This window comes from Punica granatum, chromosome 4, assembly GCF_007655135.1.
Source record: "Punica granatum isolate Tunisia-2019 chromosome 4, ASM765513v2, whole genome shotgun sequence".
Taxonomy (NCBI): domain Eukaryota; kingdom Viridiplantae; phylum Streptophyta; class Magnoliopsida; order Myrtales; family Lythraceae; genus Punica; species Punica granatum.
Genome location: NC_045130.1, coordinates 25,683,815 through 25,755,903, shown reverse-complemented (window position 1 = coordinate 25,755,903; position 72,089 = coordinate 25,683,815). Strand labels below are relative to the sequence as shown.

Here is a 72,089-nt window from a genome sequence, read left to right as displayed (position 1 = left end):
TAATAACGTAACTGCTCCTGATTTATAATTCTCCAATTTAAGGGCTAGACTTAGTCATATTCAAGCTTGAGAAAAACAAATAATATCCCCCAAATTGCTAAATTGGAAGAGAGAAAACGTAAGTATTGCCTAACAAGATAATTAAATTTAAGTCTTGGTCAAGTATTATTATATGAATGTGGTATCTCATCTTATCAATGCTTAGAAAACGCCAGTATTGACTCAGAAAATAATCAAATTAAGTCTTGGTCAAGTATTATTATATGACTTGCATTGCCCGGGAATTATGGCATGAATATGTGGTTAACTTTATATTCTCAAAAGTTATAAGAATATCAATAATTTTGGAAAAATGCATAAACATTATATATATAGACACCAAAATATATATACGTATGTATTTGGAGAGGGAGGGGTAGGTGAATTGGGCCGGGAAGGATGGAGAAATTTTAGGAGAGAGTGCTGGTCGACAAACTTAACTTTATATGATTAATTTGTAAAGAATCACTAATCATAGTGTCCGAAGATATTTTTTTTTATATCTCTAGATGCCTTTTCAAGTTCTTGGTTAATATTTTATCATTTTCAAGAAAGCACCTTATTGTGTAAAAATAATTTTGATTAATGAGACATAATTCGATGGTTTTAGTCCAATTAATAAAAAATAGGATTAATTTCATTTAACCAATTAGGAAGAGAGGATTAAAATAGGTAAATATATGAATCTTATTAAATTTTTCAAGCTATTCAAGAGGTGATTATCCAAGAGTTGATGGTTTTCGAAAAACCACATCTCATATGCATGAGCTAGGTGGAATCCGCGCGTTGCGCTAGATACTCGGAACTAAAAGCATAATTTTTTTTTATGATAACTAATTAATTCGTAAAGTTACCTATATATATATACATGTTGAATTATAAACACTCCAACCTATCATTTATATAGAAATCGTTTTGGGAGCAAAGGGAAGAAAATTGTTAGTCTGACAATCATGATATTATGAACGAATATACCCTACTCAATCATAGTATTATGTGCAATATATTGTATGATCTCATGACAATGTACTGAGCAGCATGGTTTACACCATCCATAGGCTATCAATATATGCAAATATTCCGGAAGATATTACCATAAGCAGAAATGATCTCACCATAACCGAGCAAACCGGTTCACGTCATCCACAAACTCCAAATAGATGCACTAAATTTTGTAAAAAATATATATATTTATGTAGAAAAATATGACTAAATATTTCATTTCAAAAAGAGAGAATTTCGAGCTCTTGAATGAGTGATGTTGCGTTATCCGAGCATAGGTTTTAATAGGCATGGTATGTTAGGAAGACAAAGCATTTATAACGTACTTCAATAAAAAAACAATGAACTTTATTATACAAATATGAGTTGAATATAGACAATCAATGAATAGTAACATGTATTCAAAGTATCCATGAATGTGAGAATATAAAGCATCTAATTCAACGAATTAGTTTGAGAAATGGTGGGATGCACAAATCTTTTTATTTGAAATTTAATTTTATGAGCAGGTTAAGAGACAACTAATCACGAGTTGAGGGTTTGTAAAAGAAGACATCTTATAAGCACTATATGCAAACTTTTTTATTTCTACAAATATCGAAAACGGAAAGGTCTTTTTAAAATTTTTATATTTATCATAATTAAAATAAATTATATTTATCTTTTATTACGTGCACATCCATTAATCTAATTGAAGAATAGAAAAAGTAAAGAGACATGATTAGACTCGAATAACAAGATTTGCATTCAAAATCTTTTAATTTTAATTTTAAGTAAATAATAATTTTTTTTTTGGTTTATTTAAATCCGCTCACATTTCTGCCTCCAATCATCGAATGAAATGACATTTATCAATTGGAAGAATTAAAAATGGACCCCCTATAAATTTCAAGTATTAATGTGGCTTCTTCAATCGTATACGTTTGGCCCGCTAGACACTTTTAGTCCTTTCCGTGACAGAGAGTTAATGGTTGCTGATGTGAATAGTTATGCTATCACATATTTTTTACTTGTAACTTTTCAAAATACAATTTTTTTTAATGAAAAAACCTACTGCTTTTCAGGTTGGGTACGTTGTTGATAGGGCATTGGGACTCACTAGTATAAAAAGATTACTGGGAGGACAAAGCTATGCTATCTGGGCTCCATGCCATGTGCCTTGGTAAGGTCTTCGATCACTAGCCTGGATGGGCGGATGGTCTCTATCTACGATCAAATCCTTTTCTTGAGTTGGAGGGCCCCTATTTAGGGTAGATTGTTGTTATTAGTAAAGCACGTGATCATGGCTAGATCGATCGCTTTCGGGTCAAATAGGGACAACTAGAATCTTTCAATCAGTATCCTAACAAATAGGAAACGACGTTATAGCTAAGGAGCGATGGTCATTGTTAACGAAGGCATCGAGTTCTTGGTCTGGTCATAAAAAAGCAGGTCACGATCGATCACTTTCGGGTCAAATAGGGACAGCTAAAATCTTTCAATCACTATCCTAACAAATAGGAAACAACGTTATAGCTAAGGAGCACCGGTCATTTGTTAACGAAGGCATCGAGTTCTTGGTCTGGTCGTAAAAAAGCAGGCCATGGGGTTTTGAATATCAGAAGCAACCCTGTGAGCTAGTCGATTCCCTTATAAACACCAATTATTACAAATTCATGACTCCCAAAACAGTTTCATGAAAAATTCACACCCCAGAAGAGAAAAGAACTAATTTGATAACATTCAATTATAGAGAGGGAGAGAGAGAGACAGGCAGACGGACAAACTAGACTCATATACACCAATTGTTACAAATTTACGACTCCCTAAATAGTTTCATGGAAAATCCTCTCCCTGGAAGAGAAAAGAGCTAATTTGATAACATTCAGTTAGAGAGAGACACGCTTATAAATTATTTGTTAATGTAATAAATAGAAATGACATTTTAGCATTTTTTTGCTCTTTTGGATGAACATATTTTAGTAATTTAGCTTAATGGGCTTCGGATGGATTTTAAAGCAAAATTCTGAACCCTTCTATAAGACCCAAAGGGTTTTGACATGATAATTCCGAACCATTTCCATGATGTAAAGAGCAAAACTCTTTAATTGCAGAAAGGTCAATAATGCAATCAATTGGACCATACAAGAGTTTTGCTAAATCCTCCTAACTACTCACAGTGGCATAGGTTATAATTTCATCGACATTTGCGGGCAATTTAATACATGTGAATACTCGAATTCGATACCTTACTTAAGATAAACAAAAATCGAATCACGCGTTGGTCTTAAATACTTTTTCTTAATCATTATTATAACTATTTTTTTTAATAATAGATCTCTTAACTATTCATTTCTTTTTTCTTTTTCTCCAATTTTATAATAGATTATCTCACAGACTTTTTTGAACAATTATTACAATTAATTTTTTTAATGATCAATTTCTCCAACTATTTTGTCTTCATCCCGTGGAGTAGAGTAATAATTCTACTCCGAAATCAAATGCAAACTTAGTAATATAACAATATAATTTTCGTTTTTTGAATTACAATTTGGACTTCTATAAAGGGGTTTTATTGCCATATAATCCATGGTTTGTCCATTTTATCAAATTGATCCCATAGTTTAAAAATTACCCAAAAATGTTAATTGTTTGCATGTTATTCTAGATCTATTCCGACATCAATTTTTCCGTCAATTTTTAACAATGTTGCTGATGTGTCAATTATCCATGCAGAAGCCTTGTTAAATATAAAACGAGCCACATCGGCAACGCTATTAAAAATTGACGAAAAATATGATGCGGGAATAGATTTGAAACAACTGCAAATCGTGGGATTTTTGGGTAATTTACAAATTATAGTATAGATTTGAGAAAATGGACAAACCATAGGATACATGGCGTTAAAACTCCTCTTATAAATGATCTAATCTAAATTTTTCATCTTTTCGGGGAAATTAGAAAATGACTATAATGGTTTCCTTTTGTTTTCTGTATTTCTATTCCATGCAACATGGTACATAAGAGAAACTCTTTTATTTATTGGAAAATTTTAATATAATTTCGTGTCATCGAGATGTGGAGTCTCCACGCCATTGGATGGTGCAGTGGGTCGCGGGACCAATGCACATCCAGCGGTGGGGAGAAAAGCAATGACACGAACTCATATTGGCAAAATACTGATTCATTAATCCCTTTGAACTGTTTTGCAGGGTTTAGACTTTTATTACTTGTTTGTCCTTCCTTGCACGCAATGTACATAGCTACCGTGAAACGTATTTTCTGTCACTTCTTCATCAATAATTCAATTATACAGAGTGGAAGAAAATTAACATGAGATCTATAGCTATCTATCTATCTATCTATCTAATCTTCTATAGGCTAATTCTCGTCACTTCAAATTTTCTCCATATTTTTTAATTATTTTATTTTAATGAAATAATGATAATTAACTATTATATTAAAAATTGTGAATAGATATAAAAAATATTCTTAAAAAAAAACTATCTATCTATCTATACTTTGCTAATTCTTGTCACTTCAAGTTTTCTTCATATTTTTTAATTATTGGGAGAGTAAATATTACATACTTTTTCTCTTTTTTCTTTTTTCTTTTTTTGTGAAAACTAGCGGCGCTCTTTATTGACCAAATGACCAAAATACAACCATCTCAAAATAGAGGACCAGTCCCCAATATTACAAGGCAAGGAGCCCAAAGCAGCAAAACCAAATATAATACATCAAGCTAGTATACATAACAATATAAGCTTATGTTCGGTGCCTCCTTAAAAGAAGGATTTTGCATAGGCCAATCAGAGACTGCCACGTCGCAAGTTGCCAAGTGATTGCTGATAACGAAATAATAACAAACTTATTATATAGCAAGACACTTATTATTTAATAAGAAACTTTTATTATTTTTTAATATAATAATATATTTGTTAAATAATAAGAAGAAACTCGCAATTTTGCAAGAAATTTATTATTTTAAGTATGACAAGGCTATCAACATAGGTTGGTTCAAGCGGTTCGGAACTTATTCCGCTTAATCAAAGTCTCCGATTCGAGTCCTTGTAAAATGTAGAAATCCACGCTATGAGAACTTTACCCCTTAATGGACCGATTTAGCTTGACTGGATTAGTCGGGGCTCAATTGGCCTTCTAGATACCAAGATTCACACTATGAAAATACAATAAGACTCTTGTTAAATAATAATTTGCCTTAATAAATAGCAAAAAACATTTTTTTTTTCAAAACCTCCTTAAAAGTGCACTCTCAAGGAGACTCTGTATCCTAGGCACTCCCATAAAATAGCAAATTGAACTCCAATAGCCGAATATGTCAATCGCTTTTTCTTTTCTTTTTTTTTTGTTATAAAGGTGATCAATGTCAAGTATAACAAAAGAGAAATTTTAAATAACTAATAAATGGACATGAATAGTTCTACTAAGTATCGAACTTATAACCTCTAAATTAATATGCGAGGACGTGCGCCACTGTACCACGTTCTCTTTTGATTGTCAATGACTTTATGTGATAATTCAGGAATCCCCATTATTCTTCCATGAACTACTTTCCGGATAAAGGGCCACACCTGCTGCGGAGTGAAAGAATTGCCTCCTAGGAGTTTACTGCTCCGAGCTCTCCACAAAATGTGCAAGTAGTGTTAACTCCTCCGTTCTAATTTGCAATGTTGAGCCTTTGAATAACCTTCATTACATATTGGTTTTTTTTTAAAAGAACAAGTTTTGTTGATAAATGAAATAATTTCTCGATAAAGCATACACTTGCGCAACGTGCGGGCCTGATCCTAATTTATATACACGAACAAGCTAGACATTATCAAGGCTGCATTTTGTAGGCATAATAAGTATCATATAAGGATTTTGAAATACTTATCTCATGATTGATGGTGATAAAATAGAGATTAGGATAGAGATTAGGCAAAATATAATAATTCTTTATCAACAAGTACTATTGAATGGGAGGGGTGTGAGCGATTAAGATAATATTTAATCAGTAATGACGTAATTGCTCCTGATTTATAATTCTCCAATTTAAGGGCTAGACTTAGTCATACTCAAGCTTGAGAAAAAATAAATATCCTCCAAATTGCTAATTAGACGAGAGAAAACGTAAGTATTGACTTACAAGATAATTAAATTTAAGTCTTGGTCAAATATTATTATATGAATGTGGCATCCCATCTTATCAATGCTTAGAAAACGCCAGTATTGACTAAGAAAATAATCAAATTAAGTCTTGGTCAAGTATTATTATATGACGTGCATTGCACGGGAATTATGGCATGAATATGAGGTTAATTTTATATTCTCAAAAGTTATAAAAATGTCAATGATTTTAGAAAAATGCATAAACATTATATATATAGACACCAAAATATATATAAGTATGTATTTGGAGAGGACGGGTTAGGTGAATTGGGCCGGGAAGGATGGAGAAATTTTAAGAGAAGGAGTGCTGGTCGACAAACTTAACTCTATATGATTAATTTGTAAAGAATAACACTTCTCATAGGAATTTTAGAATGAAAAAAATTATAGTGTCCGAAGAATTTTTTTTAAAAAATATCTGCAGATGCCTTTTGAAGTTCATGGTTAATATTTTATCATTTTTCAAAAAAAGCACCTTATTGTGTAAAAATAATTTTGATTAATGAGACATAATTCGATGACTTTAGTCCAATTAATAAAAAATAGAATTCATTTCATTTAACCAATGAGAAAGAGAGGATAAAAATAGGTAAATATGTGAATCTTATTAAATTTTTCGAGCTATTCAAGAGGCGATTATCCGCGAGTTGATGGTTTTCGAAAAGCCACATATCATATGCACGAGCTAGGTGGAATCCGCACGTTGCGCTGGATTCTTGGAACTACAAGTATAATTTCTTTTTTATGATAACTAATTAATTCGTAAAGTTGCCTATATATATATATATATGTTGAATTATAAACACTCCAACCTATCATTTATATAGAAATCCTTTTGGGAGCAAAAGGAAGAAAATTGTTAGTTTGACAATCATGATATTATGAACGAATATACCCTACTCAATCATAGTATTATGTGCAATATATTGTATGATCTCATGACGATGTACTGAGCAGCATGGTTTACACCATCCATAGGCTATCAATATATGCAAATATTCCGGAAGATATTACCATAAGCAGAAATGATCTCACCATAACCGAGCAAACCGGTTCACATCATCCACAAACTCCAAATATATGCACTAAATTTTGTAAAAAATATATATATTTATGTAGAAAAAAATGACTAAATATTTCATTTCAAAAAGAGAGAATTTCGAGTTCTTGAATGAGTGATGTTGCGTTATCCGAGCATAGGTTTTAATAGGCATGGTATGTTAGGAAGACAAAGCATTTATAACGTACTTCAATAAAATACAATGAACTTTATTATACAAATATGAGTTGAATATAGACAATCGATGAATTGTAACATGTATTCAAAGTATCCTTGAATGTGAGAATATAAAGCATCTAATTCAACGAATTAGTTTGAGAAATGGAGGGATGCACGAATCTTTTTATTAGAAATTTAATTTTTCAAGTAGGCTAAGAGATAACTAATTACGAGTTGAGGGTTTGCAAAAAAAGACGTCTTATAAGCACTATGTGCAAACTTTTTATTTCTAGAAATATCGAAAACATAAAAGTTTTTTTTAATATATTTTTCTTAATTAAAATAAATTCTATTTATCTTTTATTACATGTACATCCATTAATCTAATTGAAGAGAAAAGAATAAGTAAAGAGACATGATTAGACTCGAATAACATGATTTGCATTCAAAATCTTTTAATTTCAATTTTAAGTAAATAATAAATTTCGTTTTCGTTTATTTAAATCCGCGCACATTGTTGCCTCCAATCGTTGAATGAAATAACATTTATCAATTTGAAGAATTAAAAATGGACCCCTATAAATTTCAAGTATTAATGTGGCTTATTCAATTCTATAAATTTCAAGTATTAATGTGGCTTATTCTAGATCTATCATGCCATCAACTTTTTCGTCAGTTTTTAAGGATGTTGCTGATGTGTCAATTATCCATGTAAAAGCCTCGTTAAATATAAACAGAGCCATGTTGGAATTGCTTTTAAAAATTGAAGAAAAATTTGACGCCGTGATAGATTTCAAACAGTATACAAATCATGAAATTTTTCGGTAATTTTTAAATGATGGTATAAATTTGAGAAAATGGGCAAACCATTTGATACATGGCGTTAAAAACCCTTTTATAAATGATCTAATCTAAAATTTTCATCTTTTCGGGGCAATTAGAAAATTACTATAACGGCTTCCTTTTGTTTTTTGTATTTCTATTCCATGCAACATGGTACATAAGAGAAACTCTTTTATTTATTAGGAAACTTTAATATGACTTCATGTCATCGAGATCGGAGTCTCCATGTCGTTGGTGTAGTGGGTCGCGTGACCTATACACATCCAGCGGTAAAGAAAAAAGCGATGACACGAAGTCATATTAGAAAAATACTTATTCATTTATCCCTTTGAACTGTTTTGCTGGGTTTAGACTTTTATTACTTGTTTGTCCAGCCTTGCACGCTATGTAAATATCTACCGTGAAACGTATTTTCTGTCACTTCTTCATCAATCAATCAATTATACAGAGTGGAAGAAAATTAGCATGAGATCTATATCTATCGATCTATCTATCTATCTTCTATAGGCTAATTCTCGTCACTTCAAATTTTCTCCATATTTTTTAATTATTTTATTTTAATGAAATAATGATAAATTAACTATTATATAGAAAATTGTGAATAGATATAAAAGTTTTCTTTTAAAAAAAGAAAACTATCTATCTATCTATACTTTGCTAATTCTTGTCACTTGAAATTTTCTCCATACTTTTTAATTATTGGGAGAGTAAATATTACATACATTTTTTTTTGTGAAATCTTGCGGCGCTCTTTATTGAACAAATTACCAAAATACAACCATCTCAAAATAGAGGACCAGTCCCCAATATTACAAGGCAAGGAGCCCAAAGCGACATAACCAAATACAACAGATCAAGCTAATATACATAACAAGATAAGCTTATGTTTGGTGCCTCCTTAGAAGAAGGATTTTGTATAGGCCAATCAGAGATTGCCACTTCATAAGTTGTTGGGTGATTGTCGGTGACGAAATAATAAGAAATTTATTACATAGCAAGACACTTATTATTTAATAAGAAAGTTTTATTATTTTTGAAAATAAGATATTTGTTAAATAATAAGAAACTCGCTATTTTGCAATAAATTTATTATTTTAAATATGAAAAGACTATCAACATGAGTTGGTTCAAGCAGTTCGGAATTTATTCCGCTTAAGCAAAATCTCCGGTTCGAATTCTTGTAAATGTAGAAATTCACGCTATGAGAACTTTATCTCTTAATGGATCGATTCGACTCGACTGGATTAGTCGGAACCCAATTAGGCTTCTGAATACCAGGATTCACACCATGAAAATACAATCAAACTCTTGTTAAATAACAATTTACCTTAATAAATAGCAAAAATACATTTTTTTTTCGAAACATCCGTAAAAGTGCACTCTCAAGGAAACTCTATATTCTAGGCACTCCCATAATAGAGCAAATTGAACTCCAATACCCCAATATGTCAATCACTTTCTCTTTTTTTTTTTCGGTTATAAAGGTGACCAATATTTAATATAATAAAAGAAAATAGACATAAATAATCTCATTAAATATAGAATCAGTAATCTCTAAGTCAATATGCAAAGATGTGTGCCACGTACTTTTGATTGTCAATTACTTTCTGTGATAAGTCAGGAATCCCCATTATTCTTCCATGAGCTACTTTTCGGATAAAGGGCCACACCTGCTGCAGAGTGAAAGAATTGTCGCCCAGGAGTTTACTGCTCCGAGCTCTCCCCAAGATGTGCAAGTAATGTTAACTCCTCCATTCTAATTTGCAAGTCTCACCAGCGTGTTGAGCCTTTGAATAACCTTCATTACATATATATATTTTTTTTAAAGAACAAGTTTTGTTGATAAATGAAATAATTTCTCGATAAAGCATACACTTGCGCAACGTGCAGGCCTGATCCTAATTTATATACACGAACAAGCTAGACATTATCAAGGCTGCATTTTGCAGGCATAATAAGTATCATATAAGGAATTTGAAATACTTATATCGTGATTGATGGTGATAAAATAGAGATTAGGCAAAATATAATTCTTTATCAACAAGTACTATTGAATGGTCGGGATGAGAGCGATTAAGATAATTTTTTATCAGTAATAACGTAATTGCTCCTGATTTATAATTCTCCAATTTAAGGGCTAGACTTAGTCATATTCAAGCTTGAGAAAAAAAAATCCTCCAAATTGCTAAATTGGAAGAGAGAAAACGTAAGTACTGACTAACAAGATAATTAAATTTAAGTCTTGGTCAAGTATTATTATATGAATGTGGTATCTCATCTTATCAATGCTTATGATAACTAATTAATTCTTAAAGTTGCCTATATATATATATATTGAATTATAAACACTCAAACCTATCATTTATATAGAAATCTTTTTTGGAGCAAAAGGAAGAAAATTGTTAGTTTGACAATCATGATATTATGAACGAATATATCCTACTCAATCATAGTATTTTGTGCAATATATTGTATGATCTCATGACGATGTAATGAGCAGAATGGTTTACACCATCCATAGGCTTCCAATATATGCAAATATTACGGAAGATATTACCCTAAGTAGACATGATCTCACCATAACCGAGCAACCCGGTTCACATCATCCATAAACTCTAAATATATGCACTAAATTGCATAAATATATATATATATATGTAGGAAAAATTGACTAAATATTTCACTTCAAAATGAGAGAATTTCGAGCTCTTGAATGAGTGATGTTGCGCTATCCAAGCATAGGTTTGAATAGGCCTGGTATGTTAGGAAGACAAAAGATTTATAACGTACTTTAATAAAATAGTGTGAACTTTATTATACAAATATGAGTTGAATATAGACAATCAATGAATAGTAACATGTATTCAAAGTATCCATGAATGTGAGAATATAAAGCATCTAATTCAATGAATTAGTTTGAGAAATGGAGGGATGAACGAATCTTTTTATTAGAAATTTAATTTTTCGAGCAGGCTAAGAGACAACTAATTACGAGTTGATGGTTTGCAAAAAAAAACATCTTATAAGCACTATGTGCAAACTTTTTTATTTCTAGAAATATCAAAAATAGAATTTTTTTTATATTTGTCATAATTAAAATAAATTCTATTTATCTTTTATTACGTGTACATACATTAATCTAATTGAAGAGAAAAGAATAAGTAAAGAGACATGATTAGACTCGAATAACAAGATTTGTTCAAAATCTTTTAATTTCAATTTTAAGTAAATACTAAATTTCATTTTGATTTATTTAGATCCGTGCACATTGCTGCCTCCAATCATTGAATGAAATAACATTTATCAATTTAAAGAATTAAAAATGGACCCCTTATAAATTTCAAGTATTAATGTGGCTTAAGCAATCGTAAGCAATCATTGAATGAAATAACATTTATCAATTTGAAGAATTAAAAATGGACCCCTTATAAATTTCAAGTATTAATGTGGCTTATTCAATCGTAAGCGTTTGATTCGATAGACACTTTTAGTCCATTTCGTGACGGAGGGTTAATGGTTGCTGAAAGGCATAGTTATGCTATCACATATTTTTTTCCTGTAACTTTTCAAAATAGAATTATTATTATTATTATTATTATTATTATTTATATAAAAAAGCAGCGGCCTTTCGGGTTGGCATTGCGACCCAACTATATAGAAAGATTCCTGGGGGGACAAAGCTATGCTCTCTGAGCTGTATGCCATGTGCCTTGGTCGGGTCTTCGGTCTCCACTAGCCTGGATTGGCGGATGGTCTCTATCTACGATCAGATCCTTTTCTTGAGTTGGAGGGCCCCTATTTAGGGTAGATCGTTGTTATTAGTAAAGCGCGTGAGCAAGCCCTTTCGGGTCAAATAGGGACAACTAGAATCTTTCAACCACTATCCTAACAATAGGAAACGACGTTATAGCTAAGGAGCGTCGGTCATTTGTTAACGAAGGCATCAAGTTCTTGGTCTGGTCGTAAAAAAGCAGGCCACGCGGTTTTGAATATCAGAAGCAACCCGGTGAGCTAGTCGATTCCCTCATAAACACCAATTATTACAAATTCACGACTCCTAAAACAGTTTCATGAAAAATCAACTTCCAAAATAGTTTCAATTTTCAATAATAAATTCTATTAACTATTTATTACTTTTTCATATTTTTTTCTATAATTCAACATCACAATCATTACAAACTAATTAAAATCAAAACTCAACTCAACTTAACTCTGAAACCAAACACACTAGTACGACTCCCTAAATAGTTACATGGAAAATCCTCTCCCTAGAAGAGAAAAGAGCTAATTTGATAACATTCAGTTAGAGAGAGACAAACTTATAAATTATTTGTTAATGTAATAAATAGAAATTACATTTTAGCAATTTTTTTTTTCTCTTTTGGATGAACATATTTTAGTAATTTAGCTTAATGGGCTTCGGATGGATTTTAAAGCAAAATTCTGAACCCTTCTATAAGACCCAAAGGGTTTTGACATGATAATTCCGAACCATTTCCATGATGTAAAGAGCAAAACTCTTTAATTGCATAAAGGTCTATAATGCAATCAATTGGACCATACAAGAGTTTTGCTAAATCCTTCTAACTACTCATTGTGACATAGGTTATAATTTCATCGACATCCGTAGGCAATTTAATACATGTGAATTTTAGGAGGATAATTAGACACATCTTTTAGAAGGACTTAACATTTTTACACCAATACAATTAAAATAAATTATTCAAATTTTTAGTAAATTACCCATAAAAAAAAGTAAAGTACACAAATTTCAAAGTAAATTGTACAAAACTTTAATTAATTTACACAGATTCAAAGAAATTTACTCAACTTTTTAGTAAAATAATTAATCTTTACTTAATCTTTTAGTAATTTATTTGACTCCAATAAAATACTCGTTGTTTCAACAAAAAAAAAATACAAAGAAAAATGTTTAAGAACTACAAACATCCCTCGGTAATCCGTCGGGAATTCCCCGATAAACAGGTTTATTGAGCGATTTCTGAGGGATTTAGATCCCTCGGTAATTTTTCATTGGTAAATCAGTGATTTGTTGTAGTGAGAGAAAGAAGTCGTGCCACCCATATCATCACTTGCTGTCCTACCGTGGGAATAGCCGTGGCCTCAGTTCCAAGTCTCAAGACATTCATTAGAGTCGTGAATGAGGTACAATGCCGGCGTCGAGAAAGGACAGATGTATAGAACCTTAGGAGACCTAATGCTACCTGGTGAAACTCTTGTTTGAATGCCCTGGTTCTATCAAAGTAGACGCGCAATTCCTCGCCTGGAATCAAGTGGTTTTGGGTTTTGTTATCTCCTGAATTTCTCCCTTCATATTATATTTAGCTTTCTATTTTCCTTTACGAGACTCATTAGCATCACTATTGTAACCGGAATTTAAAAAAAGAAAAAAGAAAAAAGAAAAAAAGGACGGATGGTTTTCGGGGAAGTACAATTTTTGCTCCTTTACCTCCAATCTAATCAAGCCAAAAAACATCAAATGGAAAAAGGCAAAATGAATAGGTATTAAGAAAAGAAATTCGGTTATGTAGACATGAAAGCAGAAACTTCATGCAGTGTGTTCTTCAGAGCAACCCATTCTCGCTGTGCTCTGTCAAGTGACTCTGTTGCCTCATCGAGTTTCCCTTTGAGTTTCGGTGCATCGAGCTTGAGTTGTTCGTACTGATCTTTCAGTGGGGTAGCCTCAGCATGGATTCTCCCTCTTTCTTTCTTGACCTCGTCTTTCCTACGCTTCACGGCTTCCGAACGATCCCTCAGTTCTTGGATTTGGCGCTGCAGCTCATCAGAGTCACATTCCAGCTTATTATATTCTTCTTTGAGGTCCTTATCACTCAACGTCAGATCCCGGAGAGAAGAAGCGATACGATGATATGGTGAAAGCCTCTCCAGTGCATCTTGTTTGGCCCTGTTAGCTGCCACTGCTTGATCGATGATAGGACTCCAGTTTTCCACCAGATGGCCAACTCTTTCGATCTGGCTGTCTGATAGGCCATACGATTTGTTCAGTCTTGATAATACTTGTACGGCCTCGTGCACAGAAGAGCGTTTCTCCGGATGATCTGCATCAGCAGGGTGCAGAGAGAAGAAGTTGTTCAAATCGTTCAGCGCCTTCAGGATTTTGTCATTCGGAATTTGATCCAACCGAGACCAAGAATCTGTCTTCAAAGATTCAGCAATGTCCTCAAAGAACTTATCTATCTGGTCTTCATCGGACTCCATCGAAGGACACACCTGTGCATACAGCAAAGGAATCGGTCACTGGGAAGGAAATAAATTAGCGGGTCAGAATAGAAAGACCCGAAATGTATGAGGGGATCCCGAAGGTTATACCTGCACCGTTTGATGATGTCAATGTACCACCGCGCGTATATATTATATATTATATTTTCGTCCTTCTCGGCCGTGAAAGCTTCTTCAGTCGTTGAAGCTCCTCTAATGGTGAAAGGGAGAGAGAGCAGGGGGAAGAAAGAAAGAGAAACGAGAAGGCACAGCAGGGGAGAGAAGAAGAAGGAAATTGTATTTAATTATTTATCTTAGTTAGTCTCGTGCAATTATAATGTGTGGGCTCACTATTTTGTCCTTTTCTTGGACGGGAAGGAAGGAGAAATTTCCTTTTTCCCATTTAATATTAGTGCAATTTCTCGTTGTGTTGCGTTCGATTGCAATGTTAATTTTTCATTTTTTAATTTTCCTTATAACTGAAAATTAAAATCATACTTCAAATAAATAATAATAAAATTACGAATTCATTCCAATGATGAGTTGAACCAAACAATATGAAAGGAAACTGTTTCCGATTCAAATTCTGATTTCTAGTTGAACCAAACACCGATTTTGTTGGGTTTCACAATCAAATTCTACCCCCCTTCACTATTCCGTTCTTCCCCTAATTTAATAACATAATCATTATCTTTTTATCTTTTTTTCTACTTTAATAATAAATTATTTCATATATTTTTTTAATCATTATTAAATTAAATTTTTTTAATATTAAATTCTCTCAAATATTAATTACTTTTTATCTTTTTTAAAATTTTAAATTCTCTCACTTATTTTTTTCTATTAATTTTTACAGTTAATTTTCAATTTTTTGGAGAAAATGGCCAAAACCCAACTGGGTACCCATGAAATATATATGTATATATATTGAGGTTACATTGTAGGAAGATACAAAGACGCTCTATATATGTACATTGTATCAAATCAACTAGTTAGGAAAGATATTTCCTATATATGGAATAATTTTCCCTTGTATAAACTTTTAATAATTCATTTTTGGAGCTTAAATTTAATCCCAAGCAAACACCACTTAAGACTGCTGAGCTAAGAGGTTGAACAAGGAGGCATGTAACCCGATAGTCGGTGGCGCACACTGGTTGCTGCCGTTGTAAATATATATGATAATAAATTAATTAATATTTTTCCCCTTGGAAACGTTAAGAAAAAGGAAAAGATAAAGCTTGGAATGTGAAAAGGAGACTTTATTCGGTTTAAAAAGGTTTCAATGGGAGGTGAGTTTTGGGCCTACAAGTCTGGACAAAAATATACTTAAAAAAAAAGCAAAAGATAATATCATATTACTTCTAAGTTTCGGAGAGAATGGCCTAAAACCCAACTAGGCAACCATGACATATATATAGATAAATAAAATAAAATAATAATATATAATGTAAAAAATATACTTTAAAAAAGTAAAAGATAATATCATATTACGTCAAAGTTTTGGAGAGAATGGCCTAAAACCCAATTGGGAAACCATGGCATATATATATATATATAAATAAATTAAAAAAATACTTAATAAAAGCAAAAGATAATATTATATTATTTCAAAGTTTTGAAGAGAATGGCCTAAAACCCAACTGGCCAGCCATGGCATATATATATATATACACAGACACACATAGGGTGTGTTTGTATCTTACCTCAAGATATATATATGTACAGTGAATCAAATCAACTAGTTATGAAAGATATTTCCTATATATGTAATAATATTCCCTTGTATAAACTTTTAATAATTCATTTTCGGAGCTTAAATTTAAACCCAAACAAGGCCTAGAAGAGGTTGAACAAGGAGGCACGTAACCCGGTAGTGGGCGCCCACTGGTTGCAGCTGTTATACCATTCTTCACAATAGGCTTCCATGCCAAAACTCTTGCGCCTCTCTTGGTGGCAATGCATGAAACCATACTCCTATACGTACAAATGGCTAATAAGTTTTAGGATTGAGGGAAACTTTCTTTGGCAAATACGTAACGATTATTCATCTTATTAATGATTTTTTCGTATCTAGTAGTATGCACCTGTATTATTTGCAATGAATCTTATCGCGAGCCATCCATTTTTAAAAACACCGATGGTGTTCACCAGAGGCGGGTTGAAAAAAACTCAATTTTGTTGGCCATGACACCAAGGACAAAAAATAAAATCTCCATTATACAGATCAGAACGACCATGGAGTCGATCCCCACATTTGCTTTCCTAACATGGAGTGCTATTAGTCACTAGTTTAAATGGCGTCAACGTCAACGATTGGAATTATTGTGAACCACGACATTTTAGTGGGACCCGCTCAGCCTGGGGGGATGAATTATCACTTTGTCTGAATCCCAAGCATATATGTATAGAAATTAGGAAAGCTTTGGAAAAAGCTGGATCTACCGTGTGGCCAATCTCAATCCGGTTGAAATCATGGAGAGGGATACAGCCACTTCTGGTGGAGAATCCGGGGCAGACTATCAGGTGTTCTTGAGTTTTAGAGGACCAGATACTCGTCGAGGCTTCACCGACTGCCTATATCATTTCCTGACGAGTGCTGGGATCCGCGTCTTCAGGGACGACACGGACCAGCCTCTTGGAGCAAAGATTGAGAAGATCTTGGATGCGATCGACTGTTCAGTGATAGGCATGCCCATCTTCTCCAAAGAATATGCGTCCAGCAAGTGGTGCTTGCGCGAGCTCAGAAGAATGGTGGAGCTCAAGAAGACAATCATACCGATCTTCTACGACGTAACACCGAACGATGTCAAGCTCAAGACAAGCTTATATGCCGATGCCCTCGAGGCGCATGCATCGACGGCTTACCAAAAGATAATGCAGCGGCAGACGGAAGATCTGAGTTCTGAGAACAAGGAAACAAAGGGTGCGGAAACTGAGTCTGAAGAAGTTGAACACTGGAAAAAGGCCCTTTTGGAAGTTGGAACTCGGTCGGGACGAGAATTAAGACAAAACGGGTAAAAGTTTTTCCTTTCAGAATTTTATTATTTAATGCTATATTTTCTTCAGAATTATTCCTTTCTACTATCCGATTAATTCTGTATATGCATATTATCAAAACCGATCAGTAGTGAAAAATAGAGTTAATTACTTAAAAAGGCAGGACCTTCGTATGTTTTCTTAAATAGAACACGACTTTTAGAATCTAGTACAAAAATGTATTATTTTTATACTTTTTTCTAAATATAGTACGACCTTCGAAAAATAATAAAGAAAAACACGACATTTGTAATTTTTTTTCCAAATATAACATATTCCTTAAAAAATAGCATAGAAAGTCACGACTTTCTAGTTTAATTGCGATTTTAGCACGACGTCGATTATTCTGTTAAATATAATAGTAAAAGCTAACGGAACCATGCGACACTCCATGATTGGACGAGTGAATCCCGCATATTTTTATTTAATTAAAAATAATTCTAAAAATTTAAAAAGGAAAGATTTTTTTTTAAAGAAAGGAGTGAAATCGAAGGAAAGGGGGAAGGGGCTAGCGATTATGGTTGCGATTGGGCCCCCACCACAGAAATATAAGGAGCCTCGAAATTGGGCATTTTCAATTCCAACCTCCCAAAAAAAAATCCTCCGATTCATTTGAATCCCCTTTATTTTACTTGGCGTCCACTCGTCCAATAATGTGCCCATGTGACATCGTTAGCTCCATGACAGTGGTTACCGTTTGACAGAATAATTGATATAGTGTTATTAATTGATTTTTCAAAGGTCGTGCTATATTTAAGAAAGAGTGCAAATGTCATGTATTTCTGTAATATTTTCTAATGGTCATGCTATATTTTCTAATATTGTATTTTCCAATGACCGTGCTCTATTTGTCATATGCCTTTCTCTGATATTTTCTAAGTGTTCAATAATATGTTTTAATGGCAACAAACAAAATTGTTATTTTAGGTTTCACCTGTTTAACGTTGCAGATCACATTACGAAAATGTTGACAAATGGTGTGTAGAGTGGTGACACACGTTGTCACCTGAAATCAAAGAGGATTCTAGGCTAATTTGCACCGGTTGAACTTCCATGCCTATTACTTCTTATACCGATAAGCTTCCTTTATAACCAAATATATATATATATATATATATATATATATATGTATATTAAGAAAACATCGCCCAAAATATCATATAGATATGGGATTTTATCATTAAGAAAAAACTAATAATTTATCACAATCGAAGCTTTTCTCCTCTCTCAGATAAGTTTTATAGCTTTTGCATTTTTGTTTTCAATGATGCTTGTCAATTATCTCTAGCTGATCTTTCAACGCTTGAACTAACTCCTACCAAGCAAATGAAAACGGTTTAGATTAGTGTATTGCTTATCAGTGAGAATTTAGAAATTTCACATGAAAAAAATAACACTACAAGAAAAACTCCTTTTAGAAGCAATGATATTTGCTTTCAAAAGCCATTTATTTATTTCTAAAAGTATTAGAGACAAAAGAATAAATTGCTTCATTTACCTGTGTCGTTTCAGATCTATAGAGGCAAATTAACAACAATTAATAAAAGTCACTAATTCATACTTTTCATGTTAATTAAATTTGTCTCCAAAAGAGATATAACAACAAATTATGTTATATTACTTAGGACAATTGTAATTTCGTCTATAGTTTTTTCAAAAAAAATGATGGTAATTATATTTGACTGTTATATCTATAATATTTTTATATAGTGACTTGAGGCAAATTAGAAATAATTAATAAAAGTCACTAATTCGTATTTTTAATGTTAATTAAATTTGCCTCCAAAAGGAGATATAACAACAAATTTTGTTACTAAATTTATTAATTAGGACAATTGGAATTGCCTCTATAAAGTTTTTCCAAAAGAAAATGATGGTAATTATATTTGACTATTACTCTCTCATATCTTTAAATTGTGACTTGATCTAGACTTGAACCATTGACTTCTAGTATAGTATTTTCAGTCTCACGCCTTTTCCATTTCGCCACCAACGCATATTAGAATTGAATTGCATTTAATTTATATGTAATATTTTTGTCAAGACTCAATAAATATGTGACAAATTTATTTATATAATTATTTAAATTTAAGAATATAATTAATATGCATATAATATTAAGTCAAACATTGTGCATATATATATATATATTGTTAATTTTCAAGTGATAAGTTGAAGATTGTTAAGTTATCAAAAAAATTGTGTGATAAATCATATATAAACACAATAGATGAAGTAAAATACACAAAAAGAATGCTAATGTACTAATTTATTTAATTCAAAATCTGCATAAAGTAATTCACATCCATAAATAAATTAAATATATTTTCAACTTATGTTGAGAGTAATTTGAATATCCTTTAATTCATGTTTAATAAATTATTTATTTTAGGTAAAAATAATCCATCAAAATTTTAACATTTTATCTACTTACTATGTATGTAAAATTTCTTAAGTTTAAGGAAAATGAGAATTAGATTCAGAAAAAGTTGTATTTTACCTCTAAAAGTATATATTTGGGGCAAATAAAATTGGATTTAGAAGCAATTAAGTGTTTTGCATTATAATTTTTTTTATGGTAATCCAAAAACATTATCATGTTCAACTAATTAATCATAAACGTACCACATATGTGGTCAAACCTCCCATCTAGTAAGATAAAAGAAAAGCAAATTTGTAATTATTAATTATGACACACGGCACCTCAAATAAATATATAGACTTATTAATTTCATCATACTAGATAAGACTAGGGAGATGCCCCTACTTCGTGATGGAGTCTATTAATCATACTTTAACTAGTCATATAACCTTTGGGTGGGTCTTTGCATACTTTTACTTTTTGTTGGAACTTTGTAAATTAAATTTACGAATTCCATAAGTAATTATAGTGGATAATGATAGAGGAGATGAAATATCAAGAAATGTTAGAATATTTCGAAGTAATACACATACATATAGACATATATTTCAGGGGTAGATGTTGGAGAGGTCAGCCTCGATCTTGGACTGATAGTCATGAATCGAGTTGAAAAATCTGAATATCAAAGAGCAAGAAAAAGCGACTGATAGACGGATTCAAATATATATATATAAATTTTTATATCCATAATAAATAGGGTTAGAAAAGTAATTTTATATACGCTATAAGTTCATAAAGGTAAATGTCTAAAAAAATTTAAATGTATACACAATTAGAACAAAATTAGTAAATACATATAAATCATTAAATACTTAATAATTTTATTATACAAGTACATTCTTGATAAAATATATCATCTCAAAATTTATTTATAAAATAATTTATTAAAATAAATATCTAAAAAAACTTTTCAACATAATTAGTAACTAAAATAAAAATATACTATATGCAATAAGTAAGTTAAATATTAAACACTTTTGAAATAGTAATAATAGATAAATCTATTTAAAAATTATTAAAAATAGATGATTTGCACTTCTTTTTTTTTTTACAGACTAAATTAGCTAATGCATATAAATCATTAAATACTTAATAATTTTATTGTACGAGCACCTTCTTGATTTAAAATATATAATCTCAAATTTTATTTATAAAAAATATAATTTATTAAAATAAATATCTATAAAAAATTTTTGAACATAATTAGTAACTAAAATAAAAATCTACTATATGCAGTAAGTACATTAAATATTGAACACTTTTGAAATAGTAATAATAGATAAATCTATTTAAAAAATATTTAAAAAGATGATTTGCACTTCTATTTTTACAAAATACATGGAAGTCATTTATTACAATTTTTTAGAATATCATATTTAGGAAAATGTAATATGTTTTCTAAGTAATATCATTTTCTTCATCCATATTTGGTATTATAACTCATTTTCAATTATTCTGAATTTGTTATTGTATGCACTAATATTTGAATGCTTTCAATTTATATATATATATATATATATAATTCAATTAAAAATTCAATTGTGATGTCTAAAATTTTAAAAATCCATCTAAAAATAACCATTCTAAACAATAATCCGTGCATCGTAAGGGTAAAGAAGCTAGTTAGAAAATGTAACAACATGGGTTATTCGTTGATCTACGAAACTCAAATGGACAATCAATGAGAAATTAGGGAAATGCTTGAAATTCCTAGGTGGAGGGCTCTTGTTTAACAAACAGAGGCCTCTCCTCATATGTGGTTTATTAGTTTACTTACATATAAATTTAGTTGAAATCTTCGGCCCCGTAATTCAAAAAAAAAGAAGAAAAAGAAGGCTTGAAATCAAACCTCAAACGATATATTCAATGCATGAGAAAACGTTTGAAGTGAATTCATGAAATTAAATACATACATCCGATATTATGACGCATATTAACTTGCAAAAATCTCGAGTCCTGAAAAGTTACAAATAGTTCTTGGAATGTGTGTTTGTGTTAAATTATTCTTTTTCATGAAAGTTTAATTTTATTATTGTATATTATATGGCAATCATTTCATTAGAAACATTTCTAAATGTAAGTAACTTAAAATAATTGAAGAAAGTTAAACATTTAAGATTGTGTTGGCTTAGTGCTATCAAATTATTAAAAAAGAATAATATGTTACCGAGTCAAAGTTTTTTTTTAAACTGTTGAAACATTTTTAGAGAAAAATATGAGAATAAAAGTATCAATAATGAGGTGGTGTTAAAATGAGGAGGATCGAACAACTAACCAATTATTTAAACAATTAATTTGTTCAAGGTAGGAGAAAAATATGATAATATTTTCAAATCTTTTGGATTAAGAAAATAAAAAAGTCGTTATAATATCACGTGGTTCTCTCATAAATTAACTTGAGACTAATTTTACTATATCATAGGAACTTTACCATTAAAAAATTATGAAGAAAATTGCATATAGTCATTTATCGATTTAGATATACAAAATTCAAGTACTCCTCATATAGGAAAAAGTGATTTTAATACTTAAATTTAACACGATACTGAAAAGAAAAAAATAAAATATGTTGAATTTAACAACAAAATGGACATTTACCTATTTTTATATAATTCTATATATTCCTATTATGAAAGTTATTTAAGATTCAACAAATTACCTAATGATAATATTCAGTTTGGTAGTTTCATCCATAATGATGGCTCATGTGAAAATGAAAACAAAAGAAAGAGAGAAGGTATTGATAATAAAAAATAGGAAGAGAGAAGAAAAGATGAATCTAACATACAACAAATAAAAGGAAAAAAGAAAAAAAGAAAAAAAATATAAAAAAGTAAAAGAATAATAAAATGAGAAAATTTGAATAAAGAGTTTCAAACACGAGACAATGGCACAATTAGCTATGTCTCTAGGACTACAACATCAATAAACATATGCTCACCTTTTGTTTTATTTAAATTTTTTTAAATTACTTTTGGGGTTTAAGAACTTAATGCAAGAATATGAAGAGTCTATTACTAAGAGACTCTTACACTTGTGAAACTGCTAATGCCACAAAATATTGCCACACAAATCGTGACCTCCTATTGCACGATATCGGGATGCCGAAATTAAATACCTATAATCGATGTTGGTTTTGGTATTAGAGTTGAGAGTTGAGTTGAGTTTATCTAACTATATATATATATATAATTAGGTTGTAATGATTGTGTTGTTGAATTATGAGAAAAAATGTGAAAAAATAATGAATAGTTGAAAGAAAGTAATGATTGTGTATTGAATTGTGAAAAAAGTAATAAATAGTTGAGATAATTTAGTATTAAAAATTGAATTGAATGGTAAAAAAATTGAAGAAAAAGAGAAAAATAATAATTGTGTTGTTGAATTGAAGATAAGTAGAGTAGAGTTAAAAAATAACTATAAAACCAAACGGGTGGTTAGATGTTTATTTGATTTCCCATTTCGATAGACTCGGAGATTTTAGATTTCCTATCATGACTTTTTCGTTTTTAAATGACATTTCAATTTTTATAATAGGTTTGGAGAGTTTTGTATCGCAATTACGTCGGAGGTTTTGACGAGATTGAAGGCAAAAGAGAAAATTATTACTGGCCAATTGGTTTCAATGACTGACCAAGTCGAAGCTGTAATGAAGTTATTGAATGTGGACTCTCCAGATGTACGGTTTGTTGGAATCCATGGGATGGGAGGTATTGGTAAGACAACTCTTGCAAAGTTGGTCTTCAATGAACTCTCATGTCGCTTTGAATATTGCAGCTTCATCAATGATATTCGAGAGTTATCAAAAGGTGAACCTACGAAATTGCAAACAAAATTACTTGTTGATCTTCTTTGTAAGTTTCCAAGCGTTTCTGACAATGAGGATGGTGTTAAGAAGATTAGAGAGATGCTTCGGACCAAAAAAGTTCTTCTCGTTCTTGATGATGTGGATCATACGGAGCAGATTGATAGACTAGCTGACAATTCTAGTTGGTTTGGCTCAGGAAGTAGGATCATTATTACGACAAGAGATAAGAGCACAATTGAACGAGATCCATCGCGCAAAATTATGCAGTTTGAAATGATGGAAATGAATTACTACCAGGCTCTCCAACTTTTTAGTAAGCAAGCGTTTAAGGAAGACTTCCCTCCCACCGATTATCTCGATCTTTCAAAGGAAGTTATCTCTGTCGTTGGAAAGCTTCCTCTGGCTCTTGAGATTATAGGTTCACATCTTCATGGGAAACAAAAAGATGAGTGGAAAGAAAACATTAGAACATTGGCAAGAATACCTCACAAGAATGTCCAAAAGAAGCTGAGACTAAGTTATGACTCATTAGAATATCGGGCACAACAAGTATTTCTTGATATTGCATGTTTTTTCAATAACAAGGACAAGACAAATGCGATGTACATGTGGGAGGCTTGCAAGTTTCATCCAGAATCAGCTATCGATGATCTTGTTTCCATGTCATTGATAAAGATCATAGATCATGAGACATTCTGGATGCATGATCAACTTCGAGATCTTGGAAGAGAAATAGTTTGTTTGGAGAATTTCATCGATTTTGGAAAGCGTAGTAGATTGTGGGAGCACAAGGAAGCCATTGCTATGCTGAAGAGAAGAGAGGTAAAGTGGCTATGAAAATGGAATATCTTATCTTATTTACACTAGAATGCATGGCCATTTAGTTGCTTAGTCTTTTTTTAAGCCTTTTTTTCCCCTTTAAGATGCATGCATTTAACTTTTAATTGACCTCAAATCAATAAGGTGCAAATTTATGAAATTGTTTTAACTGAATCTGCATAGTTTATGTTGGCGGTTTAACGATGCGTTACGTGATTCAAGCCATGTAGATACAATGCTGAATATGAATTTTCTTACAAAGTAATTGACCGACCTTGCTCTTGGTCTTAATGATTAGCAGGGAACAAGAAAAGTTCAGGCACTTTGTCTATCTGAAGATTCATCTTTCTTTGGATATGAAGAATTGCAATGCCTAAGAAATTTGAGATTCCTGGAATGGCATGGGATTAAGTTTCAGGGAGACTTGAAGCATGTCTTCTCGAAATTAATATGGTTTTCTTGGTATGTTTGTCCATCAGACTATGCGGCGACCAGTTTGAATCTTGAGAGCCTAGTCATTCTTGAACTCTCGAGGAGTAACATCAGTGAAAACTGGGAAGGATGGAGCAAGATAAAGGTATATTAAGTCATGCATGTAATATTTACATATTATGATTATTAGAATTTTACTTGTTCTTAGAGGGGTCTCTCCTCCGTGAGTTAACATGTACTACCGATGTGTTTTTACATGCAGGTGGGAGATGAGCTAAAAGTTCTTGATCTCACAGGGTGCAAAGAATTAACTCGAATACCTGACATCTCAAAATACAGGACTTTAGAGAGATTGATTCTCGAAGATTGTGAAAAGTTAATTGAAATTGATGGCTCTATAGGCAGTTTAAAGTGCCTCAAGTTTTTGAATATGAAGGGGTGCCATGCTCTCGGTAGTTTTCCAGAAGAGTTGTGTTCTTTAGATGCTCTTGAAGTGATTATCATGAAGGGGAAAGGTGGGAATTTCAGCATACCGGAACTAATCGGGGATTTAATATCTCTTACGATCCTTGAAATAGTTGGAGTACAAATTCACGAACTTCCACGCTCTATTGGCAGATTGGGGAAGCTCAAGCGGCTAGCCTTATCCAAGTGTACTGGCATAAACGAACTTCCTGGATCTGTTGGGAGTTTGGATTCATTAGTGGAGTTGGATCTTTCAGAGACAGATATCGAAAGATTGCCCAATTCCATTGAAGGATTAGCGATGCTTCAGTTCCTGCACCTAAATCGCTGCAAAGAGCTAATAGAGCTTCCAGAGTCAATCGGAGATTTGAAGTCATTGACTGAGTTGGATTTATCGTGGACCAAAATAACCGACTTACCTGAATCAATTGGACAGTTAAGAGAACTGAAGGTGCTAGGAGTTACGCATTCCAAGATCAAAAAGTTACCCAAGACAATTGGGAGAATGGTGAAACTTGAAGAATTGCATGCTAGTGAGTGCCATTCGATGGAAAAAGTTCCGAGGAATATTAAAAAGTTGCCTCGTTTGAGAATCCTCGACTTTTCAGGTTGTGACGCCATCAGCAAAGTTCCTTCGTTAAGTAAGGTTTCTTCATTACAAACACTTCGTTTGGAAGGTTGTCACAAACTCAGCAAACTACCGAAGCTTCCCCAAAGTCTAACTACACTGAATGTGGCTTCTTTGTCGTTGCGAAAACTGCCTGATTTCTCAAAGCTAGAGAGGCTGAATTCATTGAGGTTATCTGACCGTAGTGACATCCACACTCGAAGCAACTTAGAGAATTCAAACCTGGAAGGGATCGAAAAATTAACCAAACTGTTAACGCTGCATTTGAATCTCTCAAATCTCACCAGTATACCGACAAATTTCAGTAGCTTCACTCATCTTAAGGTATTAGTTATAGCGTGTTGGGGTGTTGATTACCAGGTTCCGCAGCTTCCACCAACCCTATCGCATCTACGCCTTGAATACGTTGACGTCGAGACCAAATTACCCTGTCTCGTCCACTTGAAGAATTTGGTGTGGCTGGAGTTTGTGAACTGGTCAGTACAAGATGGATTACAAAGCCTTGGAATTCAAGAGTTACATTCATTGGCTTTTTTCTCGATAGCATCCTGCGGCAACTTCAGAACTCTGGAAGATATCAAACTGCCAAAGAGCTTGGAAAAATTGTGGATAGAAAACTGTAATTCTCTCGAGACCATGCCTAAGCTGTCAGAGTTGCAAAATCTTAAAGGTTTAATCATGTCAGACTGTGAGAAACTTACTGAGATATGCGGTCTAGGGGAACTCCTATCATTGGAAGAATTAAGGATATATAATTGTGGATCGCTCGGGACTATATCTGACTGGTCAGGCCTCCGAAATCTTAAACACCTGAATATATCGAGTTATCCGCAATTGACTGAAATACCCGGTCTGGGAGAGTTAAAATCCCTGGAGACTTTATGCGTAACCGGTTGCTTTTCCTTAAAAAAGTTAAGCAACTTTTCAATGCTAATAAAGCTAGAGGAGCTCGAAATTTATGATTGTGATAACCTCAGTCTGATAGAAGGCCTCAACAACTTATCTTTGAGAGTACGGGAAATACACTGCAGTAGGAATCCCAAAATAACTTAGGTTCGGGGAGTCATCTTCTTGTGTAGCTGGTAAGACTGCCATTTCAAGATATGTATATTTCACGTTCTTTCTTCTCCCTTAAATTGCTACTCTTGTCGTGTCTTTTATTACCTATTTATAGAGGTTGTGGGCTCTGTTCTCAGTATGAAGAGATTGAAGATAATGAACTTGGGATATTTGAAGGCTACTGACATAGCAGTTCATTGTCTGTAACTCAGCCATTCTCCTCAACCATGTGCGAACAAGATTGTATTTCCTGAACTGATGAGTTGCTCTCACGAGTTTATCCCAATCTATGCTAAGGTACGTTTTAGCCTTTCCTGAGATATCTCCAATGGTTTTCCTGCATTTTTGCGTTCCTTGATGCACTAATTAATTTATTAGTTATATGTTTGATTCATTCTTTTCAGATTCTTGGAAACTGTTCTGATGGCCTCGTAGGGATAAGCTAGCGATTTATCACTGTATGAGGAGCTCATAAGCTAGCTTTAAAGACGCGATTGCCATGATTTGTATTTAAAAGCATTTGGGACCTTTAATAAGTTAAATAACTAATTCCTTGAAATATAATATGTCGAGATGCTCACTACCATATCTAGTTCACTACTTTAGCTAGTTAAATGCGCATATATCGACTGGTTTGACAAGGCAAACGTACCTCTAGAGCTGCAATACGTAGTATATAGTGCAGGAGTTACCATCTAGACCTCACACTAAGACTTTCATTATCAAAGCACTATTTGTTTTTCAGCTAAAACATTTAGAAGTACACTCTATCGAAGCTTTCTACGCCACTGTCCTGGAGACCTAGCTCACAGATGATAGTACACATTAGCAATTCCAACTAAAATGAGAGTAAAATCATCATAGTTGCATCCACTTCTAAGAACTTCCATATTCGACTCAATGCCCTGCACTTTACTATCCATAGTTTTAGCACCCCATTTCGGTCCATCGGCTCCCGAGGGCAAAATCGTCATTTTTCCAATTTATTACCTTTTCCTTAAAAAAAATGAATAAATAAATAAATAAATATAAATAAATAAATAAGTTAAAAAGAAAAAAAAATTCTTGTGCAGGCCGGGCAGCGCTGCCGGCTGCCTGTGACCCAGCCGGCCAAATTTAAAAAAAAAAAAAGATTCGGGCAGGCCGGGCAAGCCGGGCAGGTCGGGCAGGGCCGGGCAGCGCTCGCCGGCTGCCCGCGATCCCCACCGGCCCAGGAAGCCCCAAATCGCGATTTCCGCCAAATCGGCCGAAATCTTAACGGAAAAGGGGATGGAATTGAAATTAAATGGACAGAAAGTTGATTCGGGAGAGGAGGAACAGAACCCAGAAAAAAGAAACGGAAATTTTGCTCTCGATTTGCTCGATTAGGAGATCGATTAATTTCGGGAACCGTCGCTGGAAAATCGCGATAACTCCCCCGATTCCGACTGATTAAGCGCCGGTAAGGTCCCAATCGACCATGGCGAAACATCGGCGGTGCCCAGAACTATCTCCCGCGTCCATTCCGGCCGTCGTCGCGGCGTCCAGGGGCGAGAACCGCCGCCCCCAGCCTCGTCGCCGCCACTCCCCCCGATCTCGGCCACCCTTCGGCTAACGGGCCTCGGCCCATTTCTCTTTCTTTGCAGGCTCGGCCCATTCAGGCCCAACGAGTTCCAGTCCGGCCCAGCTTCTCTTCCGGGCGGTTTCTCCTTTGGGCCGGCCGGTCCGATCCGACCCGATTCGTCCGGCGATTTTTTTATTTTACAGAGAAGTCCCTCAACTTTCCGGAATAGGTAAATTCTCGACTTAGTGGCATGATTAGGATTCCTTTCCTGAATATTCTTGCTTGCTTGATGGATATAATGTGAAATGAGTATTCTTGGGTCGCGTGGGTGATTGGATTTGTCCCGAACTCAATTTTACGAACTTTCTGTTTTGTCACATTTCAGTCCAGAGGACGTATTTTATTTTTTTGAGATCTGCCCCGAATTTCAAAATTATTTTCAATCAAGTCCTGGTCATTTTATTATTTTCCAATCAGTCCTTGGATTTTTCAGAATTTTTCCAAGAATCCCAAAGAACTTTTAAAATTGTTTCAGTTTAGTCCCGGGACCATTTTTCACCCTTTTCAGATCTGCTCCAAATTTCAAAAATTCTTTTCAATAAAGTCCCAGTCATTTTATTATTTTTCAATCAGTCCTGAAATTCCCAGAATTTTTCAAGCATCCTAAAGAACTTTCCAAGTTGTTTCAGTTTAGTCCTGGGGCCTTTTTTTTGTTTTCAGATCAGTCTAGATTTTCAAATTCATTTCAAATAAGTCTTAGGACATTTTCAGTAATTTTTTTTAAACAGTCCCCATTTTTAAGAATTTTCAGATCAGTCCCCAATTTTTTAGAATTTTCAAATCAGTCCCCAATTTTTTTCAAAAATTTCAAATCAGTCCCTGCTCTTTTAAAATCATTCAATTCAGTCCCCTGGACATTTTCTAAAAATATCCGACCCTTTTCTACTTGGATCACCCACCGACAATGTATGTGCCCCATTTAAATATTTCATTTTTGTAATTATGTGACCATGTCGGAAATTAGAGTTTATCGGGCGGTCAACTAATGGCTATCTCGACGGCTCGAAATCCGTAGACTAAAGCATTCGGCAAGTTTTTAATTAACCTAAAATTCTACATATGGGATTATCGGGACGTTAAATTTGGCTAAATGAAATCACTTGATTTCTTTAATTGGATCGCACGAATTGATTAATAATTTGTAATCGCATCGACAGTTCAAGAACTGTTAGTCATGCCCTTTTCAAAATTCACAATTTCAAAAGCACCGAGATACGTACAACGTAATCTTGATTTTCATGCACACACATATTTACCGATTCAAGGGCATGATTACCGATTCTTGTTCTGCCTTAATCTTAGCGTAGGTTTGTATTTAGAGCGGGTTGAAACATGGAAAAACGGATTAATTTCAAATTCGGCTTAAATCAAACATGGGCAGTAGTCAAATAGAGGGTTAGGTTTTTGGGTTTTAGGTGAAAATACTTTTAATCTGTAAAAGCCATATTGTCGCGATACAGAATAATCTAAAAACAACCCACACATTCGAGACTTGACTATGGACATCACGTCTGTCGGGTCCGTTAAAAATTTAAAATAATGCCGAATGCCACATACCCTATCCATCATCCCTTTGTTTGTTTAAGGTAGGATTTGTATGTCAATATACCTCGGTTAATAATCAATTAATTCACGTAAATTCGACGATAACAAAACTCCGTTGTTTGTTTATTTGAGTTTGCTTGTTACGTTTTTACAATTATTTGTTATGCATATCGAGCCCGATCCTTTAGGACACGATCACGGGGTCCAATGCCCCCATACACCGAGTGCGCATTTAATTTAATTTTTGGTTAATTTTCCAAAACTATACGGTGAGTATGAGTGAAATCATGGCTGAATGCGAACCGACAGGGATTTAGTCATTGTAGCTTTTTATTTTTTATTTATTTATTGGAGAGAACAATGTAAGGTTTTATATTATACATATATTCATGTAAAATCCCGGTCGGAGAGTGGACGGTCAGAGTGTTTCTTCGAATTTACGGTGTCAAAACGCATAAAATGAGTGGAACTTAATTAAGCGGTAATTAAATTAAAATGACAAGCCTAGACAAGCTAGAGTACCGAAAGGGCGTGTGAGATATAAGTTCACACGTAATAAAACCCCCGAATTCGGAATTTTCGGTTCCGTACAGACCATTGCCTTAGTATTTTAGGTGTACCCCGTGCCCCTAGACTTGGGTAACTTGCCGGCCCTCGACTTTCAGGTCGTAAAATGGCAAGTGGCAACTCCTTCTCACGTGCATCCGTCGCGCGTCCCCGGGAAGGTGGACACTCCCAAGCCGCGTTGCATTTAGGCGAGCGCGTACGTGCCCCGACGAGACGAAATTCGGGTGCGCACACATAGCTTTCAAATTGCTCTCGGGTGATTGAACTGCCTTATCTGCCAGTACCCAAGATTCAAAATGACCCATGCAATTCATAAAACCATCCAATTGAGCAATCAAGACGATCTCAGATAACTTCTTGTCCTCATCTGTCATCTCAGATGATCGAGATGTTTCTTCTTGAGGACTAGAAGTCTCCATGTTCTTGAATTCTTCTCATTTAATGCTCGGAGCTTTAACACTGCTTCCTTCTTGTTCGTGGACAGTAAAAAGGAAGAGCTTGACTAGCATGAGCAAAACCTTACCTGGATCTTGGTGGCTCAAACCATGCCCTAAGCTTTTCTACGAACTCCTATCCTCCATCTGGATCTCCGCTACATCCCTAGTTTCATCCACGGCCTTCCTATCTTCTTCAGCTACATGTCGATTAGTAAATTTGGTCAAGTTGCCATCAATAGTAAAAAATGATACTACTCAAGGCTTCCACTGATCTGCCAGTATAGGCCACCACCAGGGACCCCATTAAACTGTCATTAGAGCTCTTCACATCGAGTTTTCCTCTCTCTTGCTCTCCATTCTCATTTAGCCTCTTTCTTCTGCTTTTCTAAGAAGCTCTTTGCAGTCTCTGTCTGGTCTGGGGCCTATGACCTGAAGGAAGACCAAGCACCTGTCCACCCGAGTGTCGATTCTTGCCCTTACCTCATGATTGATTGGAGCACTGACTTCAGAAGCAGGACACCCTTGGTTGTCCTCCCGAAAAATTTGAAATTTTCGTGTTCTTTGACAGTTTTAGAGTAGTTTTTATTCGGTTTGCTTAATCTTTTTTTTTCGGTTATAATAGGAGGCTTATGGCCTAGTCTAAAGAAATTGAAAGGAAATCTAAATAAAGGGGCATAAGTAGTCCTACTGATGATAATCGAATCCGAAACCTCTAGGTTACCAGGCGAGGGTGTTAGCCACTGCACTACACTCCATTTCTCCTTTTTGCTTAATCTTGCCTATTCTTGACTGTCCTTCGTCTTGTCAACGAGAGAAGCCATCTCACTCCAATTCGCCCTGACATTCCTAAGCAGAGACTCAACCTTCCCATCAACTCTTTCATTGCTATGGATCGATTCAGAGAATTTGACTCCGGTCTCGGAATGAGCAGCTTCGGGTTCAAGATTTTCCTGATGACCCTGAAACTGCTGAAGGCATGAGATGCTGCTGATCGAACGAGAAGATATTGAAGTTGAACAGAAGGAAAGAGAGATCAATTAGAAATCAAATACATCTGATTGCATCTTTGCCAGTTTTTTGGCGACTTTAACTTTTCAACCCGATTCACCACCTACGTGCCCTTTACGCCCAATCATTCCGAAGAACACTTGCTCCGGTCTCCCGTCTTAACGCAGCTGCTGGCATGGAATTGGCCAGGGCCTTTTGAATTGAACTGCTTTAAAATGGGTTAGGCCCCAGGGTGGTGGTTACTTTTGGTGGCCTTTCTTTTTGGCTGGGGATTAAGCCTCGTGGTGATACCCGAAAAAAGGAAAGGACTATTGCGGTCTGGAAACAAGAAATGATTTGTTCACATCCTTTCCCGAGGGAAAAAAAAAAAAGGAACTGAATGCACGAACCGTATGTGAGCCGCGTGGTATGGCTCTTCCTAAGACCTTGAAGCCCACTCTCTAAAATTAGAAATTAGAAAAAGAAGGCATTTAGTACAAAAAATCCTTTTCCTACTTCGATTTCTTCACTTGACCTTCTTCGCTCATAGTAGGACCCTTTAGCTGATCAAGGCCATTGGTAGGTTTGCTCTCTTCCTTCAGCTTCTTGCATTGCACTTCCCCGATGAGTTCACAACACTTGACCAATCGAGCATCAATTTGTTCCTCCTCTTTCCCGAAGAAACAATTCAGCGCCTTGTTCCACAAGTGCGAGTCTCTCTTCGGAGTCCATAAAGCATGGGAGGCTTCATCATTGTCATTGGCTTGAATGGCACCGTGGATCACACCTTAGAGCCTTGTCTACATGCTCTTTTGATAGCTCCTGCAGTGCTTCAAGCACTGCTCGAAACCTGATTCCAAAAGCTTTTATAGTGGCCTTTTAAAGACAAGAACCAGAAGAGGAGAAACGAGGTTGAAAAGCAATCAGCTTCAGAGCCCAAAGAGAAATAGTTGCCTTAAACACATCGACCCATAGAGCTTCTGCTTCAAATATAAGATTGAAGGCTTTTTTCCTGCTAACAGAGCATCATCCGAAAGAAGGATGCGTGTTAATGCTCCATTTCACTGTGAAGTGTTCCGTCTAATGAATCAAGTTTTTAAATCATCGGCAAGAGAAAGGAGTGCGCTCTCACTTGGGCTAAGGAATTTCCTATTTTTGCCAATTGTTTAGGGAACGCTTCAGTCAGTTTTTTGAATTAACTTGACCTTAAAAGACGGACTTCTATGAGTACAACAATCATGAATGTTGTTTCTAGGCATCAAACATTCGATTAAGCTACAGCAACGGACAATTCAATGAATTGTTTCATGAGCTCTTGCGTTATGCGATTCGTGGACGATAAGCATTTATTTCCTCTTGGATATAATTACATTTTATTTTGTAGGCATTCTCTGAGTATGGAAATTATGTTGAAATTTTCATTAGATTGTAGTATTGAATTCAAGTTGCAGTATAATATTAGGTACGATCTCATATATATATTAATAAACAAAATAAAGTGTTGATGAAATAATATGAATAGATATATAGATAAAATATGCTGATAGTAGTCTATTTATACCTATTTTTCCTAATATGTGAAAATAGCCGAGGCGTAACATGTATTTGATTATTTCGTTGATTTCCTGAGTTTTTGGATGTACTGGTCCGAGTTTCAGGGGGTTGGCCGTGAGCATTGAGGAGAGGCCTGGTCTCATTGAAGCCCATATATTGAAGACAAGCCCAAGACATATAAGAACGAGGCCCATTTGAATAAGCCGAGTAAGGTGAGCCCATGTTGGAAATTATATGCATATATACATATATATGTGCTTGGGCTTGTACTTATTCAACAGAAGTGGAGAAGAAATATTTGTGGCAGCTGAGATTTTAATCTTGGAGATCAAGGAAGCAATATTTTCGTGTTATCTCGTGATATCTTCGATTTTAGACAGTTGAATAAGTCAAATATCTCTCTGATATATTTTGTTTTTTTTTATTTCTAGGTAGGTTAGGAGTTAATTTCTTAGTTTGATATTATCGCAATATCGTAATTATAAGCGTACCCATTTAGAGAGATTTATTAGGTTTTTATTGTAATGCCTATAAAGATGTGTCTTCTAGTTCGTTATTGGAGTCCCCAAGCAAACATCAATAGTACCGTTTACTCATCTTTTCATTGCCCGCGTTTCGTATTTACATATCGTTATTTTCTTACCACTTTACTTTTTCCTCGCACTTTTACATTCATCGCACTTCTTTTACCGCACTTTCAATTCCCGTACTTTTTCCTTCAATCAATTCCCCATGCATCAAAGTCACTCCCGTTCTTGGAGCTCATGGCGTTCAAGGCGAAGATTTGTCTACCTTCGGCAACGATGGCTGAAGACACTTAAGGATTTGTGGGTACACATATTCAAGTGAACCTTTTCCTATTGCAACTCAATCTTTGAGTTGTATTTGGCCGAGAGTAATAAGTAGGCTCACGGGCCACTTGTTTGTTTTCGGATTGGGATTTGGGTGTGGATAATTGGTAGAGAACTCATAACGGCTAAATCCCGAGTCGTGAACAAACAAATTTTCATATTAAAATTCACAGATAAAAAGGACAAGAAACCAATACTTTCTTCCCTTCTGATGCTCCACAAGACCTAATAATAATGATGATAATCCTAATATTGTTTTCTTGGATAAGTATTCCTAATGTTCTTATTTATATATATATATATATATATATATATATATATATATATATATATATGATGGATAGATAGATGTGACATGCCTAATGTGTAAAACACCAATAATCTTCTTTCGTCTCTTCAGGTTCGCAGAGTGACAATTTTCCCGTCTCAGTCCCTGTAATTTTACAAATAAATAAATAATATATATATATATATATATATATGATGGATAGATAGATGTGACATGCCTAATGTGTAAAACACCAATAATCTTCTTTCGTCTCTTCAGGTTCGCAGAGTGACAATTTTCCCGTCTCAGTCCCTGTAATTTTACAAATAAATAAATAATAATATTAAAAACAATTTACAGAGAAGAAATGATAATTTCTATTTATAATGTCTAATATGCACAAACAATGATCGAATTCTACATAGCAAGTGCTACCATAAATGAAACCGTGAGGAAAAGCCAACTCAGTTCGATAAGATATATCTCAAGTGCAATATAGATTTACGGATTAATGTATTATTAGGTCTCAAGAATACATTCCACAGTTTCGAAATTGTCAGATTTCCTTCCTCCCTCTTTGATAATATATGAACTTTCATTAATCGATATCAAGGTAGTATACATGTCAAGAGAACAAAAGGGGGGAAGCAATGGAAACATACACATCACATATCTGAGTAACCTGAGAGGTAATAACATGCAGAAAATCGTACTTTTTACAAGAGGGGAAAAGGAAAAGGGGTTACTAAAACATTCTCAGAATTCGGAACTCATCAAGTTTTAGACACGATCCAGCTCTTTGAGCTGAACGACTCTGAGTTTAACGAAGTTCAGTGCAGTCAATAATAAATAACAAATAATAATATCAATAACACTTTCGAGAAAAGGAATGATAATCTCTAATGACGTCTCAAACAGTGCAAGCAATAAACGAAATTCTACACCCCGACTAATACCATAAATAAAACAATGAATAAGCGCACCAAAACTCCATAGAGTAGATCCGAAGCGCAGTTAAGTAGTATTCTGAATGAATATCTCAGGTGTCAAGAATTACATGTGATAGATTCAAAATTTGTTAAATTTTTATTTCTTCCTCCCCTAGTTTTGATGAATTATGAACTTTCACTAATATATGTCAACAATACATACACAGTCACACGCACAGAGAAAAGGGAGAAAAACAAGGATAGAACATATATCCACAAATTAACTTGGTGGTGAGTCCAATTGTTAGTTAAACGAGTTCAGCACTAGCAATCAATTTTCGATCCTTGCTATCAGACAGTACGACACCTGATAAACATCCATATACATACATAAGTGTGTGTTTGTGTTTTGGTGTTTTGGTTCAGATTTTAAATACATATACATATATAAGGGTGTGTTTGTGTGTGCGCGTACTGTATGATGTTTGTATGCACGTATGTATATGGATGATACATCTATGCATTACCAGCGGAGGGTGGGCAGTGGTGGTGGGGCGTAGTAGTCGACTTGTCTGGTCAGTGGTCCGCTGATTCTTCTGTTGTTGACCGAGCTGGGAATATTTTCCACTTTCAGGCATTTCTTGTCTTCAGCGCTGTTTCCCATTTTTGGCTCTTCATAATGGCGCTGCAGAGTACTATTATGTTCGTTCTTATCAGTATTCCCTGTGCATCGCCATCGATTGTTTGTTAATTTGAGATATCACGAATTATATAATTGTAGTTTTAGAAATATCTTGAAACTAATTAATGTGAAGCTCAATCTGCAATTATATGGTTTGTCAAATTGAGTTCATACTTTGTGTTAGGAAGTGTTTCGATATTATTTGGAACAATTAACGATGTCGGTGATATTGCTGCCCCAATGTGATAGCACCTAGTTAGATTATATGGCGGTTACTTACTGCGCATTAATCACTTCACCTTGTACCTAACTAGGTACCGCATATGTCTTACCTGCCATTTACCTCTTTTTTTTTTTCATCTTTTTTGGGCTAAAATTTATGTTACAAAAAAATTTGGAGTTGTCTTTTTTGAACGCTCGGAATACATACTTCCTCTGTTTCATCTAAATAATTGTCAAATAAATATTTACCCTTTCTGCCGTTTCCCTTTTGGGGATGATGGTGTGGACTGATTCTACCTATCTTACTAGGTGCTAAGGTCAAATTTTCATAACCTAATATTTCAAAATTTGTTAGATAGACTTCGAAAAATTCTACGGAAGGTATATATAAGACTATATCGACTTATATCGTGAATATACCAAGTGCCTTCTAGTGGGTTTTCCGAATCCATACACTACACAAGCAAAGTTCATTCACTAACAATCACTAACGGCTTCATACTTTGAGGTTATAGTTAGCCAAGAAAATTTTGAAATCAACATAATTCAACCAATATATAATAAGATAAAAGGTCACGTGGTTTTCGCTATAATTAGAGACTGATACTATAGAATCATTTACCAAAAAAAAAAAATGATACTAGAGAATCATATCTGACAGGACCTAGAAGCAGCAGATAGGTTTGATGTTTATGCCGAAACCACTGATTCACCCAACTCGTACATTTTCCATGAAGAGAAAAGAGGCCAAACAAAGTTGTTTAAATCCAATCTCATTCGTAATAATAAAAACAAAATTACTATACCTACAATTACGCACTCAGCTATCTATGCTGTTATGATTAATCTATTCCGAAGGTAAATTACATTCCGTTTCCTTGAGTTATTACTAAATGATATTCTACCCAGTTTTGGATAGAAGAATGAAACTCCACCCCATTCTTGGCAAGAAATTGACACTCCGCTTTGGCGATATTGAATTAATATAAAAAAAATTCTTTTGGCCCTCATTCTTCAATCCTTTTTAAAATTTTATCCTATTTCATTTTGTTGCTCAAAATATCGTCTTCAACATGTCATGGTTAGTCTAGTTTAGTTATCCTATTTGACTTTCCATTAAATCTATTGACATGAAATTCCCAAACGAAAAATAATTTTAAAATTTAAGAAAATTTAAAATATGAAAACAATTTTAGGTACTTTAATGAGGTCTATGATAACTATTAAGCCCTTTAATTATTTGAGGCGAGGTATAGCTTCTGGAGGCCGCTCTCTTAACATCAATATCCAAAAGCAGGACCTCTTAAATATTAATCCCTCCCTGGATTATTATTACTAAAGTATTGCATACAACTTTCACGAGGTGATGGTGACTTCTTAGAATCACAAGTTTTCTATTTAATTTGCTAATATGGAATTTTTTTCCAGAATAATAATATAAGTTTTAAAAATTAATAAATAAAAATATGAATGATAGCAATGAGCAAAGGAGGGGATGGTGCATGCCACCACCATGGCAAAATAGCAAGAAAACATAGCTGGCAACGATCACTTGGAACGAGAGTGCGAAGGGATACCGACGAGCATTCACTAGTTGAATAGCCTCCCATCTAAACCATCAAGGGTCCCTTTGAATAGTTTTGTCGTCGACTTTGGACAAACTCTTAACATCTATTATAGTTTTTCTTTATTACAAAAGTATTCTATTAACAAAAATATTGCATGGTTATGGACATCTCTTGAGATTAAGATATCAAAAGTAACAGTTTAAGATATCATGGAAAGCATCAATTATTGTTGGGAGTTACTTTTAAAATTTTCAAAAAAGATATTATTCTTAAAAATAGTGTAAATCGATAGATCACTTGTAATTTAAACAATAAATTAAGGTGGACAAACCATGTAATATCAAGAATAAGATCAAACAACAAAAAATAGGATGAAATTGAAAAGCACTGAAAAGTTGAGACCAAAAATGAATTTTCTTATCGAGTCAAGATGGTCAATGGAATGGAGTGTCACTTTTTTTTTTCCAAGAATAGGGTTGAGTTTCATTGAGTAAAACCTTAAGGGAGGGAAGTGTATTTTACCCTAATTAAAATAATCAGGAACATGGTTAATTACTTCCACTAGCTAGGTGAAGCTACAAGCTAAAAATTCTATAAACTACTAATATTAATAAATTTGTTGTATGCCATTGCTTCCATTGAGAGCACTTTTGTTCCTTTTCCTTTCTTTTCTTTCTCGTTAATTTTTATTTTTGTGTTACTTCTTCGAATGTATAAGTTTGTCTTTTTTGGGGTGAAATATATAAGTTTGGCTTGAAGATGGAAATTCTCGCATATATCACGCATCGCTTTTACTATTGATGAGAATTAAGTACCCCTGAAAAATAAATTTGACAGCCATTAATCAATTATACAAGAACTTGTGTCCATGCTGCTCGATCTTATTATCCTTTCTTCTATGATTCTAATTAATGTGTATGTTAGACCCACGGACATATTCCAATCAGCTGCCCTCAATCCGTCAGTCATGGCTCCACATCGAATTCAAGCCCAAAGGCTCCTGCGATACATGAAAATGCTTCGACCAAGAACAAGGCTTCACAAGCCTTCACTCGAGATCTCTTGTATGTGAAAGTGAACCAAAGGAGCTTTCTCCTGTACTTTCTCTTGTATGCAACGCGAGTGGGCTGAAGAAGGATGCCGGCGGAGGTGGACGACAGTAAAAAGCATCTTGCCATAGGGACCTCGTGATTGGTCAAGGGAAAAAGAGAATGAAAGAGGCTGGCGCCGGTGCGAAAGTGAAGTGTTATAACTTATAAGCCCCAGCCGTGTGGGGCCTACAGTAGCTGCTCTGATCAGGTCAGGTCAAGTCTTTTGTTGACCGACTGGGAATGTTTTCCATTTTGGGCATTTCTTGTCTTCAGCGCTATTTGCCATTTTTAGCTCTTCGTAATGACCATGCAGAATACTATCATGTTTGTAATCAGTATTCCCAGTGCATCGATTGTCTCTTAACCTGAAATATCACGAAATTTGATTATAATTGCACCTTGCGAAATATATCCAAACTAATTTGAAGCTCAATTTGCACTTCTACAGTGGATCGAGTTGTGTTAGCATATGTTTTCTTTGAAATAATTTAACGAGATCGATGATACGGCCGCTCCCATTCTAGTAGAACCTAAGGTTATACGGCATTAAATACCGCATTAATGACTTCTTATTAAAGCTCGTTTGTATATAAAGGCACAAAAATAACCTTAGAAAACTTACATGGATTTGTTTAAGAGATTCTGCGCATGTTCCCTTTAAACAAGATTTTGGGTTCGAATATTGTGAATGAAGAAAATTTATGTTGGGAGAATTTTACCCTTTAATAAGCCGCCCCACCTCGATAGAATTAGTTGGGGATTTATTGTGCTTCCGGATACTAAGGTGTAAATTTTTTTTTTTGAAAGGGTACCTTATCCTTGTACGCCCAGCTATAATCCGTGAATATTTTTATATTCTCATATAAATGTCTTATATATATCTGTATAGCACTTACCATTTTCCTAAATTTCTTTTCATTTTTTTAAGGCTAAAACATATTACTACAAACTTGGAGTTTTCGTATTCGGCCGCTGGGAATACTTCCTCTTTATTCATCTAAATGATCGTCAAATAGAACCACGTTTTGTTACAAGGAATTAAAGGATATATTTCCCATTTGGAGGTGATGGTGTGGACTGATTCTGACCGGCTTACTAGGTGCTAAGGCCTAATTTTCATAATCTAATATTTCAAAATTGTCGCGACACTTCAAAAAGTTATGGGAAAAGTATATGAAATATGTATCAAACGATATCGACTTATCCTGACTATGCGAAGTGCCTTCTAGTGGGTTTCCAATCCATACACTACGTGTAAACTCCATTCCCTTACAAATGCGAATGGCATCATACTTCAAGGTTATAGTTAGTCAATAATATTTTAAATTTAACTTAACTCAACCAAAAAGAAAAAAGATGGAATTTAACTTGTATATACTAATTAAGGAAAAGCAAATGCGTTGTTTTCGCTATAAATAGGAACTGATACTGGAGAATCATATCAAACAGAGCCCAGAAGAAACAGAGATCTGACTCCCCCAACTCATATATTTTCCATGAAGAGAAAAAGAGGCCACAAATTTGTTCAGTCTCAGTTGAAATAAAAGGGGGAAAAAATACAATTGTGTACTCAGCTACGCAATTATAATTAATCTAGAAGGATACTATATAATGATCTATTACTTCCACTAGCTAGGTGAAGCTACAAGCTAAAAATTCTATTAATTACTAAAATTAATAAAGGGCGCTCTTTTTATCCTTTTTCCCTTCTATATTGTTAATTTTTATTTATGGGTTACCTCTTCGGGTATATAAGGTTCGCCTTTATTTATTTATTTATTATTCGATAAGCGTATAAGGTTGGCTTTTTTGGGTGAAATCTGTAAGTTTGGGTTAAAGATGGAAATTCTGGCAAATATCCAAGAAACAAATTTGTCAGCCATTACTCAATTATACAAGAATTCATTCATGGCCTACTCTACTCGATCTTATAATGCCTTCTATGATTTTTTTTTCAGTGTGAACTATGGTATCTAAAAGCCCAATTAAGGCTCAACTAATCCAATAGAGTCTGGTTGGCCTATTAAGGAATAAAACTCTCCCAACATGAATTTTTTACATTTATAAGGAGCCACAAACATTTCTCAACAGCCCTCAGTCCTAGCTAGTCGAGGGCCCACATTGAAATTGAATTCAAGCCCACACGTTCCAATCTCTTGTACGTGAAAGAGAATCAGAGGAACTTTCTACTTATATTTTCATTTACAAGTTTTCAATTACAGAATTTAGTCTCTGAAAACAAAATTAAAGTATTTATCTCATTTATTCTTGGTCATTTATAGAGACTTAAAATTTGTTCGGTGGAAAATCTTAGCATTAGTGAGACAAGAAATATTATATTTTTTGAGTGTGTAACTGCATAGTATCCGATTTGACTTAGACTGGGTATACATGTACCCTAAGTGGAATTGGAATCAAGTCATAACTTAATTCAATTATATTTCCTGGGATGGTGTTCGAAAGTGGACAAATTCAAGAAAGGTTAGGGATTCTATCTCCTGATCTGCCCCTCCTCTCGGTTGGCTAAAGTGAAATATAGATTGGCTCTTCTTTGGGAAAGCCAGGACCTTCAGGCTTCGGAGGTGTTCTTCTCAACTCGGCTAGTAAAATAATGTGTCTATTTTCTGCTCCATCTAGCATTATGGAGTCAAATCTCGTCAAGCTGCTTGTTGTTAGGAAGGCCCTTCATTTGTCATCTTACAATTCAGCCCTGTTTGGCTCTTGTCCGATAATCGAGTCAGATTCCATGAATGTTCTTAGATAGATTCAAAAGAATTGCGATTCACCTTGGAAGTACATTTATATGCATCTCTCGATTTTTTACTCCAGTACCATTAGGTACCAGAACTCCTGTAGAGAAGGAAATTCACTTCCTGACTCGCTTGCTTAGTCGGGAGTCAATAGGAACCAAGAATTCATTACTTGGCTGTAGTTTCTAGTTCCCTCGATCTGTCCATTCCTATCTAAGTACTTTTCCCTTTTCTTTTTCAGCTTTCTCCTGTATTGTTGTCGTTCTCTTAGTGTACTGAGCTTTAACTTCTAAGAAATCTAATTGAGTTATAAAAAAAAATAGGTAAATTATATTCATTATTCTTTGATTTGTCATGCTTCTTTGAACACTTTAGTATAATAATCTATATCTATATAAATAATAAAAGCTGAAGCAACGCCTTGGAATGCGCCACTTAGGACGAAGTATGCCTTTTGCAGTCACCACCAATAGAAACGTGACACTCGGTGCAATGTCTTATTGCCACATCGATGTTAGAACTCAAAACGACTTAAACTCACAGTCTTATTAAACAAAAAAAAAAGTCTCAAATAATATATTTATAATTACATTTATAATATATTGAATTTTATTATTTAGGTGATATAGAGTCGTGTAGTAGAACATGAAATTTGGTATATTCATTGTTGCATTTTTGTTGCATGAATAAAATAAAATATATTCATTGAGAGATTTTTCGAATAAGAGACAAATGGTATATTTTGATAGTGAATTATGTATACTAAGATCGGGCAACGTATCAAGATAAGAGATTGCATGAATAAAATATCGTTACTGATATTCAACCGCTTATCTCAAGCGATTTTTTTAATGTCGTTTTACCCTGCCTTTGTACCTTTTTTTTTTCTTTCTCATACTTTCCGGTTTCGGCCTCGTACGCTACCAAAAGACACGAAGGCATTGAAATATCCATGATATTTTCTTTCTTGAGGTGCGGGATCTCTACTTTCCACCACTAGCTAGTATAATTAGAAATTCGAACTATCAATCCAAAACATGGGGGTAGGGCTGCAGCACACGTAGTTCTGATGCATCCAACGATAATCAATAGGATTCGCGGATGCTGGGACAAGCACCATGGCAACTATTCTTCCTCAAATTGCTAGTTAATTTTGTTTTTTATTTTCTCTTTTGGTTTCCTGATAGTAGGCACTTATTTAAATTACATTGTCATGGTTGCTAGTCATCGATTCAAAGTTCAATACACATGTCCTCAATTTTGAATTAAAGGAGTTTATCTATTAAGTTTCATATTTGTTTGTTTGAATAAGACCAATATATAAATTTGGGCTGCAGTCCCTTATCCTATTTAATATGGCCTAGAAATAATAATAAGCTCATAATATTAAGGCTCTAAAGCTCAAATAACAGGGACAAGTCCCAGTGCCCTATGCTCAAGTCAAGACTCAAAGCCTGAGGATACATAAGTTAATTATAAATAGAGAATCGTTTAAAAGATAAATGACATCAATAGTTATGAATTTTCGCATTTTTTTCAAATCTATTATAAATTTTATTTTTTATTCATAAATCATACCTATACTTTTGTTTGAATTTTGACATCAGCCATTTTGTCTAATTTCCTCAATTTAATTAATCAATTTAACGAGGTGGCCCTGCCCATGTGACAAATAATTTAATTTTGTCTTGGCCGGATGAAATTATAGTCGTACCCCTAATCGTTCTTCTATTTCAACCATGAGTAGGGGACAGGCATTCGAAATTTACCTATAATTTTCTTCTCAAATACGAGCAAAGTGGTTCACAATTTGGGGAGGGGGACAATCCGCATAGGGATCGGACTGAAAACTCTTTCTGGCACCGTAGGGCACAAAATTAATTTATTAAGCCCGTTAATCTAATGATAGAATCGCACGAATTAACAAACTTTTTCTTCTGAATGAGTGCGTCGAAACTTAGAAAATATCTAGTGCAACCGTGTTAGCAGGTGATCACTATCACGCGGTAACACACAAGGCCCGATCTAAATGAGACACGTGTCAAAAGCCTCGTCTGTACATCAACCTGTCAGATACTTTCTACTCTAAAACCCCTCTTGAGTTTGAAGAGGATTCCAATCGAATAGTTTTATGAGGCATGCACAGCAAATCGGCAAAATTGTACCGAACGACACACAATTTACCACCAATTTGAGAAAGAGAAGGTAAATTGACGGACAATCTTATTTTTTTCTTTGCCACGTGCAGTATGTGCCACCTCATTAAATTGACGGACAAAAAAATTTGATGAAATTGGACCGATTTACACGACCATGGGTTAATTTAATCCTCTCTCAACTTTTATTCCATTATATTATTACACTTAGCTCTCCACTCGATCGAATTGCACTTTCGCCTTCCTAAAAAATTAAACAGTGGTTATGTTATTGATCGACCCTATTCTGTGATTGGTTTCATTAGGTTGTGTATGTCTTCGATTAAGGGAGCCTTTTTTAGGATAGATAGATAGATAGACAGACAAATAGACAGACAGACAGACAGATAGATAGATACCGGATGTGTTATTGTCATTGGCATAAATTGTTCGAATTATCTATGTATTATTTTTGGCAGTTTTTTTGGTTCCATGTTGCTCGAATCAGAATGCTTTTAGTTTTGACAATTGATCGGGGATTACAGGGAGTAAAACTTTGCCCTCCTAACATATATTATATTCCTTCAGTGTATCAAATGTTAACATGACTTTTAGGATCCTATGATATGATCCATCAACGGTGTGGGTTCCATGGATTGGTATAAAGTGGAGGAATACATGAAAATTTGATAAAATTAATGTACCCGGCCACTGAGATACACCATAATCTATATATTATATAAATATGACAATCCCATAATAAATAGGGTCATAATAGTAAAACTCTTGCTATCACATAGATTGATGCATTATATAAAAATTAAATAATAATACATATTATTGTGATTAATAATAGAAAATATTTAAATGAAGAGACTACTCATTCAAATCAATTACGAATATTTATAATTATATAAATAATAATAATAATAACAAAAACACATATTACTATAATTAGTAATCTATATATTATGTAAACTGGACAATGCCAAAATATATAGAGGTATAATAGTAAATCTCTTACTAATACATAAATTATTATATTATATAGAAATTAAATAATCATACATATTATTGTAATTAATAATAGCAAACTTGAAATGAAAAAACTACTTATTCGAACCACTTAATACAAAAATTACGAATATTGTAGTAATATATAAGTAAATAATAATGATAATAACACATGTTATTGTAATTAGTAAAAGCATACTACGAATACTTATAATTATATAAAGATAAATTAAATAATAAGACATGTTATAGTAATTACTAAGAGCACGATAAAAATGAAGAAAATGTTCAAAACAGTACTAAGAAGAATTCAATTCACATGTTATCATTTTAATAGAAAATCACATACAGTAAAATTAAAAATATTAATTTCGCCTCTCAATACTAGTTGATAAATCGATTATGAGTGATAAACTCCACTAATTATTTGCATTAAATGAGCTCATAATATTATTTTACCACCAATGTCATAATATAAATTTTACTACCAATGCCATCAATTTATAAAGGAAAACATAAATTTTGTGACAATTAAGATGAATATTATTATTACGACTATTAAATTTGAGGGGTTTTGATCCCATATATCCAGTGGTTTCATATTTCTTTCAAATACATCATATACTTTTAAAATGAACTAAAATATCCCATGGTTTACATTTTTTTTCAAATCTATCTCGGCATTATATTTTTCGTTAATGAAACGTAAGTAGGCTCCAAATTTATCCCATGGTTTTAATTTTTTCTCAAATCTATCCTATGATTTTAATTTTTTCTTAAATCTATCCCGGATAAAATGACCACAATGGCAAGACCATGAAATGTTGACAGAGATATAACGGCATGATAAATTTGGAAAAAAAATGTAAAACCATGTGATTTTTAGATCATTTTAAAAGTATATGGTATATTTGAAAGAAAGGTGAAACCTTGGGATATATGGGATAATTTGCCCTAAATTTAAGTTACTTTAATTGCATAAATATCTTTATATAAGTTGGTTTTGAAGTTCATACACACTTGATGAGGTTGTTTTGTCAATATCGATATAAACTATTGATTCGAGCACCTATCTATTGGGTAAAAACATTTACAAGGCATGTAGTTTCTTGTAATTAGCTTATAATTTGAACTTCAAATCTTTTTTGAAGTATGGTTCAATTGGGATGTTTCCACCAGAGTCTACAATAAATGGAGCATATTATCAAATTCATCATGAATCAAGATTCCAACCAGCAAAGTGAATTGTATTTCTCTCTCTCTCTCTCTCTCTCTCTCTCTCTATATATATATATAAACTTGACTGCAAGTTAATAAATATAGGTAGAAGCGTAAAATAAGTAATATGTTATGGTCAAATTATGAAATATTCGAAATTAACTTAATGAAACAAATTATTTAATTAATTCATATAAACATAACTTCATTATTTTCAATAAGTATATAATTAATTATAGATATGTTTATTCTGCAAATAGAATTGTAAATATCTACTCAATTAATTAACAAAAAAAATTTTATAGTGAAAATTTTTAGTATGATAAATAAACATAATACGAATTATTCTTTTGAACATATGTATATATATAACCAATTATATATCTATATATTAATATTATTAAATGTATATTATTCTTAATTTATTTACGTTGGACTGCATCATATTAATAATTTTTAGAAGTACGATATAGCTACTATTATTAAATATTACTTAGGCGAATCTTCTATCGAAATGATTATATCATTTCATCCAAAATTATTCAAATTCACGAAATTTAATTTATTTAATGCTTGAAGAATAAAGTACAAGCAAATAAAAAAATTATAAAATTTTAAAGATCCTATTAATTATCATCCTTTCAACAAAACTAAAGATTAGATTTTTAGGAATTTAAAAGTATTTTCATAGATACAAGATTGATAATTTAAATGATGTATATGAACTTATAGCTAAATTCTTTATTTATAAATTGAATAAAAAAGAACCGTTTTTCATATATAAAAAATATAAATTCATATTATTTACTATTTCATAATTAACTTTTTAGTATAATTTTTTTTCATAAAAACCATGAAATGCACGGGTTTCATAAGCTAGTATACACATAAAAACAAATCCAGGTGGAGGATTATTGCTGATTAGGCACCATGCATGCATCGTCAGCAATTTGACGAAAGACGAGATCGGGCATATATACATATAAGAAGCAATAAGAGTTCGTGATTTCTTATATAAGGAAACAAAAAAATGAAAATAAATATTTGCTATAGATTGAGTTTACTAACACTTTAGCCCTATAATTTTTTAATTGCCAGCACTTCATATATGAATTTTCAAAATTGAGAATTCGGTCCCTAAATTTTCAAAAACCATAACAAAATGGTCCTTTTAGCCATTTTTTTTTAAAATTCATGTAGTCAAGTGCTGGCAATTAAAAAAATTAGAGGACCAAAGAGAATTTGCGTCACTCGCTTGTGTTACCATGAATATTTCTCCAATAGAGAATTTGCAGATGAGCATACGGGCGGGGTCGAAATTAATTTGAGATAGAGATGATGGACACAAGGAAAGCCCATAAACATATTTTGGCCCTTAATTCAATCCTCAAGGTAGATGGATGGACCGACGGATGGGCATATGGATGGCCGACGTCCAATCCTATGCTATCCCAATAGACTTTTGGGGTGGCAAACATGAGATGGGATGAGACTCATCAGAACAAAACAATAAGAAGCCCAAGATCCGTACCGTAATACTTATGAACATAGAGTGATAATGGGTTAGTTCCAATCGGTTTTGGTTCTACACTACACCCATGACCCATGCATTCCCCCATTGTAAAGCCATCTACTTTAAGAATGATATAATTGCAAGATTTTCAGAAGTTTAATGAAAATTTTGTAAATAAAAAAGCTAGTGGTGATTGAATGACAAATTGAAAATTTTAGACAGGTGGCAAGATAATAAAGAAATGGACATGTTTTTAAGTGTCGAAAACCTACCGAAATGGGTAGTAGGTTCTAGCCGATTCAAGTTCTACACTACACAATACATATTCCTATTGTAAGGTTATAAGATTTTAAAATAATATAATTGAAAATTTTTTGGAAGTTAATGATAATTTTGAAAATAAAAAAGCTAGTTGGTTGGATGAGAAATTGATAATTTGGGACAGGTGACAAGACAACGAAGACATGACATATCGTATTGTAAAGACATGACATACCCCATATTGTAAGGAAAATTTTATGATGGAATGTCAAATTATGTCCCCTTATAGAATCTACCGTAAAGTCATACTGTTTTGCCCAAAATCACGCAATCCCACTGTCAGTACCGGCTAGGTGAATCTCTTACAAGATCGGTATTGCCATACGTGCCAAGATGCAGTTTTAAGGATTCCAAAATTATTCAAATTCACGAAATTTAATTCAATAAATTACTTAATGAGTATATTCAGTTTGGTAGTTTCATCCATAATGATGGCATATGTGAAAATGAAAACAAAAGAAAGAGAGAAGGTGTTGAAAAAAAAAAGTAAGAAGAGGGAAGAAAAGATGAGTCTAACATGCAACAAATAAAAGAAAGAAAGGAAAAAAATTCAAAAAAATATAAAAGGAAAAGAATAATAAAATGAGAAATTTCAATAAAGAGTTTCAAACACGAGACAATGGACAAAATTAGCGATGTCTCTACAACTACAGCATCAGCAAACATATGCTAACCTTTTTATTTTCTTTAAATTTTTTTAAATTACTTTTGGGGTCTAATAACTTAATGCAAGAATATGAAGAGTTCATTGTTGAGAGATTCCTACACTTGTGAAAATGCGAATGCCACAAAATATTGCTACACAAACCGTGATATCCTATTGCACGATATCGAGATGCTGAAATTAAATACCTATAATCGATGCTAGTTTTGTCATTAGTTCTTTTTTTTTAAATAGAATAATCTCGTCAGCACACTCGAGAGAAAATTTTAGACATTTATTTGATTTCCCATTTCGGTAGACTCAGAGATTTTAGATTTCCTATCATGACTTTTTCGTTTGTAAATGACATTTCAATTTTTATAATAAGTTTGGAGAGTTTTGTATCGCAATTACGTCAGAAGTTTTGACGAGGTTGAAGGCAAAAGGGAAAATTATTACTAGCCAATTGGTTCCAATGGCTGACCAAGTCGGAGCCGTAATGAAGTTATTGAATGTGGACTCTCCAAATGTACAGTTTGTTGGAATCCATGGGATGGGAGGTATTGGTAAGATAACTCTTGCAAAGCTGGTCTTCAATGAACTCTCCCATCGCTTTGAATACTGCAGCTTCATCAATGATAGTCGAAAGTCATCAAAAGGTGAGCCTACAAAGTTGCAAACAAAACTACTTGTCGATCTTCTTTGGAAGTTTCCAAGCGTTTCTGACAATGAGGATGGTGTTAAGAGGAGTAGAGATGTGCTTCGTAACAAGTTAGTTCTTCTTGTTCTTGATGATGTGGATCATATAGAGCAGATTGATAGACTAGCTGGGAATTCTAGTTGGTTTGGCTCAAGAAGTAGGATCATTATTACAACTAGAGATAAGAGCATAATTGAACGAGATCCATTGCACAAAATTATGCAGTTTGAAATGATGGAAATGAATTACTACCAGGCTCTCCAACTTTGTAGTAAGCAAGCGTTTAAGGAAGACTTCCCTCCCACCTATTATCTCGATCTTTCAACGGAAGTTATCTCCATTGTTGGAAAGCTTCCTCTGGCTCTTGAGATTATAGGTTCACATCTTCATGGGAAACACAGAGATGAGTGGAAAGAAAACATTAGAACATTGGCAAGAATACCTCACGAGAATGTCCAGAAGAAGCTGAGACTAAGTTACGACAAATTAGATTGTCGAGCACATCAAATATTTCTTGATATTTCATGTTTTTTCAATAACAAGGACAAGACAAATGCGATGTACATGTGGGAGGCTTGTAAGTTTCATCCAGAATCCGCTATCGATGATCTTGTTTCCATGTCATTGATAAAGATCATAGATTATAAGACTTTTCTGGATACATGATCAACTTTGAGATCTTGGAAGAGAAATAGTTTGTTTGGAGAATTTCATCGATTTTGGAAAGCACAGTAGATTGTGGGAGCACAAGGAAGCCATTGCTATGCTGAAGAGCAAAAAGGTAAAGTGGTTGTGAAAATGGAATATCTTACCTTATTAACTGATGTGCTTCAGATTTCAGCCTATGTCCTTCTCAACGAGCCCATGCCCAAAAAAACATATCTTGGAAATATTAAGGAAATATCTTGGAAACATATCAAGGAAATATTATTGTGATGTGGAAAAGAAAGATGATATGTCTTGATCTATAAAATTAGGAATAATATAATCTGAATCAGGTAGTATATTTTATTTAGGTAGAAATATATTTAGAATTAGATATTATTTCCTATTTTAGTTTGTGTCCAGAGTTCTTAAGTTTCATATTTCATATTATTACCTTATTCTATTTTAGAAAAGTAATCTAGAGGAGATTAGATATTAGTTTCCTATTCTAGAGTCAATGGGGTGTCTTCCCTCTATATAAATATGCACCTTATTGTAAGAGAACATCAAAAACTATGAATGAATATTTTTGAATGAAATTGCTTAGAGCGTTTCTTCTCTTTTCTTATCTAAACAATTTTATTGTTTAGTGGCGAAAATTCCGATTCTTATCGTTCATCCTTGAGCGTGGCGAATCAAAACGACTTTTCTTACTCGTGGCGAGTTATCTTATCGAGTGAGTTTAGTTGGTTCTACCCTCCACCCTTCTTTCTTATCAAGTTCTGGTTCGTGAGCCTATCATTTGGTATCAGAGCGAAGGTTCTATCCTTGTTGGCCGAGTGAAACACGTGTGTTTAAGTGAATTTTTGAAAAATATGCAAAGATACTGGCTAAAAGCAACCCTGAACGAGTTCCAAGAGGGTTTACTTTCGACCAAGACTTGCCTCTCACTTTCTAGCAGACGCGAGAGGAGTTCATTACACGGCTCGAGCGAGTGACCCAAGCCCTCGAGAGTTCCGGTGGAATAAGAAGTCACCTATGGGTGCAGAGAGATTATCGCCCAAAGGGAATCCCAATTTTCAATGGAAGCTTGAGTACCGAAGAATTCTTGGCGTGGATTTCGGATGTGGACCGATTCTTCGACTACTACGGCATTCCTGATGATGGAAACCGAGTTGATCGTGTTGTTTATCGTTTAAAAGATAAAGCTTCTACTTGGTGGCACGGGTTATAAAGAAATCATATTGTAGCTGGAAAGAATCCGGTCTTTACTTGGAGGCGCATGAAACGACTTTTGAAGGACAGGTTCTTGCCATTAGAGTGTGAGCAACAGTTGTTTGAGTCTTCAAGTTATCTTCTGGAGATCGGCCTTCCTCTTGAACAAGGAAAGACAAATCTTGGTGATATGAAGATTATTGATATTGTGATAGAAGATGAAAAAGTGCAAGTTGAAGACACAACTTCCAAGAGGGATAGCCAAACAGAAGAGGAAGAAGACGTGGAGTCGAAGAACCAGACTCTGCTGGAGCGAGATACACATGTCTCAATTATGAACGATTTATCTTTTGAGGAGAATATTTTGGAGGTACTAATTTCAAACTCCACGAAGCACGTTCTGATGGAACCCACTTTAAATTCACCCCAAGTGGAACTTCAAGATGAAATTGCCATTGAAGATTTGTCGATGGTGCTTCATCTAATCGAGGCAAAATTTGCCAGAGCATATACGACTCCACCGAGGAAGCAACAATTCGGGCAACGAGTTGGTTGGCGTGCTGCGCGCACCCGAATTTTGTCTCGTCGGGGCACGCATGCGCGCACCTAAATGTAACGCGGCTTGGGAGTGTCCACCTTCCTAGGGACGCGAGACGGACGCTCGTGAAAAGGAGTCGCCACTACCTGTTTACGACCCGAAGGTCGAGGGCCGGTGATTTGCCCGGGTCTAGGGGTACGGGATACACCTAATTGCTAAGGCATATGGTCTGCGAAACCCGAGGTTCCGAATTCGGGGATTCTGTTACATGCGAGCCTATATCTCGCATGCCCTATCGGTACTCTAACTTGTCTAGCCTTGCCATTTTTTATTTAATTACCGCTTAATTAAGTTCCGCTCATCTTATGCGTTTTGACACCGTAAATTCGAAGAAACACTCCGATCGTCCGCTCTCCGACCGGGATTCTTACATGAATAAACGTATAACATAAATCCTTACATTGTTCTCTCAAATAAAAGATAAATTGCAATGACTGAATTCCGGTCGGTTCGCATTCGGCTGTTATTTCACTCATGCTCACCGTATGATTTTGGAAAAGATCGAAATTAAATTAAATGCGCACTCGGTGTATGGGGCATTGGACCCCGTGATCGATGGTTAGGGCGTTGGACCCAGTGTGAATCGTATCCTAAAGGATCGGGCTCGACCCGCATAACAAATAAGTGTAAAAATGTAACAAGTAAGCGCAAATAAACAAACAATGAGATTTTGTTATTGCCGAATTTACGTGAGTTAATCAATTATTATACGAGGTATCTTGGCATACAAATCCTATCCTAAAACAAACAAATGGGATGATGGATAGGGTATGTAGCATTCGACATTATTTAAATGGACCCAATAGACGTGATGTCCATAGTCAAGTCTTGCATGTGTGAGTTGTTTTTAGATTATTTTGTATCGTAACAATATGGCTTTTACAGATTAAAAGTATTTTTGCCTAAAACCCAAAACCTAACCCTCTACTTGACTATTTGCCCATGTTTGATTAAGCCGAGTTTGTGATTAATTTGTTTTCCCATGTTTCAACCCTCTCTAAACACAAACCTACGCTAGGATTCGGCAGGACCAGAACCGGTAATCATGCCTTTGAATCGGTAAATATGTGTGTGCATGAAAATCAAGATTACGTTGTACGTATCTCGATGCTTTTGAAATTGTGAATTTTGAAAAGGGCATGATTAACAGTTCTTGAACTGTCAACACGATTACAAATTATTAATTAATTCATGCGATCCAATTAAAGAAATCAAGTGATTTAATTTAGCCAAATTTAACGTCCCGATTATCTCGTATGTAGAATTTTAGATTAATTAAAAACTTGCCGAATGCTTTAGTCTACGAATTTCGAGCCGTCGAGATAGCCATTAGTTGACCGCCCGATAAACTCTAATTTCCGATATGGTCACATAATTACAAAAATGAAATATTTAAATGGGGCACATACATTGTCGGTGGGTGATCCAAGTAGAAAAGGGCCGGATATTTTTAGAAAATGTCCAGGGGACTGAATTGAATGATTTTAAAAGAGCAGGGACCGATTTGAAAATTTTGAAAAAAAATTGGGGATTGATTTGAAAATTCTAAACAATTTGGGATTGATCTGAAAATTCTTAAAAATGGGGACTGTGTAAAAAAATTACTGAAAATGTCCTAGGACTTATTTGAAATAAATTTGAAAATCTGGACTGATCTGAAAACCAAGAAATGACCCCAGGACTAAACTGAAACAACTTGAAAAGTTCCTTGGGATTCTTGAAATATTCTGGGAACTCCAGGACTGATTGGAAAATAGTAAAACGACTGGGACTTGATTGAAAAGGATTTTTGAAATTCGGGGCAGATCTAAAAAGGGTGAAAAATGGCCCCGGGACTAAACTGAAACAACTTGAAAAGTTCTTTGGGATGCTTAGAAAATTCTGAAAAATCCGAGGACTGATTGGAAAATAGTAAAATGACCGAGACTTGATTGAAAATAATTTTTAGAATTCGGGGCAGACTTGAAAAAAATAAAATGGTCCCGGGACTAAAATGTGACAAAAAAAAAGTTCGTAAAATCGAGTTCGGGAGCAATCCGATCACCCACGCGACCCAAGAACACTCATTTCACATTATATCCATCAAGCAAGCAATAATATTCAGGAAAGGAGCCCTAATCATGCCACTAAGTCGAGAATTTACCTAATCTGAAAAGTTGAGGGGCTTCTCTGAAAATAGGAAAAAAATGCCGGAAATCGGGTCGGATCGGATCGGGCTAGCCCGCCCGAAGGAGAAACCTCCTGGAAGAGCGCTGGACCGGACTGGGGATGTTGGGCCAGAATGGGCCGAACTTCCGGGCTGGGCCTGCAAAAAAAACGAACTGGGCCGAGGCCCGTTAGCCAAGGGCGGTCGGGATCGGGCGGCAGCGGCGGCCACGGAGCTGCGGGTGGCGGTTCTCGCCCCTGGACGCCGCGATGAGGGCCGGAATGGACATGGGAGATGGCTCTGGGCGTCGCTTGGGCTTCGTCGTGGTCGACCGGGGCCTCACCGGCGTTTAAACAGTCGAAATTTTAGGGTTTTCCGGCGAGGGTTTTCCGAGTTCTCCGATCTCCAAATCGGGCAAATCGAGAGCGAAATTTCTGTTTTTTCTTGCTGGGTTCCGTTCCCCCCTTTCCGAATCAACTTTCTGTCCATTTAATTTCAATTTCATCCCCTTTTCCGTTAAGATTTCGGCCGATTTGGCGGAAATCGCGAAAATCGCGATTTGGGGCTTCCTGGGCCGGCGGGGATCGCGGGCAGCCGGCGAGCGCTGCCCGGCCCCTGCCCGACCTGCCCAGTCTGCCCGAATCTCTGTTTTTTTTTTTAAAAAAAAAATTAGGCCGGCGGGGTCACGGGCAGCCGGTCAGCGCTGCCCGGCCCTTGCCCGGCCTGCTCGGGATTTGATTTTTATATATATATATATACATATATATATATATAATTTAATTTAATTTAAATTAATTAATCATTTTTTTAGAAAAGGTAATAAATTGGAAAAATGACTATTTTGCCCCCCCTGGAGCCAATTGACCGAAATGGGGTGTTGTTAGGCGTGGAAAAACAAAGAAGTCAATTTATGAAGAATTAATGGAAAGAGTTCTCAAAGAAAAGATGTTGTTGAAGTGGCAAGTTAAGAAGCAGCGAAACGCACAAATTAAGACTAGGAGAACATCGATGAAGACTCGAGGTCGAGTCTTTTTCCAACCGAGAGGGGATGATGATGTGCTTCAGATTTCAGCCTATGTCCTTCTCAACAAGCCCATGCCCAAAGCCCACAGAAACATATCTTGGACATATCAAGAAAATATTATTGTGATGTGGAAAGAAAGATGATATGTCTTGATTTATAAAATTAGGAATGATATAATATTAATCAGGTAGTATATTTTATTTAGGTAGAAAGATATTTAGAATTAGATATTACTTCCTATTTTATTAAGTTTCCTATTTCATATTATTACCTTATTCTATTTTAGAAAAGTAATCTAGAAGAGATTAGATATTAGTTTCCTATTCTAGAGTCAAGGGGGTGTCTTCCCTCTATATAAAGATGCACCTTATTGTAAGAGAATATCAGAGACTATGAATGAATATTTTTGAATGAAATTACTTAGAGCATTTCTTCTCTTTTCTTATCTAAACAAGTTTATTGTTTAGTGGCGAAAATCCCGATTCTTATCTTTCATCCTTGAGCGTGGTGAATCAAAACGACTTTTCTTACTCGTGGCGAGTTATCTTATCGAGTGAGTTTAGTTGGTTCTACCCTCCACCCTTCTTTCTTATCAAGTTCTGGTTCGTGAGCTTATCCTGATGATGTGCTTCAGATTTCAGCCTATGTCATTCTCAACAAGCCCATGCCCAAAGAAACATATCTTGGACATATCAAGGAAATATTATTGTGATGTGGAAAAGAAAGATGATATGTCTTGATCTATAAAATTAGGAATAATATAATATTAATCAGATAGTATATTTTATTTAGGTAGAAAGATATTTAGAATTAGATATTACTTCCTATTTTAGTTTGTGTCCAGAGTTCTTAAGTTTCCTATTTCATATTATTACCTTATTCTATTTTAGGAAAGTAATCTAGAGGAGATTAGATATTTCCTATTCTAGAGTCAAGGGGGTGTCTTCCCTCTATATAAATATTCACCTTATTGTAAGAGAACATCAGAGACTATGAATGAATATTTTTGAATGAAATTGCTTAGAGCGTTTCTTCTCTTTTCTTATCTAAACAAGTTTATTGTTTAGTGGCAAAAATCTCGATTCTTATCGTTCATCCTTGAGCGTGGTGAATCAAAACGACTTTTCTTACTCGTGGCGAGTTATCTTATCGAGTGAGTTTAGTTGGTTCTACCCTCCACACTTCTTTTTTATCAAGTTCTGGTTCGTGAGCTTATCATTAACACTGACCTTAAATCAATAGGGTGCAAATTTATGAAATTGTTTTTACTGAATCTGCATAGTTTATGTTGGCGGTTTAACGATGCGTTTGGTGATTCAAGCCATGTAGATACAATGCTGAATATGAACTTTCTTACAAAGGAACTAAGTAGTTGACCTGTCTTGCTCCTGGTCTTAATGATTAGCAGGGAACAAGAAAAGTTCAAGCACTTTGTCTATCCGAAGATTCATCTTTCTTTGGATATGAAGAATTGCAAAGCCTAAGCAATTTGAGATTCCTGGAATGGCATGGGATTAAGGTTCAGGGAGACTTGAAGCATGTCTTCTAGAAATTAATATGGTTTTCTTGGTATGCATATTAGCAGGGAACACGAATAGTTTAGGTACTTTGTCTATCTGAAGATTCATCTTTATTTGGATATGAAGAATTGCAATGCCTAAGAAATTTGAGATTCTTGGAATGGCATGGGATTAAGGTTCAAGGAGACTTGAAGCATGTCTTCTCAAAATTAATATGGTTTTCTTGGTGTGTTTGTCCATCAGACTATGTAGCGACCAGTTTGAATCTTGAGAGCCTAGTCATTCTTGAACTCTCGAGGAGTAACATCAGTGAAAACTGGAAAGGATGGAGCAAGATAAATGTATATTAAGTCATGTATGTAATATTTACATATTGTGATTATCAGAATTTTACTTGCTCTTAGAGGGGTCTCTCCTCCATGAGTTAACATGTACTACCGATGTGTTTTTATGTGCAGGTGGGAGATGAGCTAAAAGTTCTTGATCTCACTAGGTGCAAAGAATTAACTCGAATACCCGACATCTCAAAGTACAGGACTTTAGAGAGATTGATTCTTGAAGATTGTGAAAAGTTAATTGAAATCGATGGCTCTATAGACAGCTTAAAGAGCCTGAAGTTTTTGAATCTGAAGGGGTGCCATGTTCTCGATAGTTTCCAGAAGAGTTGTGTTCTTTACATGCCCTTGAAGTGATTATCATGAAGGGGAAAGGCGGGAATTTCAGCATACCGGAACTAATCGGGGATTTAATATCTCTTATGGTCTTTGAAATAGTTGGAGTACAAATTCACGAACTTCCACGCTCCATTGGTAGATTGGTGAAGCTCAAGCGGCTAGCCTTATCCGAGTGTTCCAGCATAAAGGAACTTCCTGGATTTGTTGGGAGTTTGGATTCATTAGTGGAGTTGGATCTTTCAGAGACAGATATCGAAAGATAGCCCAATTCCATTGAAGGATTAGCTATGCTTCAGTTCCTTCACCTAAATCACTGCGAAGGGCTAATAGGGCTTCCAGACTCAATTGGAGATTTGAAGTCATTGATTGAGTTGGATTAATCGTGGACCAAAGTAACAGACTTACCTGAATCAATTGGACAGTTAAGAGAACTGAATGTGCTAGGAGTTATGCATTCCAAGATCAAGAAGTTACCCAAGACAATTGGGAGAATGGTGAGGCTTGAAGAATTGCATGCTACTGACTGCCGTTCGATGGAAAAAGTTCCAAGGAATATTAAGAAGTTGCCTAGTTTAAGAATCCTCGACTTTTTAGGTTGCGACACCATCAGCAAAGTTCCTTCCTTAAGTGAGGTTTCTTTATTACAAACACTTCGTTTGGAAGGTTGTCACAAACTCAGCAAACCATCGAAGCTTCCCCAAAGTCTAACTGCACTGAATGTGGCTTCTTTGTCGTTGCGAAAACTACCTGATTTCTCAAAGTTAGAGAGGCTGAATTCATTGAGGTTATCTGACCGTAGTGACATCCATACTCGAAGCAACTTAGAGAATTCGAACCTGGAAGGGATCAAAAAATTAACCAAACTATTAACGCTGCATTTGAATCTCTCAAATCTCACCAGTATACCGACAAATTTAGCAACTTCACTCATCTTAAGGTATTGGTTATAGCGTGTTGGGGTGTAGATTAACCTGATTCGCAGCTTCCACCAACCCTATCTGCGCCTTGAATACGTTGACGTCAAGACCAAATTACCTTGTCTCGTCCACTTGAAGAATTTGTTGTGGCTGAAGTTTGTGAACTGGTCAGTACAAGATGGATTACAAAGCCTCGGAATTCAAGAGTTACATTCATTGGCTTTTTTCTCGATAGCATCCTGCAGCAACTTCAGAACACTAGGAGATATCAAACTGCCAAAGAGCTCGAAAAAATTGTGGATAGAAAGCTGTAATTCCGTTGAGACCATGCCTAAGCTGTCAGAGTTGCAAAATCTTAATGGCTAAATCATGTTAGATTGTGAAAAACTTACTGAGATATGCGGTCTAGGGTAACTCCTATCCTTGGAAGATTTAAGGATATATAATTGAGGCTCACTGGGGACTATATGTGACTAGTTAGGCCTCCAAAATCTTAAACACCTGAATTTATCAGGTTATCCGTGATTGACTGAAATACCCGGTCTTGGAGAGTTGAAATCCCCGGAGACTTTATCCGTAACCGGTTGCCCTTCCTTGAATAAGTTAAGCAACTTTTCAATGCTAACAAAGATAGAGGAGCTCGAAATATATGATTGTGATAACCTCAGGCTGATAGAAGGCGTCAACAACTTATCTTTGAGAGTACGGGAAATACACTGCAGTAGGAACCCCAAAATAACTTAGGTTCGGGGAGTCATCTTCTTGTGTAGCTGGTAAGACTACCATTTCAAGATATCTATATTTCACGTTCTTTCTTCTTCCTTATATTGCTACTCTCGTCGTGTCTTTTGTTACCTGTTTATAGAGGCTGTGCTCTGTTCTCAATATGAAGAGGTTGAAGATAATGAACTTGGGACATCTGAAGGCTGCTGACATAGCAGTTCATTGTCTGTAACTCAGCCATTATCCTCAATGGTGTGCGAAAAAGACTATTTCCTAAACTGATGAGTTGCTCTCACGAGTTTTTCCCGATCTATGCTAAGGTATGTTTTAGCTTTTCCTGAGACATCTCCAGTGGTTTTTCTACGTTTTTGCATTGCCTGATGCACTATTTAATTTATTAGTTGTAAGTTTGATTCATTCTCTTAAGATTCTTAGATACTGTTCTGATGGCCGCGAAGGGATAAGCTAGCGATTTATCACTTATGTGGCATATAGTGCAGGAGTTACCATCTAGACCTCACACTAAGACTTTCAGTATCAAAGCACTTTTCTATTTTTCAGTGGGGGTAGGCAAGACGACTCTCGCTCAGTCAGTCTATAATAGAAGGTGAAGGAAACCTTCCATGTGAGAGCATGGGCCTGTGTCTCTAATGAGTTCGACGTGCTTGCCTTAACAAAGACGATCTTGCATAAGGTGGGTGCTAGTGGAGCTCCTGCTCATGAGGTGAAGGATTTGGATGCCCTCCAAGTTGAACTCTAGAGGACCTTCTCAGGGAAGAAATTCCTCATTGTCGTTGGCTTGAATGGCACCGTGGATCATGCCTTAGAGCCTTGTCTGCATGCTCTTTTGATAGCTCCTGCAGTGCTTCAAGCGCCGCTCGAAACCTGATGCCAAAAGCTTTTATAGTGGCCTTTTAAAGACAAGAATCAGAAGAGGAGAAACGGGGTTGAAAAGCAATCAGCTTCAGAGCCCAAAGAGCAATAGTTGCCTTAAGGTCAACACATCGACCCATAGAGCTTCTGCTTTAAATATAAGATAGTAGGGTTTTTTCTTGCTAACAGAGCATCATCCGCAAGAAGGATGCGTGTTAATGCTCCATTTCACTTTGAAGTATTTCGTCTAATGAATCAATTTTTTAAATCATCGGCGAGAGAAGAGAGTGCACTCTCACTTGGGCTAAGGAATTTCCTATATTTGCCAATTGTTCAGGGAACGCTTCAGTCAGTTTTTTGAATTAACTTGACCTTACAAGACGGACTTCTATGAGTACAACAATCATGAATGTTGTTCTAGGCGTCAAACATTCGATTAAGCTACAGCAATGGACAGTTTAATGAACTGTTTCATGAGCTCTTGCGTTATGTGATTCGTGGACGATAAGCATCTATTTCCTCTTGGATATAATTACATTTTATTTTGTAGGCATTCTCTGAGCATGGAAATTGTGTTGAAATTTTCATTAGATTGTAGTATTGAATTCAAGTTGTAGTATAATATTAGGTACGATCTCATATATATATTAATGAACAAAATAAACTGTCTCATTGAAGCCCATATATTGAAGACAAGCCCAAGACATATAAGAACGAGGCCCATTTGAATAAGCCCGGTAAGGTGAGCCCATGATGGAAATTATATGCATATATATATGTGCTTGGGCTTGTACTTATTCAACAGAAGTGGAGAAGAAATATTTGTGGCAGCTGAGATTTTAATCTTGGAGATCAAGGAAGCAATATTTTCGTTGTATCTCGTGATATCTTCGATTTTAGACCAGTGTTATCAGAACCGGACCGGATGATGAACCGGAAGGGGTACGGGGTCATGGGTTTATGGGTCCAACCGGGGGTTCGATGGGTCGGACCGCTCGTTTATTTAAAATAAAATAAATACTCATATTATTAAAAAAATTATGATAATTAAGATAAAAGTATGATGATTTTAAAGAAATATAACAATAGTATAAGAAAGTATCTATATTTAATATTTCTTACTTCAAAATAAATATTTTATTTTAATAAGTACTTAAAAGTAGAGTTAAAAGAAAAAAGTGGTGGTGGCTTGGTTGGTAGTATGCTAATATGAAAAGCAAGAGGTCATGAGTTCAAATCCTTACACAACCAACCAATTTTTACATTAAATAGGAAACCCATAAAAACCCATAGAACCGGCCGGTTTAATGAAATTTTGCTTAAAACCGGTCGGTTCAATGGGTCCGGCGGTTCAAAGCTGCCATTTCGGTTTTTAGGCGAACCGGACCGGACTTGGTGCCGGTTCCCGGTCCGACCGGTCGAACCGGCCGGTCCGGTCCGGTTCTGATAACAATGTTTTAGACAGTTGAATACGTCAAATATCTCCCTGATATATTTTGTTATTTTTATTTCTAGGTAGGTTAGGAGTTAATTTCTTAGTTTGATATTATCGCAATATCGTAATTATAAACGTATCCATTTAGAGAGATTTGCTAGATTTTTATTATAATGCCTATAAAGACGTGCCTTCTAGTTCGTTGTTAGGGTCCCCGACCAAACATCAATAGTACCATTTACTCATATTTTCATTGATCGCACTTCATAGTTACATAACTTTATTTTCTTTGCCACTTTACTTTTTCCTCGCACTTTCACATTCATCGCACTTTCAATTCCTGTACTGTTTCTTTCAATCGATCCCCCATGCATCAAAGTCACTCCCGTTCTTGGAGCTCACGGGCATTCAAGGCGAAGATTTGTCTACCTTCGGCAACGGTGGCTGAAGACACTCAAGGATTTGTGGGTACACATATTCAAGTGAACATTTTCCTATTGCAACTCAACCTTTGAGTTGTATTTGGCCGAGAGTAATAAGTAGGTTCACGGGCCATTTGTTTATTTTCGGATTGGGATTTGTGCGTGGATATTTGGTGGAGAACTCATAAAAGCTAAATCTCTGAGTCGTGAACAAACAAATTTTCATATTAAAATTCACAGATAAAAAGGACAAGAAACCAATACTTTCTTCCCTTCCGATGCTCCACAAGACCTAATAATAATGATGATAATCCTAATATTGTTTTCTTGGATAAGTATTCCTAATGTTCTTTTATATATATATATATATATATATAGATATATGATGGATCGATAGATGTGACATGCCTAATGTGTAAAACACCAATAATCTTCTTTCATCCCTTCAGGTTCGTAGAGTGATAATTTTCCTGTCTCCGTCCCTGTAATTTTGCAAATAAATAAATAATAATATTAAAAACAATTTACAGAGAAGAAATGATAATTTCTATTTATAATGTCTAATATGCGCAAACAATAATCGAATTCTACATAGCAAGTGCTACCATAAGTGAAACCGTGAGGTCTATGATAACTATTAAGCCATTGAATTATTCGAGGCGAGATATATCTTCCGGAGGCCGCTCTCTTAATGTCAATATCCAAAAGCAGGACCTCTTAAATATTTCAAAATTTGTTTGATAGACTTCGAAAAATTATATGGAAGGTATTTATCAGACTATATCGACTCATATCTTGAATATACCAAGTGCCTTCTAGTGGGTTTTCCGAATCCATACACTACACAAGCAAAGTTCATTCACTAACAATCACTAACGGTTTCATACTTTGAGGTTATAGTTAGCCAATAAAATTTTGAAATCAACAATTCATCCAATATATAATAAGATAAAAGGTCACGTAATTTTCACTATAATTAGATACTGATACTAATGTTGTTACGATTATTCTATTCAGAGGGTAAATTATATTCCGTTTCCTTGAGTTATTGCTAAATGATGCTCCACCCAATTTTGGACAGAAGAATGAAACTCCACCCCATTCTTGGCAAGAAATTGACACTCCACCCCTTTGTCGATATTGAATTAATATAAAAAAATTCTTTTGGTCCTCATTCTTTAATCCCTTTTTTAAATTTTATCCTACTTCATTTTGTTGCTCAAAATATCGTCCTCATCATGTCATGGTTAGTCTAGTCTAGTTATCCTATTTGACTTTCCATTAAATCTATTGACATGAAAATTATTCCCAAACGAAAAATAATTTTAAAATTAAAGAAAATTAAAAATATGAAAACAATTTTAGGTACTTTAATGAGGTCTATGATAACTATTAAGCCATTTAATTATTTGAGGCAAGATATAGCTTCCGGAGGCCGCTCTCTTAACGTCAATATCCAAAAGCAGGACCTCTTAAATATTAGCCCCTCCCAGGGTTATTATTACCAAAGTATTGCATACAACTTTCACGAGGTGATGGTGACTTCTTAGAATCACAAGTTTTCTATTTAATTTGCTAATATGGAATTTTTTTTCCAGAATAATAATATAAGTTTCAAAAATTAATAAATAAAAAAATGAATGATAGCAAGGAGCAAATGAGGGGATGGTGCGAGCCACCACCATGGCAAAATAGCAGGAAAACAGAGCTGGCAATGATCACTTGGAACGAGAGTGCGAAGGGATACTGACGAGCATTCACTGGTTGAATAGCCTCCCATTTAGACCATCGAGGGTCTCTGTAAATAGTTTTGTGGTCGACTTTGGACAAACTCTTAACATCTATTGTAGATTTTCTTTATTACAAAAGTATTCTATTCACAAAAATATTGCATGGTCATGGGCATCTCTCGGAATTAAGATATCAAAAGTAACAGTTTAAGATATCATGGAAAGCATCAATTATTATTGAGAGTTACTTTTAAAATTTTCAAAAAAGATATTATTCTTAAAAATAGTGTAAATCGATAGATCACTTGTAATTTAAACAATAAATTAAGTTGGACAAACCATGTAATATCAAGAATAAGATCAAACAACAAAAAATAGGGTGAAATTGAAAAGCACTGAAAAGTTGAGACCAAAAATGAATATTCTTATTGAGTCAAGATGGTCAATGGGATGGAGAGTTAATTTTTTTTTTCCAAGAAAGAGGTTGAGTTTCATTGAGTAAAACCTTAAGAGAGGGGAGCGTATTTTACACTAATTAAAATAATCAGGAACATGGTTAATTACTTCCACTAGCTAGGTGAAGCTAAATGCTAAAAATTCTATAAACAACTAATATTAATAAATTTGTTGCATGCTATTGCTTCCATTGAGATAACTTTTATTCTTTTTCCTTTCTTTTCTTTCTCGTTAATTTTTATTTATGTGTTACCTCTTCGGATGTATAAGTTTGGCTTTTTTAGGGTGAAATATGTAAGTTTGGCTTGAAAATGGAAATTATCGCATATATCACTCGTCGCTTTTACTGCTGATGGGAATTAAGTACTCCTGAAAAACAAATTTGATAGCCATTAATCAATTATACAATAACTTGTGTCCACGTTGTTCGATCTTATTATCATTTCTTCTATGATTCTAATTAATGTATATGTGAGACCCACAAACATATTCCAATCAGCTGCCCTCAATCCGTCAGTCGAGGCTCCACATCGAATTCAAGCCAAAGGTTCCCGCAATACATGAAAATGTCTCGACCAAGACAAGACTTCACAAGCCTTCACCCGACATCTCTTGTATGTGAAAGGGAACCAGAGGAGCTTTCTCCTGTACTTTCATTTACAAGTCTTCAATTGGAGAATGTACTTTGCAAAATCAACAGTGATAAATAAACAAAATAAAAAGTGTTGATGAGACACTATACATAGATAAAATATGCATATATCATTCTCGGATTAAGATTCACATATAATAAGGACGAGAAGCCGATACTTTCTTCCCTTCTGATGCTCCACAAGACCTAATAATTATAATGATGATAATCCTATAATATTGTTTCCTTGGATAAGCACTCATAATGTTATATATATATATATATATATATGATAGATAGATGTGACATGCCTAATGTGTAAATCGCCAATAATCTTCCGTCATCCTTTCAAGTTTGTAGAGTGATAATTTTCTCGTATTAGTCTCTGTAATTCTACAAAATAAATTAAACATAATATTAATAACAATTTTTAGAAAAGGATTGGTAATCTCTATTTATAATGCCTAATATGTGCAAACAATGATCGAAATTCTACACAGTGACTGCTACCTTAAAAAAAACCACCAGTAAACATCAACACAGATCGATAAGATTTATCGCAAGTGCAATTAAGTAATCCGATAAATATTTTATTAGGTCTCAAGAATACATGCCATAGTTTCGAATATTGTCACATTTCCTGTTCCACCGTTGTTTTGATAATAGACGCATTAGAAGCACTGACTTAAGTAAACCGAGAGTCAATAACATGCAAAGGAAAAACAAGGTAAATACACAGAAAGGGTTACTAAAGCATTATTGGAACCCATCAAGATTTGGAGACGATCCAGATCTTTGAGCTGAAGGGCCGTGAGTTTGACTAGTTCAGTATTGGCAGTCCATAATAATTAATAATATGAACAACACTTCAGAGAAAAGGAATTATAATCTCTACTAATATCTTAAACTGTGCAAACAATAAATGAAATTCATCGCCCCGACCAATGCCATAAATAAAAGGTTATATTGCACCATATAGTTTAACGTTGACAGATATTCTTAAATCTATTCTACGCCGATTTTTTGCCTGAGGTATCCCAACATTGCTAATTTGAAGTCACCATCTAGCTCCAGGAGATAGTTGGTGAAACAAAAATAACAACGTTGGGATATCTCAGGCAAAAAACGACGATGGGATAGATCTAAGAATATCTATCAACGTTAGGCTATATGGTGCAATAAATCCTAAATAAAACAATTGGTAAGCGCATCAACTCCATTCGATTAGATCCCAAGTGCATCTCTTTTCTTTTTGCTTTTTAAGTAGTAGTCGGAATGGATATCTTTAGGAGTCAAGAATTACATGTCACAGAATGAGTTCAACTGTTAATTAAAGGAGTTCAGGAGCAGCAGTCAACTGTTAATTCTTGTTCTGCAACACACATGAACCCCATGCAGATTCCTTTGACTTTTCTCTTCTTCTCTTGCATGTTGTTTTCGTTTTTTTATTTTTCCTGACAGCCTCCCCTGGTTTCAACTGGCAAAGCCATCTCACCCTCTCCCTTTCTGGCTCTGGTTCCATTTTACTCCCATTCGGTTTCTTTTCTTTTTCAGTTTTTGTCCATTTCTTTTTTCTTTTCTGTTTGAGCTGCATCAACCCCCCGTAACTGCATGCTGGCGCTCCTCTTTAGTTCCCCGAGCTCACCTGTGCTGTCCATGCCCCTCTTCCAAAACTCTCCGAGCTGTCCTGCTGCTGAGCTCCTGAAGCTGCCCTTCTTCTCGGTTCCATCCCCTTCCCGTTCAGCTCCTCCTTCCCAGCTAACAAGCACCAGGCCAGCAATCCTCCTGAACTGGCCATTCATTCTCATCCTCACCATGCACCCTTCCCTCAGCTCACAGAGTCATTCTTGGATCGTTCCTCTTGCTCTTTGGCTCTCTCTCGCAAGTTTCCCCAGACCTCAGCTCACCCACACACTTGCACCTCCTGACAGATCCTCCCCTCTCGGCTCTGACCTTTTTCTTCCGTTTTTCTTCCTGCATCACCCTCAGACCCGACTCCGGTCACCTGCCCTCAGGACCCTGGCTCTCCTCCTCCCAACCAAAAAGAGAACAACAGAAGTCTCCTTCTATACCTCTCTTTCTCTCATCCATTTTCACGTACAATCACCACTACCCATTGCTATGGCCGTCCATTTCTTTTTTTCATAGGTTTTTATGTGCTGTTTGTCAAAGCTTTGAGGGGTTTGCGAGTTTATGCAGTTCCTCTCGATAACGGCTCAGGAGAGGTAAGATTTCTCGATCTTAGTGGCATGTCCAGGACTCCCACTTGATACGATTGAGTGATAACTCGGGGAATGAATGGTAAAGTGGGTCTTATGAACTGTGATGATGAGCAAGACTATTTCAAACTTGGTTTTATAAAGTTTTCAACCTGTTTCAGTTCAGCCCTTGCAGTTCTTTCAACTGTTTTCAGATCAGCCCGAAACTTTCACATTTGTTTCGGTTGAATTTGGGCCATTTCCAGCATTTTTAGTTCAGCCACTGAACATTCTAGACAATTCAGATCAGTCCAGGGAACTTTTCACTGATGTTCAGTTCAGTCCCTGACTTTCCTAATAAATCCAGATTGGTCCCTGGCTGTATTCTACATTTTCAAAGCTGTCCCTGACTTTCTGAGTTGCTCCAAATCAGTCCCTGAAATTTTAACCAAATTTTAAAATCAGCCCCAGTTTTCTTGAAATTATTCAATTCAGTCCTTGGACATTTTTTTAAAGATTTCCAACCCTTTCTACTTGGGTCTCCGACCGACAATATGCATGTTCTCGTTTAATATGTTCTTGTCTCATTTACTATGCGTATATAATATGGCAATACATATGTTTATCATAGCGGCGCCGACTTTGTATAATACGTGTTATAATCGTGTTTGATGTGTGAATATGCGAGAAATGGCAAAAAACGGGGTAAGGAGACTATGCAAAACCCGATTCGGGCTCAAGGGTCACACGACCATCCTCGAGAGAAGGTGGCCAAGTGTCTCTTATCTCTTGGCCCACCTCGGGTCAAGCATAGCCTCCTTGTCTCATTTAAAGTCGGTTCTCGAATTGTGTGCAATTGTATTTCTGTTTTGGCATTAATAGGGTAATAAATCGTGTATTAAACACGTTAGTTTTAAATAATGTGCATGAATTTTTGTATCGGCGACTATCTTGAGCCCACAAGGGTCAAAGAGCTCATCGGTCATCATTTGATCGGGCGTTCTTGGTGTTCGCGGACCCGGCTTGGTCTTCATGTCACAAATCGCTTCATAAACCCATAGTATCCAAAGCATAGGACGATAATCCCTAGAAGAATTTCTCATACAGGGAAAAGGGGCATGTAATTTGGCTAAATAAATCATCCAGGCTTTAAGCAAAATGCATAAATTGACAAATTATCGGTAACCGCGTCGATAATTTAGAATGGGTTTATCTGTTGATAAAATGCAAAATTTGACTAATCATACACTTGGCATAAACAAACGAGAGCAAATAGGCAAAAATGGTTAGGTTCTGAGCTTTTAGGTGAAAAACATGCTCTTGGCATAATCTGTTAAAACCACACTGTCACTATGCAAAATAATCTAAAACAAACCTACACATACTCAGTTTGGCCTAGCACCGCGCCTGCCCATGTTCTGTTTAGGCTAGAAAATCATTTGCCAAACAATCCCGGTATATAATCGGCTAATCACGTAAACTTGACGCTTAATACACAATTTGTCTATAGTCATCTGTTTTCATCTGTTTTTGTCTGTTTTTGCCTATTTTTATCTGTTTTTGTCCATTTTCGTCTATTTTATCGCGGTTCGAGCCCTAGCCCATAGGATACGATGCATATGGGGTCCAACGCCCATGCACACCGAGTGCGCGCAACCCAAATCCGGAATCGGGACTTGTCTCGACTTTCTACTTCGCTCCTAGTAGTGTCTATGTAGAAGACGACTCGGATCGGGTAGGTAAGGTATGGCCGGACAGGACTCGAAAGCTCGAACGATTCCATGGCTATCACGAGAGTCAAATGACTCTTCTGTTATCCGTCAGTTCGATTGGATCCGACCTCCGGCTCTCTGAGCTCGCGTTACCTTAATTTCAGTTTCGGACATTCAAAATCACGCGGTGAGCACGAGTGAAATATTTGGCCTAATGCAAACTGACCGGGTCCACGTACTGTATCGCGTCTGTATTTTGTATTTATTTGAAAACACATTGTAAGGACGTCTTTCTGTATTTTCATTCGGTCGTTGTAAGGACCTCGGTCAGTGAGCAGACGGTCTAAGTATTTCATCGAAGTTACGGTGTCAAAACGGGTGAGGAGTGCACAACCTAATTCACGCGGTAAATGAAATAAAACGGCAAACCCTAGACAAATTGAGTACCGCAATGACGTGCGGGATATCAGTCCACACGTAATAGAACCCCCGGATCTGGAATTTCTGGTTCCGCAAGACCAATGCCTTAGCAACTAGGTGTACCATGTACCCCTAGGCCCGGGTAACTTGTCGGCCCTCAATTTTCGGGTCATAAAATGGCAAGTGGCAACTCCTTCTCACGCGCGTCCGTCACGCGTCCCCACATGAAGGTGGACACTCCCAAGCCGTGCGATAGCGCATGCATGTGGGCCCCCGACGAGAGCAAATTCGAGTCCGTACAGCATCAATAAAATAAAATATATTCATTGAGAGATTTTTCAAATAAGAGACAAATGGTATGTTTTGATAGTGGATCTCATACACTAAGATCGCGCAACATATCAAGATAATAGATTGCAAGAATAAAATATCGCATAGGAATAAAGAAAACTCATTTTAATATAGGTTCTAGCGAAAGAATTTATAAAAGTAATTTTGTAAGTTAACAAACAATTCAGACCCGCGCATATGTGGGTCTTTGACTTGTTATTTTTATTTGATCCTTAAATTCATGTTCTAATTTGTAGGCTTCATGCGTATATAATAATTCTCGGACAACATAGAACCTCCTTCAATTGGGTTCTCGTCAAAAAAAATCCATCCCCCGCCATCTGCTTTACCACGGTTAATTTGCAATGATATAGGTTTAGAAGCCGCCGTACCACTCGACCTCATCATGTTTGTGTTGGAAAAACCGAGCACAATAAGTTATGAAATTCCAGGAACATGTGCACGGACAAATTGGCTTGCTAGGCTGATCTTAACGTCTTTCTTGGAGCATTCACTTCTTCCACTACTTGCATACTGATATTCAACCGCTTATCTCAATCGATTTTTTTAGTGTCGTTTTACCCTGCCTTTGTACCTTTTTTTTTTTTTTCTTTCTCATACTTTCCTGTTTCGACCTCGTACATTACCAAAAGACACAAAGGCATTGAAATATCCATGATATTTTCTTTCTTGTGGTGCGGGATCTCTACTTTCCACCACTAGCTAGTATAATTAGAAATTCGAACTGCAATCTAATGTATAAATAACAACAATCAAATAATAGTGGCAAGTTGATATTATACTGGCGGACAAGCTGGCAAGCAAATATTTGTATCAATATTGTTCGTGCAAATGGAATATTTAGGTGCAAAATCGATGGAATCTCCAGCAATAACATTTAGAAAGAAGAATAATGGACTTGCACTTCTTTTAACTCTTACACCTCCAAAACTAAGAAAGTTACTAAATAATACCTGCGTGAGACTGAGAGGCACAATATATAAAAAGAGAACGTATGCAGGGAGCTGGGCATATCCATAGTCATCTGCAAGCTGGTTTGGTTTACCCAGTCAACTAGTCAGTATGAATTTCCGTACTATCGAAATGGTTGGTTGGGTGACTGCCGGAGTCCTCGCCTTCGTTGTCATCCTGATACTGATATACGAAACATGCGGGTCGGGCTGCAGCCGACGTAATTCTGACACATCCAAAGATAATCCATAGGATTCGCGGATGCAGGGGCAAGGACAAGGACAAGCACCATGGCAACCATTCTTCCTCAAATTGCTAGTTAATTTTGTTTTTTATTTTCTCTTTTAGTTTTCAGATAGTAGGCACGTATTTAAATTACATTGTCACGATGGCTAGTCATCGATTCAAAGTTCAATAAACAAGTCCTCGATTTTGAATTGAAGGAGTTTATCTCTTAAGTTTCATATTTTTATGTTTGAATAAGACCAATATATAAATTCGGGCTGCAATCTCTTATCCTATTTAATATGGCCTAAAAATAATAATAATAAGCTCATAATATTAAGGCTCTAAAGCTCAAATAACGGGAAAAAGTCCCAGTGCCCCATGCTCAAGTCAAGACTAAAAGCCTGAGGATCCAAAAGTAAACTACAAATAGAGAATCATTTAAAAGAAGAATGACAAGAATAATTATGACTTTTCGCATTTTTTTCGAATCTATTATTAATTTTATTTTTATTCATAAATCATATATATATTTTTGTTTGAATTTTGACATTCACCATTTTGTCTAATTTCATCGATTTAATTAATCAATTTAATGAGGTGGCCCTGCCCATGTGGTAAATAATTTAATTTTGTCTTGGCCCGATGAAATTATAGTCGTACTCCTAATCGGTCTTCTTTTCGACCAAGAGTAGGGGAGATGCATTTGAAATTTATCTATAATTTTCTTCTCAAATATGAGCAAAACGGTTCACAATTTGGGGAGCGGGACGGTCTGCACAGGGATCGGATCGAAAACTCTTTCTGGCACCTTAGGGCACAAAATTAATTTATTTAGCCCGTTAATCTAACGATAGAATCTCACTAATTAACAAGCTTTTCCTTCTTAATGAGTGCCTCGAAACTAAGAAATTATCTAGTGCAACTGTGTTACCAAGTCAACACTGTCACGCGGCAGCACACATGGCCCAATCAAAATGAGACACGTGTCAAAAGCCTCGCTATAGATGAACCCGCCGGATACTTTCTTCTCTAAACCCTCTTGAGTTTGAAGAAGATTCCAATCGAATAGTTTTATGAGGCATGCACAGCAAATCGGCAAAATTTGGACCAAACGATACACAATTTACCACCAATCTGAGAGAGAGAAGGTAAATTTTGTAGTGCCCATCTTATCTCCTGCCGGTCATCGAATCGAAGGAGAAGAGCAGTTACGGTAAGGGCAGTAGCGCTGTTGATTGTTTGCTTGGACCAGGATCAATCAGTCATACTTTTTTTCTTTGCCACGTGCAGTACGTGCCACCTGATTAAATAGACGGACGAAAAACTTGATGAAATTGGACTGATTTGCACGACCATGGATTAATTTAATCCTATCTCAACTTTTATTCCATTATATTCTTATGATTAACTCTCCACTCGATTGGATTGCACTTTTCCCTTCCTAAAAAGTTAA

General features: G+C 35.1%; 3 protein-coding genes across 8 annotated transcripts; 2 read left to right on the top strand and 1 right to left on the bottom strand.

The window, feature by feature from the left end:
* Positions 1 to 13,616: 13,616 nt before the first annotated feature.
* LOC116206151 lies at positions 13,617 to 14,795 on the bottom strand. The gene is made up of 2 exons (XM_031538934.1): positions 14,609 to 14,795; positions 13,617 to 14,509 (listed from the first exon to the last, which is right to left on the bottom strand). Exon 2 carries the CDS (start codon positions 14,495 to 14,497, stop codon positions 13,802 to 13,804), a length of 696 nt encoding a protein of 231 aa, XP_031394794.1. The 5' UTR covers positions 14,498 to 14,509; positions 14,609 to 14,795; the 3' UTR covers positions 13,617 to 13,801.
* Positions 14,796 to 16,842: 2,047 nt separating this feature from the next.
* Positions 16,843 to 28,941, top strand: LOC116202866 (TMV resistance protein N). 6 transcript variants are annotated; one of them, XM_031534502.1, is made up of 6 exons: positions 16,852 to 17,514; positions 23,496 to 24,588; positions 24,884 to 25,162; positions 25,280 to 27,192; positions 27,382 to 27,466; positions 28,795 to 28,941. In XM_031534502.1, the coding sequence occupies exons 1-4, from the start codon at positions 16,973 to 16,975 to the stop codon at positions 27,161 to 27,163; spliced, it is 3,798 nt and encodes a 1,265-aa protein (XP_031390362.1). In that variant the 5' UTR covers positions 16,852 to 16,972; the 3' UTR covers positions 27,164 to 27,192; positions 27,382 to 27,466; positions 28,795 to 28,941. The 6 variants fall into 6 exon arrangements, with proteins under 6 accessions (XP_031390364.1, XP_031390362.1, XP_031390361.1 ...); XM_031534501.1 differs by lacking the exon at positions 28,795 to 28,941 and adding an exon at positions 27,574 to 27,755; XM_031534500.1 differs by having other exon boundaries at positions 16,855 to 17,514; positions 27,307 to 27,466.
* Positions 28,942 to 49,542: 20,601 nt separating this feature from the next.
* On the top strand, positions 49,543 to 51,646 carry LOC116204249 (TMV resistance protein N-like). The gene is made up of 3 exons (XM_031536329.1): positions 49,543 to 50,344; positions 50,445 to 50,548; positions 51,374 to 51,646. Exons 1-3 carry the CDS (start codon positions 49,543 to 49,545, stop codon positions 51,644 to 51,646), a joined length of 1,179 nt encoding a protein of 392 aa, XP_031392189.1.
* Positions 51,647 to 72,089: the final 20,443 nt, after the last annotated feature.

Bases quoted from the DNA above. Each gene is read 5' to 3' on its own strand.
- LOC116206151 (XM_031538934.1), bottom strand. From the start codon at position 14,497: ATGGAGTCCGATGAAGACCAGATAGATAAGTTCTTTGAGGACATTGCT.
- LOC116202866 (XM_031534502.1), top strand. From the start codon at position 16,973: ATGGAGAGGGATACAGCCACTTCTGGTGGAGAATCCGGGGCAGACTAT. The intron at 17,515-23,495 runs GTAAAAGTTTTT...TTTTTATAATAG, and splicing joins CGAGAATTAAGACAAAACGG to GTTTGGAGAGTTTTGTATCG. The intron at 24,589-24,883 runs GTAAAGTGGCTA...CTTAATGATTAG, and splicing joins CTATGCTGAAGAGAAGAGAG to CAGGGAACAAGAAAAGTTCA.
- LOC116204249 (XM_031536329.1), top strand. From the start codon at position 49,543: ATGGCTGACCAAGTCGGAGCCGTAATGAAGTTATTGAATGTGGACTCT. The intron at 50,345-50,444 runs GTAAGTTTCATC...ATCAACTTTGAG, and splicing joins GATGTACATGTGGGAGGCTT to ATCTTGGAAGAGAAATAGTT. The intron at 50,549-51,373 runs GTAAAGTGGTTG...ACTTTCTAGCAG, and splicing joins CTATGCTGAAGAGCAAAAAG to ACGCGAGAGGAGTTCATTAC.